The 72,089-nt window shown below is 44.4% G+C and overlaps 2 protein-coding genes across 4 annotated transcripts in view; one reads left to right on the top strand and one right to left on the bottom strand.

Annotated features, from left to right (window-relative positions):
- Positions 1–22,125: 22,125 nt before the first annotated feature.
- Positions 22,126–46,405, top strand: MGC130950 (uncharacterized protein). Of its 2 annotated transcripts, XM_041583229.1 has the most exons (14): positions 22,126–22,485; positions 23,145–23,708; positions 36,118–36,373; positions 36,879–36,975; positions 37,364–37,482; positions 37,659–37,739; positions 40,718–40,812; positions 41,103–41,226; positions 41,662–41,755; positions 42,388–42,503; positions 43,335–43,554; positions 43,755–43,927; positions 44,510–44,625; positions 45,696–46,405. In XM_041583229.1, the coding sequence occupies exons 2-14, from the start codon at positions 23,401–23,403 to the stop codon at positions 45,826–45,828; spliced, it is 1,932 nt and encodes a 643-aa protein (XP_041439163.1). In that variant the 5' UTR covers positions 22,126–22,485; positions 23,145–23,400; the 3' UTR covers positions 45,829–46,405.
- Positions 46,406–64,166: 17,761 nt separating this feature from the next.
- The window catches only part of LOC121400426 (protein kinase C delta type-like), an 18,196-nt gene continuing 10,273 nt past the window's right edge, over positions 64,167–72,089 (bottom strand). For both annotated transcript variants that reach the window (XM_041583524.1, XM_041583523.1), the window contains 7 exons: positions 71,618–71,782; positions 70,391–70,482; positions 69,594–69,656; positions 68,100–68,238; positions 67,263–67,454; positions 66,758–66,886; positions 64,167–64,935 (listed from right to left, as the gene is read on the bottom strand). In XM_041583524.1, the coding sequence (XP_041439458.1) occupies positions 64,525–64,935; positions 66,758–66,886; positions 67,263–67,454; positions 68,100–68,238; positions 69,594–69,656; positions 70,391–70,482; positions 71,618–71,782 (1,191 nt within the window). In that variant the 3' untranslated portion in view covers positions 64,167–64,524. The remainder of the gene's footprint in view (positions 64,936–66,757; positions 66,887–67,262; positions 67,455–68,099; positions 68,239–69,593; positions 69,657–70,390; positions 70,483–71,617; positions 71,783–72,089) is intronic.

Raw genomic sequence — 72,089 nt, 5'->3', positions numbered from 1 at the left:
AGGCACCATCTCTCTCTACTATACCCGCTATGCTACAGTCACACTCCCTTCCCAGAGACTATTATCCTACTCTTACTATAAGCACAATCTCTCCTACTATACCTGCTATCCAACAGTCACACTCTCTTCCCAGAGACTATTATCCTACTTCTACTATAGGCACCATCTCTTCTACTATACCTGCTATCCCACAGTCATACTCCCTTCCTGGAGACTATTATTCCACTTTTACTATAGGCCCCATCTCTCCCTACTATACCTGCTATAACACAGTCACACTCCCTTCCCAGAGACTATTATCCACTGTTACTATGGGCACCATCTCTCCCTACTATACCTGATATCCTACAGTCACATTCCCTTCCCAGAGACTATTATCCCACTGTTACTATAGGCACCATCTCTCCCTTGCAATAATGCAGCGCTGTGCCTACCAGTCAAGGATTAAGTGCAACCTTTGAAACCATAATCGTATTTGTGCCAATGTGCGGGCGCTGCCATACCTTGCATATTAATACATTTAGATGTAGAATCATCCAAAAACTCAATGGTGCCCTCCAGTTGCCAAATTAAAAACTGCGACCAAACTGTCCAACCACATTGCTCCTAGAAGCTTTTAGCTTTTACTTGTATATAGGCATGTGGATTGGGCCTATGTGATTTGTCTGGATTTGGGAGCATAATGTTCCCACTTCCAACCACTACCAGATCCAGTTTGCACAGACATTGGTCTGTAAGAATTCTCTCACTCATGAGTAACACTTACAATATGGAGAACCTGAAGCAACACAAACTCCTTGTATCACACCCTGTCCAGACCAGAACTGATCCCACTGAGCCACGGTTCTCGATCCAACATTTTACTAAAATATTAATACTGGTCAGTGTGAATTTTCTTGCTAAAAAAGACATCCAGCCCTTCCTTGAAACAATCTAATGGATCTGCCAGTGCAGCCGCTAGAGGGGGAGAATGTGCAACTTCACTTGCTGGTCACATTCATTCCGTGGATGATTCGGAGACAATACGGTTGCTCTAAATGATCTGCAGTTACTGAGGCAAACAACATGGCATTGCAATGGGGATAAAAGCAGAGGATAAACTGGCTAAAGGTGGGTTTGCTAGAATAAGCAGCGGCATCGCAGGGGATAAACATCCAAGCCCTTAAGAAGAGAGGGGGCGGAGCCTTGCTATTGACCCTTCATTAAATAAACAGGGTCCCATGTCACCCTCCTGCCATTTACACCATTTGTTGTTGATAGGACCTGGCACTTTCCCTATGTTTTTGGGCCACATTCCCAATATCCCTTGGGGAGATCAAATTGCTCACTTGATACTATAAAAACACAGAAGGGGAGGGAGGAGAAAATAACATGAGCTGCTCAGTATTACCACAAAGGAAGCAGTTTGGCACCTCTAGCTCTGACCATATTGAGACGGCAGGATTCTCAATGCAGAAGGACAGTCTCCAGCTGGTTCTGTGGCCCAAGACTGGATCTCTGATATGATATTCTGCTTAGTTACTTTAACTACAAGTTGCAGCTCACAGAGGATGCTGGGAGCTGTAGTTCAGAGACAAACAGCAGACTGTTAGTGGATGTAGTGTACCTCACTAACAGCAGGAAGATCATTACCATATGCTTCTTGGATTGGTACTCACATATTCTTTATAAAACAAGTGATGTCACAATTGTGATGCAATACTGCTGGATTTCACACTCTGTGACATCCGGGAGCCGTATATAACATTTACTTGGCACAGCGACCCTGAAAGACACAATTGTGACATTAATTCCCTTGTTGGATGTCGGGGTTCCAAGCCACAGTGATAACAGGCCGCTTATAAGGGCTCTTTTTGCTGCGTTCTCCTGCGTTCCGCTTTCTTGTGTTCAGATGCAGGGGAGCGCAGCAAAAAATGCCCATATGCAAGAGCCCTAAACCCCCCAGGCTGATTAGAAGCACAGTGCTGATGTCATTTATTTAAATCAAAAACAAATGGCTAATTAGCCTTATTAGATGTGCCCAGTTTTAACGGGGTGGTGGCCAAGCTGATTCCCAGCACTATGTCGGAGGGGGGAGGTGTGCGTGCCCCTCTTGGGGTTAATGCTACAGTTCAGGAATCACTGGACAGGCAGCAAAGGCTATGGGCAGACATGGCAGATTCTCAGCCTGAGGTCAACCTCCCCCCCACCCCATTCCAAGGCCAGTACTAGACTGGGATTCAAAATAGGCCCTGGCATTCCTAGTACAAAGTGGCCCAAACAGCCCCCACCAGCCCACTTAATAGTCACTTTCTATGGCATCTTACAGCAGAACCCACAGATTGCCAGTCCAAGCCTGTCCAAGACTTTACTGAACCTGCAGGTACGGTGTTGGCTTGGGTGCAGACACATAGAGCCAGTGTCGGACTGGGATGCCAGGGGCCCACCAGGAAGTCTTAGACCTTGGGCCCACCAGAAAACCTAAGACCGTGAGCCCACCAGAAAACCTTAGACAGTGGACCTTTCCAAACTATTATTTCTCCTCTACTCACTCAACCTCTTTACTCTCCTAGTCTTTTATATACATACTTAAAATTTTCTCCCATTGTTAAGCCTTTTTCCCCATAAAGAAATAGGGAATGACCATGAAATAGACCAAATGTTTAGAAACAAGAGGACCCACTGACACCTGGGCCCACCGGGAGTTTTTCTGGTATCCCTGTGGGCCAGCCCAACACTGCATAGAGCAGATTTTTGTGCAAAAAATGCATTTTCTAGAGTTCTTGTGCTGAAATCCGCTCTGTGTTGACTCTGGACCCAGGCCGATGCCATGCCTGCAGGTTCTGAGACTGTACGAATCGGTCTTGCAGTTTCTTGCCCTACAAACAGCCTCGTCTGACCGTAGCCTAAAACTATGGAGATGAGACTACTATTGAGGCGGTTCTGCCAGACCACACAAGATTCTCGCAGAGAGACTGAAGGAATGTGATTAACAGCCGTGTATCAGCAGCACAAGTGAGGGTCCCAAAGTCTGCCGTGTGTTAAGGTGCAAGAGCTCATACTTATTATTTCATATGCAAAGTCCATCACATGCGTCACATTTTTATTTATACAGCTGCACCCCCTGTTTAGACCTGACATTTATGGTGATCCCGCTGATCATATTAACAAGCACTACCCAATCCCACCACCTCCAGTGTCATTCAGGGCAGCAGGTTGGCTTTGGCATTTCCTTGGTGCAGAATCAATGCAGAACTGAATGTGCCTTTGTTTGTTTAGCCCCATCCTCTGCCGGACCATAGGAAAGAAAACAGCCCAGGTGCTGGAAGGACAGAGAATATGTGCTTTTTATCTGGTTAGGTACTGGGGGAGACTGATTCACTTCGCTCTTGTTTGACCATGAGAAGGAGAACAGCCCAGGAGCAGCAAGTACAGACAATAAGATCAGTAAGTAAGTCCCTAGTGGAACTAATCAAATGTTGATGGGTTACTATTAGTAGCAGATTTCGAATCAGTCATCTAATCACTTTCTGCATTATGTATTTTAAACCACTGGCTGGTTGCTAGGGTAGTAGGGATCCTAGCAACCAGCTACAAGTTAATATTCAAACGTAGGAAGGACAGGACCTTTTAGAGTTAAATGTCTGGGGGAGGAGTAACCATGTTAAATAAGCGACTTAATTTAGTTTTTTTGGGGATCTTCACCTTCCCATACCTTCAATGTAGTCATTACTTTAATTTTAATTAAAGCTGGCCATAGATGTTGAGATTTTTAAAAGATCCAATCCTCATCGTGAGACCACGATTTTCTCAGAACGATCGTACGAATTGACCATCAACTAAAAAGACCAGTTTGCCAGGAAAACAAAGGGGAGCTGCCTGCTTGGCCCTGCAAACATAGATAGATTGCACTGGGACCAACAAAGATTTTTTGACCTGGCCGATCAATTTCCTGACAGATGTCGGCTGAAAAATCATACGATGTACGATCGTTCGAATCCCACTAACCGCACGATAATTTCGAAGGATTGGTCGGACTTCCCTAAAATCGGTCGTTCGGCAAGAAGAAGAATCGCTGCGTCTATGGGGAGCTTTAACCTTTAAATGGGGTGTTCACCTTCAAACACCTAGTTGTTTTCAGATAGTTCCAGTTCCAACTTTTTCCATTTACTTTCTATAGTGTAAAGTCTAATTTTCACCTTTAGAGCAGGGGGTCGCCGACCCTGTAAACTGTTCAAAATTGATACATTTAATCGATCATTGTGTTTGGCTCTACTGAGCAGAATCGCTGAGTTTCATTAAAGGCAGCAGAATTGATACAATAGTTGCACTTATATTCCCCATAGATCCTACTGAGAAATGGAGCAACTAATGGATAAATGTTTAGAGTCTGCACCTGAATTACTGAGCAGACTCAAACACCAGAAACAGGGACATTCAACTTTAAACTTAGATTTTGAAAAAAAACTATAAATTATAATAATCATAATAAATAATAGAAAGTAATTGAAAACAAGTCTTTATTTCTCGGGGACACTATGAAAACAACTGAACTGAAAAAAACTGTTTGGAAGGCGAACATCCCCTTTAAAGGCCCCAAACAATCGCAGCTGTGCATTCCTTTTCAATTGGGAGACTTTCTTCTGCTGAAAGGGTTAAAGAGAGAGAGAGATCAGCCCATTACAGCCCCCCCATGTGCTCATCTCCATCATTAGACCCCCCTATCCTTATGGTGCAATAAGAAAGCAGAAGGGAGGGTGGGAGAATTAGTGCAGGAGAGCTGTTTGTTTAACGGCACCTTCTAAGCTCATTTCAATTGACTCTGAGCAAACACAGGCCTGGAATGGACTCCGGATTCCCCTTTATCCTATGGGGGGCCCTCCTGCCAACACAAACACTCCTGGCAGTCCTTCATTTATATCTTCCTCAGCACCAATCTGAGCTCTTACTCAAAATCATATTTATTCTTTATAGAGCCACTGACATTCCTATAAATCCCTATTATACAGAAACATCATGGGAAATCAGGAATTTGATTGGTCAAATCTCTTGCATCAGTAATAAGCTTTTGCTCAGTTGAATTCTCATTGGACAATTGGTTTCCATGTGTAATTAAGTTTTTTTTCCTCACTTTTTATAGAGCAGTAGGGGGTGCCGTGGGACAGCTTTATAGTTGGGTTTAGTGTCCCTTTAATGTCCCGGGTGTCAGCTGGGATCCCAGGAGCAAATGTTGCCCCATTTACTCACCACATCACCAGTCGCATACAGTGATGTGGGGGGGGGGGGGTGCAGCGGATTTATTCACAGGCAGAACCCAGTGAGTTTGTGGGTGGTAGAACAATTGTTTTGCAAGTTCCAATTCACTGGCAGAATAAAATAAATCGTTGTGCTCCAGCCCCCCATTCTGCGCTCTGAGCCCCCCTATAAAGGGAAAGCAGAGTCAGTCTGTGGCCCCACGTGCCTAATGATCCCTAATGAACAGAACTGCTCCATAAAGCACAACCTGTGTAAATACCATGTGTGTGCGGAGCCACCTTCAGCTTTATGTGCCGGCCATATGTGCCCTCCAGTTCTACACCTGCTTCCACTCCCCAGTCCTACACGGGGCCACAACCTGCTGCAGCAGAGAATTCTGGGTAGTGAATCCTCGGGATTGGGTCGGAGCAGGATTGTAACTACAGAGGAAGCAGACCCTGCAGCTGCACCCAGGAGGTATAGGGGGTCCCTTAAAGAGCAATTTCAACATATCTTGGTAAAACAGGGCAATCTCTGGATAATTTGGGGGCCCTAAAATAAATTTGCTGTGGGGCCCAGTAACATCTAGTTATGCTACTGGGTCAGAGCTTTCATTGGTAACAATAACAATTATTACAGTTAGAAAAGAGACTAATTATACAAATTAATCATCGGCAAATAAGATCCAGCCCAGCACAGATTCATACGCTACTTATGCACCCAGTGTCAGAATGTTGCCCAGGTATATACAGTGGCGTAACTAGATGTTGCTGGGCCCCATAGCAAATTAATTTTAGGGCCCCCAACATATCCAGTGTTTGTCCTGTTTTACCAATATATGTTCAAATTGCTCATCAATGAGAGCCTCATGGGGCCCCCTGTACCTCCTGGGCCCCCCTGCAGCCGCAGGGTCTGCTTCCTCTGTAGTTACGCCTCTGGGTATATAATAAAGTAAATGTCCCAAATAAAAACAAAAAAGTACCCAAGGTACCATCGTTGAGTTTGAAATGGGGAAGGTGAGACATTGAGGTTAAGAGATTAGAAATACCCAATTAGAAAGGGCCCCTCTCAGTCCCCATCTTGCACTAATCCCATATATTACCCTGTTTGTCAGGGGCGTCACTGCAGAGGAAGCAGACCCTGTGGCTACAGGGGGGCCAGGAGGTATAGGGGGCCCCCAGGCCCGGATTTGTGGAAAGGCCACCTGGGGGGGGGCATGCTGCCCAACCACACCCATATTGGTTCAAAAACACCGGGGATGCGCTGGAGATACAATAATTTTTTTTTAATTTCCAATGCGACAATATACTATATACTTATCTTTTTTACCTATTAATAACATTGGAATCAACCATTATTTTAATCAACCCCATGTTTGGCGCCCCTATCTTTGCACCCTAGGCACCTGCCTTTTCTGCCTACCCCTAGTTCCGTCCCTGGTTGTTTCTACCAAAGAACACAGGGGCCCCACTCAGGAGCTTTGCAAATCCAAGATGGCTACCAATCCAAATGTAGTTCCACGGTGGAACACAAATAGCTGCCTGCTGCTTTCAAAGTTTCTTTCAACTATAGTTGGCCAAATGGACATAAAGGAGTGATTCGCATGTCTCCGCCCATGATGCCTTATGGGAGAATCAAAACTCTTATTTTGATATCTAGGCAGTGCTGTGTGTATGGCATGAGACAAGTAAATACCTTTTGATTTCAGACGGCTTCACTTTGCATGTTTCAACTATTCAGGGATCATGTACTCTTTCTTTCTGCTGACATCTTCCTCCACTACGTCATGGTTGGGAATTGACCAGCAGGTGGAGCTGTTATAACTGAATTCAATCAAGTACTCATGTATCCCTTAATATCTTGGAATCAAAAGAAAATAATCAATGAATGTCAATGTTATAAAGTGCTTAGAATAGTATTCTCATCCATTTTACATTCACTTATTTTAAAGGTTTACTTATCTGTTAAGAGTCCAGTTTAGATTTTCATGTCCACGTAGAGTGGAATTGTAGCGCAGATGATACTGCCACCTGGTGGCCCGCCACTGGAGCAGCATGACTAAGGCACACGCTATAATGGAACCTGCTAAACAGTAAGAGGAAGGAGAAATTATTCCTGCCATTAGGAAAAATGGGGGGAAATTGTTCTGTGAATTAGTCGCCACAAATACAACATTTTTACAACATTTTCCTTTAACAACAGTTTTGTTCTCCATCCATCTCAAGGCCCCCCATCAATATGTGGCCCCCCCACTATCATGTCATTTTTTTACAAACAGATTGGATGGACAAAGATATTTACGAATGTCGGGGCGACCCCTGCACCCATCAGTGAGACTTTACTCTGCCAGTGGAAATATATGTAGAGGACAGAGGAGACTGGCGGAACAGCTGGAAGCCATGTTCTATTAAATAGGAGGAGTCAGGATGGGCTGTATACTGCATGGCCAGTAGGCTTAGTCAGGCTTCCCTGATACTTCCAGTGATCATTCCTCCCAACATTTTGGAAAGAAAAAGAGGGACAAAAAATTGGCTTGTGTAGCTCGCAAAATGTTTTTGACCAAATCCATTTTTGTGGCCACACCCCCTAATTACCATGTTCGTTTTACAAAATTTAGCAGGTTATGAAAGTTTGAACATATTCCTGTGTTTTTTTTTCAGTTATTACAATTTTGCTAATGAAGAATTTCCCTTTAAACTGTAATTTTGCCCTTTAAGCTTCTCCCAATAGACTTTTATCTAAATTGTTACAATTACTTATTTGCTTATCTCAGAATTGTTACAAATGTATCTTATCTGAATCTCTGGCTGTTCTGGGCTCTCTGCCAAAAGCCAATTAAGTTAGAAACTTTGTTTCTTTTTTTAGCTGTTCAGTGCAGAGAAAATCAAGACTTTCCAGCACACAGGCTTATTCCTTTCCCACAATACCTTTTTTTTAATACTGTATACCTCCCAACATTTTGGAAATTTTTTTTTGACCACGCCTATTTTGTGGCCACACCCCGTAATTACCATGTAGATTTTACAAAATTTGCCAGGTTATGAAAGTTTGAACACATTTTTGTGGTTTTACAGTTTTGCTAATGAAGGTGAATTGCCCCTTAAGCCGTGAGTCTAAATTCTTCCAAGAGACCCACTTATCTTAGATTGTTACAAAAGTAGCTAAGTATCTATTCTGGGCTCTCTGCCAAAAGCCAATTAAGTTAGACACTTTGTATTTTTTTCTGGCTGTTCACTGCAGGAGATCAAAGAGAAAGTCAGGACATTTCACTAACAAATTCGGGACTGCGGGTTGAGCTGTCAAAATTGGGACTGTCCCGTGAAAAACTGGACAGTTGGGAGGTATGAAATTACTGTGAGGAGAGAAATGTGATGAGGAGGAATATATAAGAGAATGAGAGGGAATGGAGTGAGTATAAATGAGAGGGAATGGGGGGAATATACATTGCAGAACTGCAAACCCATAATCCTCAGCAAACACTGTAATGAACCAGGCACAGACTAAACACACAGTCATTAGTTTAATCAGGAATATGAGCACAGGAATGATAAGAAAGGATGATGTCTAGGCACAAGGTGGTCCCATAACAGTCCCCCCCTTTGTAGCTCCTTTATCTCTGTTTTGTGTGGCCCCTTGAACTCTTCTCCCTGGCACCACAAAGACAAACGTGTGAGATACAGAGGTGCGATGCTGACTACAACGACTTTCATAAGGGACCCAGGGAGTAAATTGAACAGAAATGTCTAACAAGTCACAAAATGGAAGTAAAGTGCAAGAAGTACTGTATGTTCCAAACCTCAAGGTCACGGGGGAGGGGGGGGTTTCCATTACTGCCACACAGAACTGGGGCCGTTGGTTTGATTCTCTAAAGGGAGTTCTCCACTTTCCTCATACATACACGCAATGCCACAAGGGGCCACTGAGGTCTGTGGTCCCTTGTGGCATTGCGTGTATGTATGTGACACGTAAGAAATTTAGATTGTAAATTCTGATCTGTCAGAGGCTGATGTGAAAGCAAAGTTGTCGCTATATAATGTATCAATAATCTACTCATTATTATCATTCCTATTTTATAGAGAATCACAGATTTCAATCACATTAATCCCTGCCCCCCATGCCCTGGTGCCATTATAACTGTTGGGTACATTCCGTTAAATTGCACGTTTTGACATCATAGGGATAGCAGCCTTTTAAAGACAACCTGGCCACATGAAGTTCTTATGGGTACTTTCATCATGGGGGTACGAGGCTGAGGCGCATACGGCCTGTTCATGGGGTAATGGGATTTGAACAAACGACCAATAGGAATGGGGCTGAGTCCCTCGTACCACAGCAGTTTGGAGAGCATCAAGCTTTGCCTCTAGGACCTTCTTCTCTTTGAGTAGCTCATTCATCTTCTCCAACTTCCGTGTCTGCTCGCAGGTCACTTCTATAAGTTTCCTCTTGGTCTCTGTAATCTAAGCTAATGGCCAGCTGGGTTGCCTGGGGCACTGTGCATAGGACAGCCTGAAACAGGATTCTCATCGCCCTCACCAATACTTCTCCAATTTTCTGCCATTCTGCTGCTGCTCTGGCTCAGGGCCGGAACTAGGGACAGGCAGAGTAGGTGCCCGCCTAGGGTGCAATCATGGGGGGGCACACTTAAGAGAAATTTTCTTTTTCTTTTAAACCGCAGTTTGCAGGGCCTTTAATAGTTTTTAATTTTATAAACCACCTGTTCCAATCCTCTCTTGCCCGTGATTCGTACTGCAGCCAGAAGCACTCCCCACCTCCCTCTTAGCAGCTGCTGGCACAGGTACATATTTGGGGGCAATATATTGGATTTTTGCCACCTGTTGGCACAAATACAAATTTGGGGGCAACATTGTGGATGTTTTGGATCCTGCTGGCACAGGTACAGATTAGGGTCTTGAGGGGAATCTGACAAACTGACTGTCGTTGGCACAGGTACAAATGGTGATATGATAGGTGCTGGCACAGGTGCAGGGGGCAATATGAATAGTAAGATGGGAAATGGTAATGCAGGACTGAGTGGGGGCACTGATTGAAGCCCTTGCTTAGGGTGCCAAAATACCTTGGCCTGGCCCTGCTATGGCTGCTCTCTTCCCTAGGGTCAGCCATCCTACCATAAGTTACCAATTTCAAATAAGCAATAACAATAATAGGACACAGGAGTCTAATTAGTAAATCCTACTGTTTGGGAAAACTGAGTTGTCAAAAACACCCACACGTGGAACTTGGGCTTAACTTTTCTTTATTTTATTATTTTATTACGAGAATAGTTAGGGGTTCGTCCCTCCTGTTAGATATCTCTCCTGTTTGATCCTGCAGGTCTAAAAACTCACACAGTTAGAGGAAGCTGGAGTCATATCCATCCTAGGGGAGAACGTGATGGAATCATGTGTTTATTACTTTTAACAGATATTGCTGTATTGCATTAAAAGGGTTGTTCACCTTTGAGTTAGCTGTTAGTATGATGTGGAGTATGAATGTAGGAATATGAATAGAAGAGGTCTGTATAGAAAGATGAGTAATAAAAAGTAGCAATAACAATGCATTTGTTATTGCTACTTTTGCTTTTTTTTTTTGCTTTTTAGATGCGGTCAGTGATGGTGACGTGCTGCCCTCTTGTGTTGGCTTGAGATGTCCGCTCCCTTGCATTCCTATAGAGCCATTCCTTCCATAGAGGAGAGTTATGTTGCACGGCCCTATTACTTTATAAAAACATCTAGATCCTTATATCTGGTCAGGAGCACAGATAAAGGCCAATGGGCCAAGTGGAAAAGTTCTGGGAAACACCTATGTTTAAAGTTCCAGTTTGCCCCTCTGCCAGGCCTGTCTGATCTTGACTTGTACCCACAACTTGAACCTGGCATCCCACTGGAAACATATTAATGATAAACAGGAGCTGGTGGAAGATGTGGCTCATTAGAAGCTCTGCTAGACCTGCTCCAACCTTTGTAATGAGGCCTCACAAGGGTGGCTTCCGACTTCCATTAACAGACAACAGTGATGACTGAAATGAAATAACTTTTGAATGAAAGAAGTGCCAAAAAAAGCCAGACTCCAAATCTGAGGATATTTCTACAATATATTTGGTGTGTGGCTTTCCCTTTAGTGGATTACAATCAGTATCTGAGAGACTGTGAATGAGTTAGAAAATCATGGGGGCTGCCCAGCAGTGCAGTACTAGGGGTACAAACTGTCCTGCTGCTGCTCCGCACGTATCTCTGTTCCTGAGTCTTTATGCTAAGGATGATGCATGTGGTTCCTGCCACATAGAGCAAGGTCTAGTCATAACCAAAAGAGTGTCTGCACAACCATTCACATTTATACTCTGCTGTGTCGTCGCCGAGAATATATATATTATATGTTGCACATCATTCCCTATACAGTTAGCCTGGGACTAGGGTTGCCACCTTTTCTGGAAAAAATACCGGCCTTTCTATATATTTATCTTTTTTCCCTATTAATAACATTGGGTTCAACCATCATTTTTAACGGTAAAATACCGGCCAGGTGGCAACCCTACCTGTGACCACAGAATAAAAGAGAACAAGCAAGGGTTCCATGTGCTGCCCCCCCTGAGAATGAACCGCCATGTTTTTCCCATAAGGCTGTGCATAGCTGTAAAATATTGAGATTATTATCAGATTAAAGGATACAGCATCTGCAGAACGCCACTTAGAATTCCTGAATCTGGAGTAACGTACGGCTGGGAGCAGAGACTTTCATACTTGTAGCAGAAATTTTCGGGAAGTTTCCCCTTCTTTGTGCTCTGCTGACAGTTCTGCTCTTTGGTTTGGTTCTGGAATAATAAATTGTTTAGTTACTAAATCAGAACTGACTTGTGTTGTTCTGCCAAAACTCAGCTCTGAAGGGGGAGGAGGGCTGATATGAATGGGTTAATCTAAAGCTCCATGCAGTATGGTATTACTATATAACTAAAGTGCTATCAATATTATGGGGGTCTCCCTGGAGTCCCTGCAACAAGCAAATCCACTGCACATTACCCTTCCTCTGGGGCTGGAGCATTATCTTGAGTTGCCTCTGAAGTTGTCTTGCATTTAACAAAACTACTGTTATAAAGCCATTAATATTATACCCACAAGCAACCACCCCCAAGTTAAGTGAATCCCATCTTCCACCCTGTACTTACCAGATGGAGAGCTTATTTGTACTTCCAGTTTCTGGGCTGTTCCCTTTCCCATGGTCAGGCAGGAACTGCCACCCTGTAGCAAGAAGGAGAGTAAATCTGAGCTACTAATCAGAGTTTTGTACCCAGGTAAGTACGGGGAGGAGATAGAGTCTGGTTTCCCATGGGGGAGTTCCTATCTGACCATGGGGAAGAGACCCGCTAATAATATATATATATAACCAGGGACCCACCAGGGATCCTCACTCAGGCCACGGTGAGAGTTTTGGTGAAATTCAGGTAAGAGGATGAACAAATGAAAGCCGAGAGAACACAGGTAACACTAGATTAGCCTCGACACCAAGTGACCAGGAAACACAAGGGACGCCACAGTATATTGTGCCACAACAGCAGTTCCCTTCTGCCCCAATACTACCAGTCATGTTCCTTCTGCCCCAATACTACCAGTCATGTTCCTTCTGCCCCAACACCACCATCTAAATTCCCTTCGTATTGACTCTGTTAGGCGGAAGATGGACTGCCGGCACTGCCAGTCAATGAAGAGGCCCAAGATGACATTCAATTGTTATGGTCATCTGGAACAACCCCCAGAAGGATTAGGCTCCGTGGAGGACAGGTTATAGCACTGGTTGTCTGCTCGCGGACACCCAAGTTCGAATCCCAAGAGTATGATTTCCTGGACATTTCCTGGGTAGCTTAGACGGGCATCCCCTGTAAGAAAATAGAACCCTTTTTAGCAAAGGGTTCTGCCAACAGCCATTTATTTCAGCAAGAGCGCTGCTTTCCATCATAGGTGAGTTTGCACCAACCCCCTCTTTGCAATCAACCTAGGGCAACAGCTTGCCCTTCCAGCACTCTGACTGTCCACCATCTGAGCTTTCAACTCAGGCAGGCATTGTGATTTGTCTCCACCCCTTGATGGGCAGCTTGCACGTCCATCCAGCTTTGGAGTTTCCGGCACAGGCGCCAATCGATCTCACAACCTTCATGATCATGGTCATTGGCCATCACTTGGCCATTCGGGAGCCCCCCCCCTTTTGTAAGGTACCCGGGGTTTGTATTGACTCTGTTAAGCGGAAGATGGACTGCCAGTCAATGAAGAGGCCCAAGAGAACATTCGGTTGTTATGGTCATCTGGAACCTTTACCCGCAGGAACAAGCTCTGTGCTGGTTGTTTGCTTCTGGAGTCTTGAGTTCAAATCCTGGGTTGATGCTTCCCCAGACATTTCTGGGTTGTTGTTTTCTTCAGGCTGCATTCAAGAGTGACTGCTACTTTAGAGTCGGCAAAAACTATCCGGCGCGCACATCTGTTCTATGGCGCATGCATCTAATTGCCTGGATTCTTCCCTGAAAGGTCCATGGGTTTACCCCTTAACCACTTGACCATTCGGGAGCCCCATACTTAACATACCTGGGGTTCATATTGACTCTTTTAGGCAGAAGATGGACTGCCAGTACTGCCAATCAATAAAGAGGTCCAAAAGGTTGTTACGGTCATCTCAACTGCAACCTGGTTGTTCGTCCGTGGAGTCCCTAATTCAAATCCTGGCTGAATGCTTTCCCGGAAGTTTCAGGGTTGTCATTTTCTTCAGGCTGCATTTAAGAGTGATACTTTAGAGTCTGCAAAAACCAGCCTCCCCACATAACTGCAAATTGCCTGGTTTCTTCCCCCAAGTGGCCTATAAGTGGGCTACATTAATGAGTAACCAATATTTACGGCTTGGTAAATCGGCAAAAGCTGCCTTCGCTAATCAGCTTCTCAAATGATTTTTTTCAGCCTAACCCTGTCATCATTAAACAATTTACCAGGTCAACTGCGAGCTGATGCAAGGCACGCCCCAAAAAGGGCAGGAGGGTTTTTTACCAGCAACCCCTTAACCACTTGACCATTCGGGAGCCCCCCTTTTGTGAGGTACCCCAGGTTCGTATTGACTCTGTTAAGCGGAAGACAGACTGCCAGTACTGCCAGTCAATGAAGAGGCCCAAGAGGACATTCGGCTGCTATGGTCATCTGGACTGGTTGCTATGGTTTCTGTGGTGTGGCAGCTAGAGTGCCTGGTTGTCTGCTTGTGAAGACCCAAGTTCAAATCTCAAAAAGATGATTTCCCACACCTTTCAGTGTTGTTTATGCCTGTATAGAGACATTTTCGGCTACATTCAAGAGTGACTGCAACTTTGGAGTCTGTGATACTGTTACAATTAGAAGTGCCTACAATATGTGAAGCCAAGCTATTGGCAAGAAGTCCCCAACAAAGTCCCAGTGGAAAAAATATGTGATGAAGAGTTAAAATTTGCCAAAGAACATATTGGCGGGCCTAAAGTGAAATGGTGCAACATTTTGTGGATTGATGAAAGCAAGATTGTTCTTTTTGAGTGTAGGGGCCTCACAAAGTTTGTCAAACGCCCCCAAACACTGAATTCAAGCCAGTCTGGGTAGTATAGGGGCCCCTACTCTACCAGTCTGGGGTAGAACATGTCCTGCCCCCTCAGTGACAGCCGGGACCCTACAGTGCCAGTCTGGGCAGTATATATCATTGTGCTGATCTAGGCCAATACAATAAGAGGAGTACATACACACATGTGTCTGGTGGCCCCTACTTTACCTGCTCCTCTGGCTGAGGGCTGCTCTGCCGCCATCTTTGTATAAGCGGTTGCTAAGACACAGCGAGAAAGCTTCCTATGCGCACCATAACAACTGAACCCTATTCCTTCTGGGAATTGTAGTTTCCGGCACATTCTGAACAGAAGGCGCCTATGTGAAGCCAAGCTGTCGACAAGAAGCCCCCGCAAAGTACCAGTGTTGGAAAAAAGACATGCTGAAAAGCTTACAATTTGCCAAAGAACACATTGACTGGCCTAAAAAGAAATGGCACAACATTTTGCGGACTGATGAAAGCAAGATTGTTCTTTTTGGGTGTAGGGGCCACAGACAGTTTGTCAGACGCCCCCCAAACACTGAATTCAAGCCCCAGTACAGAGTGAAGCCGTGGCACAAGCATCATGATATGGGGATGTTTCTTATACTATGGTGTTGGGCCTATTTATCCCATACCAGGGATTTGGTTCCACATCAACAAGATTGACGTTATTGCCCAATTCCCCAATCCAATAGAAAACTTGTGTTCGGGGGGGTGAGATGGGGTTGAGGCAAAAGCAAGAAATGCAGAAGAATTGTGGAACAGGTTGTTGGAAGTTGGTGGAGTCCATACAACACAGATGTACAGCACAGAAACACTGATTATACAACTCAATATTAGTTCCCTCATTCAAAGCAACAACTTGAAACATCTTTCACTTGATGCAGTCAATGAGTTGGGAAAAGAAGAATGCAGGGACTGCTGTTTTTTGAAACAGCCTAATATAAAACATGTTTCCGATGTAGTTATATAACCCAATCTAGGCTACGCTAGACCTTGCCTGGCTGAGAAACAGGCAGAGCACTGGTTACATTCTGACCCTCTCTCCACAGGATGGGTCGTTGCTACATGAAAGGGTGAAGGAATGGTGTTGTGTAACTATACTTCACATGTGCTGTGCGACTAAATTAAATAATTTAACACAGAAGGTTCTGTAACAAAATAAATATCAACCACACTTTATTCTCTTAAAGGAGAAATAAACCCTCCAATAAAAAAAGCCCCTACCTACTTCCATAGGTATTCCCCCCTCTGTGTCCCCCCCCCCCGTACTTTGCCCATGTATTGGTGCAGTGTAAGCGCAGTGGAGCTCCTGAGCGTCATCTTCCGCATCTCCGGCACTTTTGGAGCATGCACAGTTGCTATGAACCGGCTGACCGCTCCAACTGTGCATGCGCCAAAACGGTGCTCACTAGAGAGACCAGAGATCCGGAAGGTGGCACCCATGAGCTCCGCTGCGCCGAAATATGGGCAAACTCTCAGGGGCAATTAACTATGTGGGGGGGTGGAAGCAGGGTAGGTAGGGGCTTTTTTTATTGGGGAGTCCCTAGTGTCGCCACCTGGCCGGTATTTTACCGAACTGGTCGGTAAAAATGATGGTGGATGCCAATGTTATTAATAGGGAAAAAAGACAAATATATAGGAAGGCCAGTATTTTTTTACAGAAAAGGTGACAACACCACTTAGGTCCCCATGTTTCCATATCTCCCAGAGTGAGTTTTCTTGCAGGCCATCCTCCAGTTGTCAGAGATTGTTTAAGATATAATTTTGCCTTTTCTTTCTAAGGATCAGTTTGTATTGGTTCTGTATGATAGATGGTAGATAGATGGTTCTATCATCTATCTATCTATCTATCTATCTATCTATCTACACCCTCACCTCTACTATCCCATAATCCTCTGCTTTCCACCTGCTCTTCAATTACGTGGGTGCTTTCTCCTTCCCATAATCCTCTGCCTTCCTTCCATTCATGCCTTGTGTCCCTCTTTTTTGCATCCCCCTTGCCCTGCCATCCATCACACACACCTCCCATTTCCCACAGAATATTTAAGACTCACACAGCTCAGAACTTTTTGTATTGGGACAGACGCCAGTTCAGTTTGGATTTTAGTGCTGGGCCTGGGTGTGTGACAGTATTTCCTAACGCAAGCCCAGATGGTGGGACTCAGCACCAGCCCCACGGTGCCAACGTGTCCTCATAGATGGGCGGCCGGAGAGTAATGGAATCCATAAATCTGTGGCAAATTTGCAAGCTTCCTGCAGGTTGAGATTTGCTTTGCTGCTGGAATCGGTTCTGCTCCAGAGCTCCCCATTTATCAGCGGGTCCCAGTTCCTGTGCCAGGCTGACAAGCACCAATGACTAAATCCTGCACAGGGCATAAGGTTAATGTGTCGCTGACGGGCGCTGACAGCCACACGCAACATGTAAATTGTCTGGGGTAGGAATATTAAACCCAACAGCTTGGATTCTGGCCCTGCTCCGACCCAAAGGGACATTGTCAGCACATAATTGAGCCACCCATTAGAGGCTCAGATTTTATATATATTCATGTACTGTACAAGTATAAAGGTTCCATGGGTTCTGCCTCAGCCCAGCATTGTACTCTGTCCCACTCTCCTAGCTGAATCAATTGCATGCTTCTCAAACCAGCAGTGCTGTAACTTAGCCATTCAGATTGTGGTCCCTGCACTGGGCAAGTGTCACCTAGGGATTACTAACTCAGCAATATCTCTCCTGGGGGGAGCACCCCTGTACCCCAAGAGATCACCCCAAACTCTCAACTTTTTCTCCAAACCTGATGCCTCCCTTTGCCACATTGTCTCTAATCCCAGCGGGGATGTGTACCCTCCACTGCACAGAGACGAGACAGTTTGCAGCCCAGTACCAGCTTGTAAATCACATTGGCAAGGGCACTAAGACATCTATCTTGTGCCAGGAACTAGGCATAGTAAATAACAGAGGTTTGCTGCACATATATCCGCTGTGCTACAGTTCGCTGCTCCAGAATTACAACTTTAAAGGGGTGGTTCACCTTTAAGTTAACATTTACTTTGTTATAGCATAGCCAGTTCTAAGCAGCTATTCAATTGGTCTTCATTTATTTCTTATACATTTTTAATTATTTGCCTTCTTCTTCTAACGTCCAGTTCTCAAATGGTGGTCGCTGACCCCATCTAAAAAACAAATGCTCTATAAGGCTACAAATTCATAGCTATTGCTAGTTTTTATTACTCATCTTTCTATTCAGGCCTCTCCTATTTATATTCCAGTCTCTTATTCAAAATAGTGCATGGCTGCCAGGGGAATCTGGACCCTAGCAAACAGACTGCTGAAATTGCAATTGCCGAATAAAAAGCTAAATATCTCCACAAATAACAGAAAATGAAAGCCAATTGCAAATTGTCTCAGAATATCACTCACTACATCATACTAACGGTTAATTTAAAGGTGAACATCCCCTTTATCTCTTGCCATAGATGACAAAAATGATCAGAAAAGCCATATGAGCAACATCACTTTAATTTGTTTGGGGGAGCTTAGTTCCCCTTTAAGAAAAGATAAAGGGAATATGAACAGTACACAAGTTATATGGTGCCTGAATGCTGTCTGGGGTGGGAGAGACAGGGAGTTGGGAGCACAAGGCATTATGGTTACACGTTGCTACGTGCATCTTATGCCTCAGCAATGGAACATCTTGAGTACGTGGGATGCCCCTGGTGCAAACAGTAGCAGAACCACATGCTCCTGGCGCCGATCATCAAACTGATTATCCTCCATCACTAAAAGTCAAATCTGTCATCACCCCTGATTAACCTCTTAGTTACCAGATGCATGTTTTCAGACAAACATTAAATATTGCCTGGTGACTGGTTGGTATGGGTTACAAAAACTGGCGCATGCAAGCTTCTTCCCTCTTGTTACATAACCCAAAGACTGGAGAAGAAATGGACGACTGCCATATAACAAGTTTTGAGGTCAGTAATTCAGGACTTTCTTGCCTAAATCAGAACAGTTGGAAGGCGTTTGTTTAATGACAGCCAATAAGCTCTTTAGAACCAGCCCTTCTCTTTGCCTAACGATGTCGCCAAACGAGCGGATCTCCCTCCGATATGCCCACCTTGAGGTGGGCAATATCGGGCTGATCCGATCATGGGCCCTAGGGCCCAACGATCGGATCCTAGCGTTCACCAAACGGGCGGTCGGATCGCGGGACCGCATCAACGAACAGATGCGGCCGCGATCCGACGGGATTTTTAATCCCATCCGATCGAGATCTGGCCGACTTTCGGCCAGATCTCGATCGGGGAAGCCCGTCGGGGGCCCCCATACACGGGCCAATAAGCTGCCGACACGGTCTGTCGGCAGCTTTTATCGGCCCGTGTATGGCCACCTTAAGTTTTGGGCTAACAGATAAGGAGGAGACCAATTTCATAACTTTTCCTCCTCCAACAATAGCTCTGCGGAACCAATGATAATGGATCTGACGCAAGGAAAATTCAGCATTTAGTTTCTACAGATGGGAAGACAAAGATATCCTCTTGTGCCTCGGGATGTGACTATAAAGAAGGTGTCTCTTTGTTCCTTTAACCTGAGAACTCAATAGTACAGAGCATTTGAGCCAATAATGTGTATCTGATCCTTAGAACAATGTGTCACCTCACCCCTGTATTGTGTGCTCTCTTGTACAGATGTGACTAAGCAAACAGACATGAATACAACCTGCAGGAACAGGTCACACTGCACCTCAAGGCAAGAAACACAATGATATATGTGGGTAAATAGCATTAAAGAGGTAAGAAGACATTTTCATGGATAAAAGCAAACATTGGCAATGTCATTTTCTTCACTAGACATATTTTACATTGCACATCTTTATTTTGAATTCATTTTCATTTTTTTAAGATCTGCTTAAAGATGGCACAAAAGGTTTTTATTACACACATGGTGCACTGGTGGAAGAGTAGAGAAAAAGAAGTCCAGAGAATAGGTGATAGAGAAAGCTAGGTGAGAGGTGAAAAGAGAGAGAGACAAAGTGGGCCACAGGATATGTGGAAGAACAAGAAGGTTAGAGGATAGACCAGAAGTAGACCGGATGATAGGTGGAAGTACAAAGATGAAAAAGGCCAGAGGATAGGTGGAAGACGAAAAAGAATGATGGCTAGAGAATTGGTGGAAGAAGAAAGAGAAAAAGGCCAGAGAATAGGTGATAGAGAAGCTAGGTGAGGGGTGAAAAAAGAGACAAATTGTCTCAGAACATCCATCTCTACATCAACAGTTAACTGAAAGTTCAACAACCCCTTTAATTCTAGGGCATATTTTCTACAGACTTCCTTCCCTTAGGCGCTGGGCATACACAAGTGGGCGTGGCCAGTGGAAGGTCTGTATCTAGACAGCATATCAATTCTATAGAGAGTCAAAATAACAAATAAAAAACCAACAAATACAAAAGGTATTGTAGAAGTGATACATATTTTGGCTAATAATAAAAATACATAACATTGCAAACTTTCTGAGCTCCAAGGACTCCTGGACTATTTACAACCCACCCTAATTCATTTTATTATCTCTACAATTGATCTCTATCTGTTACTTCCTAATTTATTGCCCATGAATCCCTTTCACTGATCTAACAGTATATATATGCTGTGCCCTTCCAGCTTTCATTTGTATTTTGCCTGACAAATGGGCCTTGGTGCTCAGAAAGCTTGCAATCTATTTTTATTGTTAACCGATGCAGGTATCACTTCTACAATACTTGTATTTGTTGGTTTTTTATTTGTTTTTTCTACTGGCTAACACAGTACCACAGTTTTTGTTTTGTGCTTAAAGGAGAAACAAACCCCTACCCCCATAGACCCCCTCCCCCCCAGCATAGCTCCTACCCTGGGCAAATGCCCCTTAAAGTGGACCCGTCACCCAGACACAAAAATCTGTATAATAAAAGTCCTTTTCAAATTAAACATAAATTCCAATTTACTTTTTTTATTAAAGCATTCATAGCTGTTGTAAGCTCATTTAAAAATCTCAGCTGTCAATCAAATATTGTCTGCCACTCCTCTATGCCAGTGGCATAGAGGTGGGGCAGACAATTACTTTCACTTTCCATTCAGCACTTCCTAGATGTCACTGCTCTCCACACATTCCCCCGTTCTCTTTACCATTTAATTGTGCAGTCAGTGCATGGAGATGGACATCAGGTCCCCCATTCTGGTGCACAAACAAGATTCTGAGATGATGCAAGGCTTGTCTTAACAACAGTGTCCACAAAATGGCTGCTGCCTGCTTGCTATAATTTTGAAATCCCAGACTGAAGGAAGCAAGATTCAAATAATTTATATAGTGTAATTAAAGTTCATTTTGCTTGACTAATGTGATAAAATAGGATTTTGAATAATTTTTTTGGGTGACGGATCCCCTTTAAGCTGGCCATAGACTTAAAGATCTGATCGTACGAATCGAGGATTTGTACGATTTTCAGACCGTGTGTGGAGAGTCCCGACATTTTTCGTCCAGCGGAGATCAGTCGTTTGGTCGATCGGACAGTTTAAAAGATTTCTGTCGGCTGCCGTTAATATCTCTGTGTGTATTGCCGATTGTACGATTTTCAGTGGGAGACTGACACAATCTTTGGTCGGACATAACTTTCGTACGATTGCTGTCAGGGGCAGAACATCGGCTGATCTGTCCTTTTGTACTTTATTTGATCAAAATGGTTAGTGGCAGGTCGGAAGATGGGGAAGTCCGATCGTACGAAATCTTCGCGTCTGTGGCCAGCTTTACTCTTTACTTACCCCTCTGTGCAGATTATGACCAGCAGAGTTCACGGGCGCCATCTTCTTCTCTTCAGTTATCTTCAGAACGAGACAGGCGAATCAATGGAGCAATTTTCTGCTTTGCGACAACTGCGCATGCGCCGAAACTCACGAGAATTGCCGAAGCGCCGGTCTCATTCCAAAAATTACAGAAGCGGCTGAAGATGGCGCCCGTGATCTCTGCTGGACAGAATCTGCACCGAGGGGTAAGTAAAGAGTTAGGGGCATGTAGGGTAGGGCTTTTTTTTATTAAGGGTTTGTTTCTCCAGAAATACAAAACGACTAATAACATCAACTGCTTAGAGGACATCCATTTCCCACATAAAACGTTATTGAGGGCTGCAATTCTTCTTTAAGCGGAAAGTACCCGGCATTCTCCGCCTTCGATGTTTTCTGTGCCAGCCTTCCCGCCTTCTTGGCACATTGTACACCCTTCTGCAAGTCTGCGCCTGTAGGCAAACCAGGAAGTGTCATAAGCCAAGCCTCGCTCTGATTCTTGTGTCAGCTGGTTCTCCTGGCGTCTCCATGGCAGCCCCCTTCGCCCCTCCCATTCGGCCAAGATGGCGTCTGTAACTATTACGGTGTGAGGCAGAGGCGGAGCTGCGGTGACAGGGAGCGAGCAGGGAGGCTCCGCGGGCAGAGCCGACTTCGCAGTGTGTCAGGGGGCCCAGCTCATCACTGGGCCGTGCGGACTCACGGGACTTTCCTACTCACAGCGCGGGTGAGCCGGCCGGCCTGGATGGACATCATCACTGCCCTGAGGTAACTGGATTTCTTCAGGTCTCTTCACAACTGCCCCTGGGACAACTGGATTCCAGCACATCGCCTCACAACTGCCCCTGGGGTGTGTGGCCTCCTGCAGCTCCTGTTATAATTACCCCAAAGGTAAGTGTCCTCCATCAGCTCCAGTTACAATTATCCTAGGGGTAAGTGACTTCCTGCAGCATCAATCTGAATTACCACAGGGTAAGTGTTCTTCTGCAGCTCCAGTTATAATTACCCCAGGGGTAACTGCCAGCCTGGAACATCTGCTAAAATTGCCCATGTGGCAGTTGATCACATACACTTACCTGTTGGGCACTTAGAGCAACTCTCATCCCAGCTGTGGGGTATTTGGCTGCCTGGGAGACCCATCCAACTGCCCCTGTTTGGAGGTAAAGCCTCCCTGCCTTGTCCTGAGGGTGAATGTATTGCTTCCGTTCTGCCCCCTCTTTAATATATGACCCCAGGGTAACATGATGCCAGGGGCTGCCTCATGATTGCCCCATTTAATTTCCATTGGGCTGGGGGCATCTTGTTCTCTGGAGTCTCTTTACTGTTACCTGGGGTATTAGGATAACTAGATGTCAAAAGCCCCTATCGTTAATGAGTTTTGGCAAGTCCCTGTTTTAGTGTCCCTTCCTCCTCGCCCATCACTGACTGATTCCCGGTCAAGTGCAGGGTGTGGGCTTCACTGACATGGTTTATCCCTATCTAGAATGTGATATCCTATCTCTTACTTACATATTCTATTGGTTCAGTAGTTGTTTCTGTCTCTGTTGCAGGTAGTCGGAACTTAAGAAGCCGGAACTGTGTGGATCTGCCTCGCTGGTAACAGGCTGCTGGGCAGAATGGAATAAGTGGGCAGAGCTGGAGAGACCCCAGAGAGGACCCTACTCTTCCAGCAGGGGATACTGAAGATTAAATTGCACCACTTGCCCTCTGGCCCAGTGCAACTAGAAGCAGCTATCAATGCATTGTACATTAGGTATAACATGATACTCACTCTGCATTAGGAGTGACAGCATTTTAACGCCCACCATGACCACCCCAGCCCTTCTCCCACTCACAGGGCGCCGGATCCCGGCTCTGAATCTTGGAACTTCATCATTTCCCCACCATCGGGCCACCCTGAGACTCTCTGAGAAATTCATTCTGCTTCTTATCCTCAGTGCCTTTATCACCCTCTGTTTCGGGGCTTTCTTTTTTCTCCCCGACTCCTCCAAGCACAAACGCTTTGACCTGGGCCTGGAGGATGTGCTTATCCCCCATATAGAGTCTGATAAAGGAGGCAAGAACTCTGGCAGCCTTCTCATCCACGGACAAGGCCATGACGGGCACCGACACAGGTAGGAGGGGTTGGGAGACCCTTGCACGTGCCAGACAGGAAGTCATTATTTGGGCTTTTAATAAGGTTTGGAATCTGTCTCTTAAATTTCAGACTTTGTGTGACAGGTGTCTGCTCTAGGGTTAGGTGATGTTGCTGACCAGCACAGATGATGGGAGTCATAGGTAGCCCTTACATGTCTGCTCAACTCCTCTTTTTTGCTGCTTTGCTCCCTTTCTCTCATTTGCTATGTGCCCCTGTACAACCCTGTACGAGTCACTGCATGGCTGGGCAGCTTCTTGTACCTTTGGCTGTACTTCTCTCCCAACATGTTGAGGTGGCTCTAACTCTGATAATTTAAGAAACAGGTCACATGACTTACTGTCCTTGCAAGGTGGGAAGGGAAACATTACTTTTTCTGTGATGGCCATCTGCAGTGTTGTGCTGCTCCTAACACGCTTGGGTCATGCATAAAATTCCAAACAGTACCCACCCACTTGTATGTTCACCCAGGTCTGCATTGGTTTCCCCTCAATCCAAATACTTAGTAGGTTGAATGGCTCCTAATGAATGTGTGTGTTTGTGCCTTGCTAGGCAAGAGTAAGGTCCAACAGGGCAAGGACCAATGAGAGTGATTAAACATTTTCTCTAACGATCCACATAGCATGGCTTAACTGCTGATAATAATCTCTCTGGCACATGTCAAAGAGACCATTGTCTGTATGCCAGAATAATGATTTCAGACATTTTTTGGATTCCCCTCATCAGTCCAGCGTTTGTTCAGGGTCCCCTTTGCACATAATGAAGTGTCAAATACAAACAGTTGATCTGAGGGGTATCCAGGCCTGGAAACTTACCCCAGATCTTACACTAACTGGCTTATAGATTGGGCCCCCTTAGCTCATAACAAGGTTACAGATTTATAGAAACATTGGGGTAACAGTCACCCTGCTATAGTTCCAGAGGTACCCAGCGCACAAATTAGCACTCACCCCAAATCTCCCCCCTAACTGGCCATCAGGATGGGCTTCCTTAGCTAATAACAAGGTTACAGATATATAGAAATATTGGGTTAACAGTCACCCTGCTATAGTTCCAGGGGTACGCAGGGCATAGATAAGGGCAGTGATTTCATAAAGTTTTTGTGCATCTGGGACCTAGTTAAGAGTTCAGGGGAACCTTAACTGACTGGAGCAGACATGGAATTGTACATTTCACTCTGGATGACTGAGAGACAGGCGCTTGAGTGACATCTCACTGAGCCAAGATGTGACGGAAGTGAAGGGTGCATTGGGTGCAAGGCCTGGTGCTGTTTTCCTTTGCACGCTGTACCTGATGCATGAAACACATCATTGCCTGATTTCTTTCTTTCTTTCCTAGAAGGATTAATAGTAGAACAAGGATTTAAAGGGATTACGACTCATATTTACAAATCCGGGACGGGCCTTAATGTGCTTCATGGGAAGAGAAACTCTTATTTACTCATGACACAGAATGGGTTGAAAAAAGGACAAGTCCGACTAAATGGGACACAGAGGTTTGCACCGACGGGCTGGGTTGCTCCTTGCATAAACCGTTAGACACTTAATATTGGCACAGAGTTGCAATTATTTTTCACCTGGGGAGGGGACTGTAAAGCAAGTAAATTTTTTTTGTGTGTAGCAGTGCCCTTTAAGTGTAGGCACCCCTGACAATATGTCAGTGATACCCATTTGTGTCTGTCATGTCACCCTCTGCATGGTGCTGAGAGCGGGTATAACCAGGAAGCTCTGGCTAATGTTCCCTGACGCACAGATGGCACTCGTAGTTCCTTAGGGATTGGCCTTTAATTATCACCTAAGACAGGAAAATATGTTGAACTGCACTGCTGATGCTTCTGGGAGGGAGGAGGTTAAAGCAGTTTAAAGCTTGAGGGGGGGCAGCAAGTACCTGCCTGCCTATTAACTCTTTCCCAATCACATGCCGGAAGCATGGAGGGTGCTGAAACCGTTTCTGTGCTGCTTTCCTGTGCATAGGCTTGTCGTGTATGTGAAGCTTTGGCTGGCACAGACCCTGTCTGTAACAACAACCCTTATACGTTGCCATATTTGTGCTGCAGGAGATCTTATTCTGTGCCACGTGCTGTTTCCTGGCCTGTTCCCTCTATGAAGCCCTCACTGGGGCAGTTTCATCTAGAAATTAGCTAAGTGCCCTCAGACAGGGCTGTGCCTCCTTCTTGTACGTGGCATAGTGAGTGCATGCCTCTTGGGCGCACCTTTACCTTTACCTTAGAGCTATGTTGCCACAGAAACAATGTCAGGCAATGGAGCTGACCTTTGTGTCCTGCAGGAAAATGGCATACGGGCAACCATACTGGTCTACACCCCAGCAACTCTGGCACTGCAACTGTCACGCTGAACTGAGATCTCTGTGGTAGGCAGTTTGACCCGATTTACACATGTGCCACCTACAGACGACCCTATCCAAACCCGCACCACCTAGAGTCTTTATGCCAGTGTATGCCACTTTAACTGTACTTTCTGCTTGGCCCATTCCTGACAGTAATAAGGAATGACCCCTGCTTACATAGCACATAGGCCCCATTCCCGGGCATTCCAGCTTCTGAATTGAACACCTTGGCTTCTTCCACCTCTCCCTCATCCTTACACTTTCATCACTGTTCGTTCTCTTCCATGAAAGTGTTAACCCTCAGCTTGTTATTAAAGGGAACAGCTCCAACCTGTTATTATACTGTAGCTCTGTGATCTCATGCAAGATCTTGTCAGTTCCTCTAATGCGCCAAATAATTGCTGGAATGGAAGTTGCATTTCCCCATTATTGCTCTGTGGGAAAAGGGGAATTGTATGAGCCCGAGGGAAAGCCAGTTTTAACCCTTTTTTGGCTGGTGTGCTGTCAGGCTGAGTAAGATTGGCTATATATATATATATATATATATATATATATATATATATATATATATATATATATTTGCATTTTTATAGGCCACAACGGTAGGTACATGTTGGGGCACAGGAGAAGTACAGAGTAAAGGTGGCATTAAAGGGCACTGGACATCATGTTGTCTGTATGTCTTATAATTATAAGTGGAAATAACAGAAAACTGGAAAACGATTAGAGTTAAAAAAAAATCGATTTTCAAAAGTCCACCAAACAACTGAAAATTGATTGTAGGAGGTCCCCCATAGGCTAAAACACCAATTCGGCAGGTTTCAGATGGCAAATAGTCCAATTCAAATTCTTAAAGGGCACTGAACATCATGTTGTCTGTATGTCTTATAATTATAAGTGGAAATAAAGAGTTTTTTCACCAAATAACAAAACCGATTTTCAAAAGTCCACCAAACAACTCAAAATTGATTTTAGGGGGTCCCCCATAGGCTAAAACACCAATTTGGCAGGTTTCAGATAGCAAATAGTCAAATTCGAATTCTTAAAGGGACACTACATGATAAATTTCGATATTTTTTTAAACTTGAATCGAATTTGGACTATTCCCTAGTCGAATTACACTAAAATAAACTCGAAAATTCAATATATAAAAATTTTAATTTTCTATTCGACCCTTGATGAATCTGCCCCTTACTGATACTTTTGTACCAAATGATTGTCTGTCTGTGTGTTGGGTGGAGAATCCCACCAATATCTTGGTTGTAGTGATAAGTGGAACCAAATGTCCCAGAGGCACAAACAAATTCGGCAACACCCACCCCCCGCTGACCACTCTCCACATGGTCGCATGCCTGCCGTTGTGCAAGTGAGAGAGGCTGCATAGCTGTATATATCTCACCCAGCCTGCTCACCTTGCCGACTGATGTGTTTCTACAAAAGACTTCGCTAACGAACCGCCATCATTCTCATTAAGACATTTAATTGAAGTCTCCTAATTGGCAGAGAATACAATAATTAGACCTGGGCTAATTTAGCTCCTGGTCATTGTTTTTGCTCCCGGAACACAATTCCACTTTGCCAAACACTTCCCCGCTTAGTCTTTTATTGTGCACAATTAATTGCCTAATTAGGGTCCCGTTCAAATCGCGCTTCTTTATTCTGTTGTTAGTATTTGCTTCCATTGCCGCTCTTTCCTATAGGCTGGAGATGCGGCCTCAATAATAATCGATAATTGGCGTTCTTGGTGACTTGTAATGTAATCGCTGCACGTCTGACCTCATGCTTCGTAAATGAGGCTGAAATTTCATGTTTCCTGTAGAACCGGACAGTCAGGATGTATTGATTGATGTGGATCTGGGAATGGGATTGTTTCATTTTGGTATTTTTTTCTATAGGTTTGTTATAGCCCCCCTATCAGTCTGGGAAGTGGTGCCATGGGGCAGTGGGAAACCTGTTGGCAGCCGCCGGCGCTGGATGTGATTATGAAGTGCAATAATTCCGACACGGGATTAGGATAAGGCGAGGAGCAGATGTAGAACAGCTGATGGGCTTCCAGGCTTTATCAGGTTATTCTGGGATTTGGAAGGATTTAGACGTAGCGTTGATAAGGGCAGGTTGGCACAGCTCCAGGCCTGGCGCAATCACTTGAGTTTATGGAACAGTAAGAGACTTTGTGTGAATCCATTTGTTGTGCCAGTGTCCCTATTCAGAAGGGCGTCTATATAAACTATAAATATAACTATGTCTTGGTGGGTTTTGATTCAATCTACTTGAAGCAGGAAAATGAGTAACACTGGGAACCCCAGTAACTGCACTAAGGTTTCCGTAGGAACTAGGGATCACCTCCTACTTGATTTACTCAAGATTGTTCTAAATCAGACCACCCGGGCTTATTAATTACCTGAATCCTTGGCAGTGAGGGGCCTCCGATCCTTGCACCAGGAACATGTGAGCTGCTAGTCTGTGTTCATAAACAACAGGGCTTGGCAATGTGCTAGGATGTTCTGATAGACCAGGGCTATGTGGGGTTCTGTGCTAGGAAGTCCTGCAGGATTCTATGCTAGGAAGTTCTGATAGACCAGGGCTATGCAGGGTTCTATGCTAGGAAGTTCTGAAAGACCAGGGTTTTGTGGGGTTCTATGCTAGGAAGATCTGCTACAGCAGGGCTAAGCGGGGTTCTGTGCTAGGAAGTTCTGCAGGATTCTATGCTAGGAAGTTCTGATAGACTAGGGCTATGCAGGGTTCTATGCTAGGAAGTTGTGGTAAACCAGGGTTTTGTGGGGTTCTAGGCTAGGAGGTTCTGCATGATTCTATGCTAGGAAGTTGTGATAGACCAGAGCTATTCAGGTTTCTATGCTAGGAACTTCTGGTAGACCAGGGCTTTTTGGGGTTCTATGCTAGGACGTTCTGATCGACCAGGGCTATGCAGGGTTCTATGCTAGGAAGTTCTGATAGACCATAGCTTTTTGGGGTTCTATGTTAGGAAGATTTGCTACAGCAGGGCTATGCGGGGTTCTATGCTAGGAAGTTCTGGTAGACCAGGGCGTAGTGGGGTTCTATATTAGGAAGTTCTTATGGACAAGGTCCTTGTGGGGTTCTATGCTAGGAGGTTCTGATAGACCAGGGCTTTGTGGGGTTCTTTGCAAGGATGTTCTGATAGACCTAGTTTGGCCATAGCTCTGCATAGAACTCTACAAAGCCCTGGTATATCAGAACTTCCTAGCATAGAACCCTGCATAGCCCTGGTCTAGCAGAACTTCTTGCATAGAAGTTCAAATAGATCAGTAGGGTGGGGTTTTATGCTAGGAAGTTTTTCTAGACCAAGTTTGACCATAGCTCTGTTTTAGAAGTTCAAATAGATCAGGGCTTTGTGTGGTTCTATGCTCACCCTGGTGCTTTTGATAAGCCTGAGCTAGGAAGTTCTTCTAGAGCATGGCTGATCTTGATTGAACTCTAGGAAGTTCTGCAGCATCTGAGAGCCTTAAGGTCTGCTCAGAGGAGTAGAGTATATACCAAGAAGCCTCGCAGGTGGTACATAGATAATGGCAGAACCTGGCAGCCTGTTGTTGTGATGTTTGTGTAATTCCAAAAGGGAGAAGCTGGGGCATGTGCTGCTCAGGGCTTCATTCCTACACCCTGGCAGTGCTCCAGCTGATAGGAAGGGCAACCATGTGTACTGTATGTGTAGCACATTATGGCACAGCATGTATGCGTGTGTATGGATTCACTGGTATGTTCCCTCTGGCATTTGTACTCCTGATAGAGCTGGGGCCCTTCTTAAAGACACAGCACATACCACTGAGGCTGCCAGGTTGTTACTGCATCTAATCCCAGCACAAAGCCTGTGCCCATGCCAAGCCTCTAGCTCACAGGCCAAGCCCTTGTTTGGGAAGGTCACACGAGGTGGTTCACTTGGTTCCATCCATGCATTGAGCTCCTCGTCTCACCTGAATGAGCCTGGACAAATATTGATCATTTTTATGCCATAAATGGGACGACTGTTGCCAAACTGCAACTCACATAATCCACATGTTAGCCGTGCACTATGCCCACAACAACAGCAGAGCAACTACTGGCATTTAGAGGGGGCTTTGATTACACGAGGTGACGAAAAGCCCTGCATGCAGTTGGTCATTTTTTGCTGTTTTTTTATGTATCACCAATAAATGTATCTGAGTTCTCAAGCTTGGCATTTCAGCCTTTATCTGTAGGGTGATGAAGTTACAGTCCAGCCTCAGCAGGAAGGCAGCCACCTAGAACCTTGAACTTGTTGGCAGAATCTCCTTAATATATAGAACCTCCCTGGGTGCTTTTGTGTATTCTAGTATCAGTGGGAACATTTTCCTACATGAAGCAGGGGGCATGAGCACCCAGCGGGCATGCTTCCATTGCCATTTCTAGAGCACCCGTGTGCATGGGGAGCAAGGTTCTGAAGAACAATGCAAGATGTGACTCCCACCCTCCTGCTTTCCTTTTCTCCCCTTTCTTCTGCAATAAGTAGGTCAGACTGCTGCTCCTCAGGCTGTTTCTGTTCAGAGTATACCCATAGTATTTGCCCTACACTCTGATGTCCTGACCCGCATATTAGTTCCGCTCCAGCTCTTTCATTAAGATGCTTTGCCGCTTTCATCCCAGATATGAAAAGCAGCAAAGATAGAAGGCTCTCTCCTTGCCCAGTGTGTGCACGTTCCAGCACAATTGTGCCAATTCAGTGTCTGTTGCCTGCTGAGACTCTGCAGTCTCCGGTTAAAGAAGAACTAAAGCCTAACTAAAGAAGTAGGCTAGAAATGTTGTACATTATGTTTTGGGCTTCTGTACCAGCCCAAGGTAACCACAGCCCTTTAGCAGTAAAGATCTGTGTCTCCAAAGATGCCCCAGTAGCTCCCTGTCTTCTTTTCTGCTGATTCACTGCACATGCTCTGTGCTGCTGTCACTTACTGAGCTTAGGGGCCCACTCACAATATACAGTACATATATAATAGAAATGTTACAATATAAGGCTGATTAGTAATTAATACAGATAATTACTACATTGCAGCACAGAAACCAGTGCAATTAGCATCAGAATTTAATTAAATTAATTTAATAATCAGCCCTGTAACTTAGCTTATATTACAGGCCAACCTCATTTTCTGCTGGATAATTAGTGACGAGCCCTAAGCTTAGCTTCTCAACAGCTGCTCAGAGCCCACTGAGCATGTGAGTGTCACAGACACTTTCCAAGATGGTGACCCCCTGTGACAAGTTTGAATTCCTGGATCATTGCTGCAGTTGTGATGCTGAAACTTAAGGCTGGTGCAGTAAGTTCAGTAAATTAAAATATTGCATTTTTAGCCCTTTAGTTCTCCTTTAACATTACTTTTATTATCTCCTGTTGTTTGTGTCTGCGTGTGGTGTTGCTACGGCCGACACTGTATTTCATGTTAATAGTCCATATGGCCGGGTGCTTGCTGCCCTTTGCTGTGTCCGTGGCAGTGTTGGAATGTTCCCTTTTGTAGTGATTGTGTAAGGGGGCTGTTCTCCTCCCATGGCAGCACCGTTCTAGATAGGAAGTATTTCTGCCATAGACCGTGGTTCCCTTGTACATTGTGACTATGAAGGAAGGAGGTCATATAATGTATATAATATTGCAGAATCTGCTCACTTTTTTGGGTGGTGCTCTATCTGGGATCCTTGCTGCAATCCTTGGTATCCTTAGTCCATATATTCATAGAAATTCAGATGGCACCCACTAAAGCATTCGTGCTAAATGGTCTCAATAAAACTACAACCATTTAGCACGAATGCTTTTGTGTGTGCCATCTGAATTTCTATGAATATATGAAGGAAGGAGCCGTTTGCTGCTCTTTGGGTCGAGACGACCCTCTGGCCCGGTGCCACTCACTATGTCTTTAAGTAATGGATTCTGCGGGAAAAGAGAGAATGTATTTTAACTGGTGACTGGCACCTGATTCGTGTAACTGACCCATTCTATTGTTGCCTATACGCTCCCTTTGGGAGAAATTGATCATTGTGTTCTATATCATACAACTCGCAATAGATAAATATTACACTGGGACGCAGGAAGCCCCACCTACCAACATATTTGCTGCCATACTGCTACTTATAATCACAGCAATATCCACAGGCGCCTGCTGCCCTCCTGCTGAGTATAATACTAGTGCCCACAGTTGCCTGCTTCCCTCCTGCTGTGTATAATAATACTAGTGCCCACAGTCACCTGCTGCCCTCCTGCTGAGTATAATAGTGTCCATAGTTACCTGCTGCCCCCCTGCTGGGTATAGAAATACCAGTGCCCACTGTTGCCCTCCCGCTGAGTATAATAGTGCCCATAGTTACCTGCTGCCCTCCTGCTGGGTATAATAATAGCCACTCCTGGAAAAGGCTTCTTTATAGGGCTGTCTGCTAATCACTATAATAAGCCCAGTTTGTAAGTGTTTCTGTGCTAATCATTAAAAGGTCTGGAAGTGTTCCCTGCATGGTGGTTAGACAGGAACACAGGTTGTCTCTCCATGACAATTATTGTGCTTATATAGTGTTGTGATGGAAACTTGATCCAAATAATCCAAAAACTTTTCCTGATCTGTGGTTTTCTCAAATGGTAAATAACATCTGAGACTTCACATGATCTAGACATTCAGGTCAAAATGTTTTGATTGGCGCTACTGGGCAAGACAGTTAGAGTAAATCACCTGGGATATTATTGTACTACTGAGCCAGACAATGACAAACTCACATTGGGAGTCTGGGTTGGCATTACTGTACTAGGGCAGTCACATGGGTAGTCTGGATTGGCATTACTGTACTAGGGCAGTCACATGGGGAGTCTGGGTTGGCATTACTGTACTAGGGCAGTCACATGGGTAGTCTGGATTGGCATTACTGTACTAGGGCAGTCACATGGGGAGTCTGGGTTGGCATTACTGTACTAGGGCAGTCACATGGGGAGTCTAGGTTGGCATTACTGTGCTAGGGCAGTCACATGGGTAGTCTGGATTGGCATTACTGTACTAGGGCAGTCACATTGGGAGTCTGGGTTGGCATTACTGTGCTAGGGCAATCACATGGGTAGTCTGGGTTGGCATTACTGTGCTAGGGCAGTCACATGGGGAGTATGGGTTGGTACTACTGTGCTTGGGCAATTACATGGAGTGCAGTACTGGTTGGCACTCATGTCGACCCCAGCTAGGCTAGAACTGCTGCATGTATTATAATGCCCCTGCCTGTACAAATCATTTTCGGGATCCCCTAAACTTTGGGAATAAGAGATTTTTCTTAAATATATTTTAAAGTTACTTATTAGTCGGTGCCCCCACCTATGGTGTCATTCCTCCATAATCACATTCTTATATGCATGTAGCTGAGGGTCTCAATTGTGCCCAGGAGATTGTGGCCCTTTCCAGTTACAGAGATGTGTGGCTCTGTGTGCATGGTACCACAGTGCCAGTCCGATGGGCTCTCCTGCTGTTTGTCAGTGCCAGCGCTTGATTAACAAACCTTTCTGTACCCAAACAGCAATCATCTCAAGAGCCTCTCCATCCCCATTGACACCGCACAGCCTGTTTGTTTCCACTAAACACCTCTTACACCAGCAGCTGGTGCTCTGTGGGGGCCCAGGGCCCTCCGAGGTACTTCAGTGGATTGTTATTCCTCTCACAGTCGCACACAGACACAAATGCCAGCAGGTTGGCATGATGCAGGTTTTGCAAATCAAAGTCCACAGGGGAATAATGTGCTTGCACTGTGCATAACTGCACTAGTCTAAAAAGGCTTGCAGTTGATGTTGCACTGGTTGCAAGGCTATTGCAGTTAATTTTGCACAGGTTTATAGGTTACTGCTGTTGATGTTACATTATAAAGTTGGCCCCTTACCCTTAGAGCTTACAATCTCTTGCATGCCATGTAACATTGGTTGTTATGTTAGTATAGTTGTAAGTTGTGTGTAGGTTCACAAACGGATTCTTGCTCATGATCTTGGTGGATGGGTGGGTTTGTTGGGGTTGAACTTGATTGCCACTTTTTGGGCCGATGGGTAAGGCATGTTCCCTGGGTGATGTGGGTAAAATCAAATAAGGGATGATGAGTTTTGCAGCAGGCGCGACCATTTGTACTCACTGTGTCAGAAGAAATCCCGTTAGTGGTATGTGTGCTAATGAAATACGGATTAGGGGAAAATCAGAGTGGTCATTCCGTTCATTTAGCCTGAAAATAGTTACCCTTTCTATCATCTCACACAACCCAAGTAACCCACACCTACAAAGAACACACAACAAATAAGTCCATAAATGTGGTTCTGTGTAGTAAAGTGCAATGACACAGGGAATAAGTATTGAACACACTTACTGAAATGTTTTTAATACTTAGTAGAAAAACCTTTGTTGCCAATGACACCTTCAAGGCACCTCCTGGATGATGATGATGATGATCATTTATTTATATAGCACTGACAAGTTACGCATATGGAGTTTTTGTGGTGATGTGCAGTGCCATTTCTCCTCCAAACATGGTTTGTGCAATGACATTCAAAGAGTGATTCTTGGCTCTTGGACAATCTCCGATTATTCTTTTAACTCCTCTGTCAGAAACTTTGTGTGGAGCACCTGGTCGTGGCCGTTTAAGGGTGAAATGATGTTCTTTCCACATCCGAAATTATGGCCATAAAAGTGCTCGCTGGAACATTCAGAAGCTAAAGGTGGCTATAGATATTAAGATTTTTCTATCCCTAACAATGGATTTTAGTGCAGTCCAACAAATCCGTCAAATTATCGTGAGGTTAGAGGGCTCCGAAATACTGTGCATCTAACGATTTTTCGTCCGACATCGGTCAGAAAATTGATCGACCATGTTAGATGATTTTCATCGGTCACAGTGAAACGTATCCATTGTCTAACTGTCTGCTGGGCCCAGCAGGCAGCTAGCCACCGTTTTCCAGGCTTCAACTAGATGATATTGCTTCAAATAGCCGTTTTTGTTGACAAATCGTACATTTAAACGATTGTTTTAAGATAAGCTTGGCCCTATGATAACAAGAAGATCTTAAGGTCTATGGCTACCTTTAGAAATACGTCTGGAACCAATGCCATCAATTGGTTGTGCAACAATAAGTTTGTGAAGGCCTTGAGAGAGCTCTTTGCTTTTCCCCATCATGAGATGCTTCTTGTGTGATACGTTGGTAATGAGAAATCTTTTTTATAGGCCATCAATTACACCAGCTGATATTCATTTGCACAGGATTTTGCTTTCAGACACATTTCAGCAGGTTTCTTGGCTTTCCAGGCTGTTTTGTTCCTCCTTTTCTTCATGTGTTCAATTCCCTGTGTCCATTGCACTTTATTACACAGAATTTCATTTATGGATTTATTTGTTGTAAGTTCTTTGTATGTGTTTGGGTTACTTGGCTTCTTACCGACATCTGATGTCCATTTCATTTCAGTAGCCCCATTAGAAATAGATTTACTGAGAAAAACATTGATGTGTTCAATACTTATTTTCCCCTCTTTATATACATACGTGCCTATAGGGTGTAATTTGTACCTAGTGATCAGTCAGGATAATAATATTCCCCAGTAAGTACAGTGCCTCTATGTGTTCTGGGTATCCCTGTGCCCTGCATTGCTGGACCGGACTCTCCCAAGTCACTGGCTCCTTTAATGCTTGGGCTGCCCATTGTTGAGCATCACAGGGAACGCGCATCAATTATTTATTTCAGCATTGGGACTATGAAACCTTAAGTGAATTGCTAGGGTCTTGTTTACATTAGCCTGAATATAATAAGGAATATATAGTAACAGTAATAATAACATTTGTAAGCTCACATAGCAATAGTTCTTTAGCTGCCAGGGACCCCCATTTGAAAGCTGGAAAATCGTAGATGATTCAAAACTATAATCATACATAAAAATTACCAGTTGCTAGGAATAGGACTTTCTATACTTAACGGTGAACCACCTATTCACCAGCACTGTGCCATCCTTTATTTCGTCGCTTTTGTAAAGCCAACGGCCATTTGTCTGCCCCATGACCATGCCCTTTCTCTTTGCCAGGGAGGAGGAGGAGGAGCTGAGAAACAAGATTCGAGCCGACCATGAGCGGGCGCTAGAGGAGGCCAAAGAGAAGCTGAAGAAGTCACGGGATGAGATCCGTGCTGAGATCCAGACAGAGAAAAGCAAGCTGGTTGAGGAGCTAAAGAAAAAGGATAACCCACCCCTTCCACTTGTCCCAGTCCCCAACCTCCCAGAGATAAAGAATGGGGATCCTGGGGACCCCGACATCAGAGAGAAACGGGACAAAATTAAAGAGGTAACAAGACCTTTTCTCAGGCCACGTAGGTTGGGGGGAAAAACAGAAGCAATACAAATATAGTTCTGTTTTGGGGCATTATATATAATGTAAATATCATTTAATTTTGTTTGGCCTTGAGGCAGGTCATAAATAAGTATTATATAATGTTCCATTGAACAGTAGAGTGGACAGGGCTTTATTAAGCCAACAGATAATTGATTGCTGCTCACATAAAATAACTGGTGACTCCATCAAACTCAATAATTTTTTGATGTTAAATGTCCTTAAATAGTGCAAAATGGTGCACAAGACTCTGTCAGTGTAACACAAACAAGTGTGTGTTTGTGTAAGTGTAATAAAAAGCCCTAGTGGTGGAACACAAAGACTGTGCCAAGAGTTGTACAGAACCTGTAATCCATCTGTTCTCCATGGCTTCCACTCCCCGCCCCCCACTATACTAGTGACCTAACTCCCCAAGTGCCTCCTATCCAGTCACGTACAACGTATTCTTCTTTCTCTATAGATGATGAAGCATGCCTGGGACAATTACAAGCAGTATGGCTGGGGCCACAATGAGCTCAAACCCATTGCCAGGAAGGGCCACTCCACAAATATATTTGGTAAGAACCAGTAACCATTCTTCTCTCTGAGTGCCATGCAAATTGTGCCCATAATGTCTTCACAGTTAGCAGAGTGACTGTTACCCCAATGTTTCTATATATCTGTAACCTTGTTATGAGCTAAGTAGGCCCAGCTTGCAGGCCAGTTAGGGGGAGATTTGGGGTGAGTGCTTATTTGTGCCCTGGGTACCCCTGGAACTATAGCAGGGTGACTGTTACCCCAATGTTTCTATCTATCTGTAACCTTGTTATGAGCTTAGGGGGCCCAGCCTGAAGGCCAGTTAGGGGGATGCTTATGTAACGTGATCAGGGGACTGACTTGTATCCTGGGTGTCCGGCTCTACATTTATTGTTGAGTTCATCCCAACCCCACATTGTGTCTCCCCAGGAAATTCCCAGATGGGAGCCACAATCGTGGATGCCCTGGACACTCTGTACATTATGGGGCTCCTGGATGAGTTCAGAGATGGACAGGAATGGGTGCAAAGTAATCTGGATTTCAGTGTGGTAAGATAAATTGCTCTCAAAATAATGATTCTGTGTCTGTCTCTGCCCATCTGATTCTCTGAAGTTGTTTTAGGCCAGGTCAAGGTTCTCCTTTCCCACATTAGAAAATCATGCCTGTCCCCTTTAAAACCATGTTTGCGCTGAACCCACCCTTATAATTCTTTTCTGTTTCCCAGAATGCAGAGGTGTCTGTGTTTGAGGTGAACATCCGGTTCATTGGCGGCTTGCTGGCAGCATTCTACCTGTCTGGGCAAGAGGTAAGTACATACACAGAGCTGCTGCCACGAGGCAAGGCAGAATAGACCTCAATAAAAGTCTCTAGCAATAGTCCATCTCCTCTGCATCCCAGTCACATAGTCAGGGAGATGTGGAACATGAGGGGATAATATTTGAAGCTATGGGAGGGCTGTGTCCTGCCATGCTTTAGCCAGGAAGACAACTGTGCTGGGATCAATCTGTTTCTTTCCATGCTTTGGCCAGGGACACGACTGACTCAAGGGGTTAATAGTGCACTGGCACCTATAACTACAAACTCTGCTGATCTCCTACCTGCAGCCATGTGTTCCCTTGAAGTCCCTGATTTTCCCAGCATTTCCTGCTGCAAACGCTCTTTGCCTCTGGTCTCAGTGATTGATGGTGTCTCGTCCCCTGCACCAGTCTATGAGCTGCAGAGAATGCAGGATTGGCCGCAGCAATTGCACCATTAAGCATTCCCCTCAGTATTTGCTACTCGCTCTGTGTGTTAGATATGGTAATTAGGAGTGATCTCAAGGGCCGGTCCCACAATCCTCCTGGGCAAAGTCACGTAGGGTGGGTGGCGCTTCAGCATGACTATGTACAGTAACATCAGGGGTGTCCAGGAGTAGCAGGGAGTATTATAAGGACTGGGTGCCACAAAGTATAATTGCCTTGTTCAATGTCCTCAGAAATGCCAACGCTGCCCAGGTAGGTATCTGTCTGCCCTGCACTAGTATGGCCCTGGTACCTCACCCCATGAGGTATGGAAAGTAAGAAGCCTCGGGGAGAAGATAGTAACACCCCAGGGGCAGTGTTATGGTGTGTAGTTAGAACCAGCAGTTCTGTGTTCTACAGGTGGCACTTCTATACCTACTAAATCAGCCCCATTAGCAGCAGCAGACACCGCGTATCAGATGCATTTCCCACATCCCCGTCGCCATTGCTCGCATGTTTCCTACAGTCCGGGAGATTCTCTTGCTCTGATTAGCTTCATAAACTGACGCAGCTCTGTAGCACGAATCATCCGTAATAGTTTGTCTTCTCTGCCCAGAGTCCATTTGTGTCACTAGATTGTTTGGCAGGGGCCCCTCCTCTAGGAATGCACTTGTATGAGCAGCAGAGATAGTGACTGGGCCTCACGAGGGTCTCTTCAAATGAAGTCAGGGAAGCAACAAGCAGGGCACATGTGTCCAATCAAGCATTGGAATTGCATATCATTATCTTAGGACCAAGACTGATGGTGGTTTCTAATATAAATCTGCATAACCGAGCATTCTGTCCCAGTGGCTGCACAGATCATATCTGATCCCCATTGGACGCAGAAGTCCTGCCCTGCTTTATGGCAGCTGAGATTCTAGCTATCTGAATAACAGAATTCCCAGGAGGCACATTTGTCAAGTCACATCATTGTATGTATGCAGCTGATTTATATTGACCTGACCCTGCAGTCACATGACCTCCATGCAGAAAGGGGAAAGGTCATTGGAACAGCCAGTTACTAATGAGGTGATATAAATGAATGGTGCTAGAATGTCCCCTGCAGAGATGGGCCCTTAAGGTGGCCATACACGGGCAGATAAAGCTGCCGATATCGGTTGTTTGGACCGATTTGACAGCTTATCTGCCCGTGTATGGCGGCTTCCGACGGGTCATCCCGATCCATATCTGGCCACGATATCGATCGGGAAGGTTGGATTTTTACCCGACCGACCCGTCGGAGCCGCTTGGCGCATCGTAATTCGATCGTTCGGCCATACGAATTACCCCTGATATAGCCACGCAGTTTAGTGGCATATCGGGGAAAGATCCGCTCGTTTGGCGATGTCGCCAAACGAGCAGATCTTTGAGTCTATGGCCACCTTTAGAGACATTACTATCTGTGGAATTATTTACTCCCAGTCTGATACAGAAGAATATGTGCACTTACCACCCACATGCTATTTACTGCATAAATATCTGCCACTCCTAGGGGGGTTGTTCACCTTTGAGCTAACTTTTAGTATGATGTCGAGAGTGATATTCTGAGACAATTTGCAATTGGTTGTCATGTTTTATTATTTAAGGTTTTTGAGTTATTGATCTTTTTATTCAGCAGCTCCTCAATTTGCATTTTAAGCAATCTGGTAACTAGGGTCCAAAATTACCCTAGCAACCATTCATTGATTTGACTAGGAGAGGACCTTACTAGAAAGATGAGACATAAAAAGTAGCAATAACAATACAATTGTAGCCTTGCAGAGCATTTGCTTTTTAAATGAGGTCAGCGACACCCATTTGAAAGCTGCAAAGAGTCAGAAGAAAAAGGCAAATCATTTTAAAACTATAGAAAATATATAATGAAGACCAATTGACAATGTGCTTAGAATTGGCCATTATATAACATACTAAAAGTTAACTTAAAGGTGAACCACCCCTTTAAGGGTTGATTTGAAAATTCAAATTTTTATGGTCAAACCTGTCAAATTCAACTAGGGAATTATCCAAACTCTATTCGAGTTTTATTTAAAAATTAGATTTTCAAGATTTATCAATAGTTTGGCCCTTTAAGAATTCAAATTCGACTATTGGACACTTTAAACCTTCCCGAATTCCTGTATGTCAATGGGAGAGTTCCAGTAACTAATTTGAAGATGTTTGCAGCCTTCCTGACATTTGAGTTTTTTTCAGAGAAAAAACTTGAATCGAGTTTGGTCGAATTCGAATTTAATTCCATTCGAGTTTTCGGGATAGTAAAATTTGTCCGCGTTATACGTATTTTTTTAATAAATAATTGAATATTCGAATTTAGAGTTAAATCAAATTCATGTGAGTTAAAAAAAAAAACTCACATGAATTTGAAAGTTTGACCCTTGATAAATGTGCCTCTTAGTCTACCTGCCCCCCAGTACCACTGTCCTAGAGCACGGCTTCTGCTCTGACTGGACGGCAATACATGATACAATACAGTTACCCAAAAGCAGTGCAGTGATGATTTATGGGGGCTTTCCTTCTCTTTCAGGTATTTAAGAACAAGGCAGTTCTGCTGGCAGAGAAGCTTCTCCCTGCGTTCAACACCCCAACTGGAATCCCGTGGGCTATGGTGAACCTCAAAACGTAAAGTTCTTTAGTAAATCCTGTCTCCTGACCTTGACTGTCAGCCCCCTTCCTCCTGCTATAGAGACCCTTAATATCAGCAGCGCAGTTTTGTTTAGCACTGTAGTCTGCAGCCAGATCTGAAATCATTCTATATTTACAAGGCTGTGTGTTTCCCCACACTCTGTCTCAATGGAAATCTATCCTTCTCTGTATATTTGTATTTATACCTACTAGGTGGGAGTTGCCAGTACCGTATGAGGGTAGAGAGCGAACACTCAGTAGTGGATCTTTTTTTTGTATTACTACAGTGGTGTTGGCAGGAACTGGGGCTGGGCATCGGCTGGGAGTAGTATCCTGGCAGAGTTTGGCACCCTACACCTGGAGTTTGTGCATCTTACCTACTTGACAGGGAACCCCGTTTATTATGACAAGGTAAGTGAGCCTATATAGGAACATTTGGGGTTAATCAGTCCACATGCACAGGGATAGTGAGCCTGTATAGGAACACATAGGGTTCATCAGCCCATATGCCTGTATAAGAGCACACTGAAGAGGGAGCCTGTATAAGCACACATTGGGTTAATCAGTCCATATGGACAGGTAGAGTGAGCCTATATAGGAACTTGTGGGGTTAATCCTTATGGCTGTATAAGCACACAGTTAATTAGTCCATATGGACAGGGAGAATGAGCCTGTATAGGAAGATGTGGGGTTAATCAGTCAATATGCCTGTAAAAGAGCACACATAGGGTTAATCAGTCCATATGTCTGTATAAGTGCACACATAGGGTTAATTAGTCCATATAACTGTATAAGAGCACACATAGGGTTAATCAGTCCTGTATAAGAGCACACATGTTCTTTTAGGTTATGCACATTCGAAAGCTCCTGCAGAAAATGGATCGACCCAATGGACTTTTCCCCAACTACTTGAATCCTAGGACGGGGCGCTGGGGGCAGCGTAAGTGCTCATATCTCTTGTACGTCTCTTCGGTGTAGAGAGGTGCTACCGGTGGTTCTGGGAGTCATGCCGCCAAAAGGGTAGGGTGAACTTAATTCTGACATCCCAACTGGTGCAAACATCTGATTTTACCATTGTGCCATAAGCCCATGTGTTTAAGCCTGTGTTCAGCACACTGCACTTCTGATCCGGCTGCAGCATGAATTGTGTGCCAGGGAAGCACCTCTAGTGGCCAACACTACGTTACTCTTCTCTATGTCTCACAGTGAGAATTCCATGGGTGGTTAGCTTCTAGGCTCTGATGGGGGTTCAGGTGGGTGGTGGGTTTAACTGAAACTAGGGCCCATCCCCAGGCCTGGACTGGCAATCTGTGAGTTCTGGCAAATGCCAGAGGGGCTGCTGTAAGTTGCCATAGACAGTCACTATATATTGGGCTGGTTGGGCCACCATGTACCTGAAATGCCAGGGTTTATTTTGAATCTCAGTCCAGACTTGCCATCCCCATTGGTGACACACCAACAACTTCCCCTTCTGTGACATCTCCATGCCAATCTTGCCAGTTTGTGCCTTTATATGGGGGGTGGTATAACTTGGTGCTGGTGTGAGCCTATAACCCCCTCTTTGCACTACAGACCATACGTCGGTGGGAGGCTTGGGAGACAGTTTCTATGAATACCTGCTGAAGGCATGGCTGGTATCAGATCGCAACGACCTAGAGGCTCGGCATATGTACGACAGCGCCATTGATGTGAGTATGCCAGTTTGTGCCCATCTGTAGCTACTTCTCTAATGTTAAAGCGGACCTGTCACCCAGACCTAAAAAGCTGTATAATAAAAGTCCTTTTCAAATGAACATTTAAACATGAAATCCTAATTCTTGTTTTTTTATTAAAGCATTCATAGCTGTTATAAACGTATTTAAAAATCTCAGCTGTCAATCAAATATTGCCTGTCCCTTCTCTATGCTTTAGGCAATTACTTTCACTTTCGATTCAGCACTTCCTAGATGTCACTGCTCTCCCCACATTCCCCCCCATTCTCTTAACCATTTAATTGTGTAGCCAGTGCAATGGGGATGGACATCAGGTCCCCCATTCTGATGCACAAACAAGATTCTGAGATGATTCAAGACTTGCCTTAATAACAGTGTCCACAAAATGGCTCCTGCCTGCTTGCTTTAATTATGAATTTCCAGATGGAAAAAAACAAAATTCATTTTTTACAGTGTAATTAAAGTTCATTCATGCACGACTAACATGATCAAATAGGATTTGGAAGCATTTTTTTGGGTGACGTGTACCCTTTAAAAAATCAAGTGGGTTCTCTGCCTGCCTGAAGTTACCATTAAACAATATGGCACCTCCCCATATCTGAGGCAGATTTCTTTAGTGTAACCTGGAAGGGTTAATCCATCATTCATTTTTCAGTGTGTCCTGACTGGGCACTTCCCCAGCAGATTTGTCTGACCCTTCTCAGACCAACTTCATGGTTGAGAGTAGCCTTACAGTAGGCAGCCAGGATCAGCTTCTTGTTTGTCCTTCTTTCTATCTGCTTTATTGAACCTTTTGTCCTGGCACAGGCCATAGAGAGACACCTGATCCGCAAGTCCAGTGGGGGTCTGACCTTTATCGGCGAGTGGAAGAACGGCCACCTGGAAAGGAAGATGGGTCACCTGACTTGCTTTGCGGGCGGCATGCTGGCACTGGGTGCTGACGGCTCCCCTGGGGACAAGGCTGGCCACTACCTTCAGCTGGGGGCTGAGATTGCCCATACATGCCACGAGTCTTATGACAGGACGGGTATGTGAGAGAGACGCAATGGGCGAATTAATGGCTTTCCATCAGTGTAACTACCCCATTATAATTATTCCAATTGGCTGCTGCTTAAATTATACACTAGTGTTCTATTTGTATAAATTAGATTAATTGTCTTCTATTTCTCTCTCTGTTTTATTTCTCCCCCCCCCCACCTTGCCTTGTTGTCTATTCTCTTTCCGTAGTGCTAAAGCTGGGCCCAGAGGCCTTTAAGTTCGATGGTGGTGCAGAGGCAGTAGCCATGAGACAGAATGAGAAGTATTACATCCTGAGGCCAGAGGTCATTGAGACTTATTGGTACATGTGGCGCTTTACCCACGACCCAAAATACCGGCAGTGGGGCTGGGAGGCTGCTCAGGTAAGTGGCGCTCAGTTCTGTAAATGCTCCTCCAGCCAATCCCTCACCTTGTGTTCCTACCAGGAGCCCTGTTTATTGTGAGATTAGGGTTATATGAATAGTTCAATTGCTTCTCCTTAGGGTTATGTTGTCTTATATGCATCTTAAATTCTGGTTGCTAGGGTTGCCCTGATAAGCAACCATCTAAAATTCCAAGCTGAAGAGCTACAGTAGCAAAAAAAAAAAAACCAACAATAATTAAAACTGTGAAAATAAAGACCAGCTGCAAGTCATAGTAAACACTTATTGTAAGGTTTTCTTTCCCTTTAAACCCAGTTTAAATCCAATAACCATTCACTGTAGGTCTGAATTCACTAAATGAAGTTGAGTGTGTAACTGCAGTAACCCTGCGTGTGCCACAGTGCTTCTTGCACACGTCTGCCTGCAGATTCTGTGCCACTGTGGCCACTAGAGGGAACCCCTGGTCCACAGAGTATTACCAGTCCAATGAGTAATGAGCCGCTATAGAAAGAGATTCAGTGCAGAGCAGGCAGGATAAATACACTACATGGGAATATAAATTGGGTTTGTCACCATCTACAGGCCATTGAAAAGTACTGCAGGGTGAGTGGGGGATTCTCTGGGATCAAGGATGTGTATGCCTCGTCTCCAACCTACGATGATGTACAGCAGAGCTTCTTCCTGGCCGAGACCCTTAAGTGAGTTTATACCAGTTATTCCCTCCACTATCTGACTTTTTGTCAGTATTAAGGGCTGTTAGTTAACTGGGATACACAGAGTATCCGTATAAAAGAGTGGGCTTGGGCTATAGACAGTATCAGTATAAAGGGGGGCTGGGCTATAGAGAGTATCGGGTGGCTGGCCTGTAGATAGTATCAGAATGGGGGAACTGGGTTATGAAGAGTATCAGTGTAAAGGGGAGCTTGGCTATCGAGAGTATCAGGATGAGGGGGCTGGGCTATGGAGAGTATCAGTGTAAAGGGGGGCTGGGCTATAGAGAGTATCAGGACGGGGAGCTGGGCTACACAGAGTATCAGGATTGGGGGGCTGGGCTATAGAGGATATTAGGATTGGGGGGCTGGACTATACAGAGTATCAGGATGGGGGCTGGGCTATGGAGAGTGTCGGGATGGGGGGCTGGGCTATGGAGCGTATCAGTATATAGGGGGGCTGGGCTATAGAGAGTATCCGGGCAGGGAGCTGGGCTATAGAGAGTATCAGGATAGAGGGCTGGGCTATAGAGAGTATCAGTATTAAGGGGGGCTGGGCTATAGAGAGAATAAAGTATCAGGATGGGGGCTGGGCTATAGAGAGTATCAGGATGGGGAGACTGGCCTTTGGAGAGTATCGGTATAAAGGGGGCTTGGCTATAGAGAGTATTGGTATAAAGAGGGGCTTGGCTATGGAGAGTATTGGTATAAAGGGGGGCTGGGCTATGGAGAATATTGGTATAAAGGGGGCTGGGCTATAGAGAGTACTGGACAGGGAGCTGAGCTAGGAAATTTCTGGATGGAGGGGGTCTGGGCTATGGAGAGTATCAGGACGGGGGCGGGCTGGGCTATTGCAAGTATCAGTATAACAGGGGGGGCTGGGAATATGAGGATGGAGGGGACTGGCCGATGGAGGGGGTGTTGGGACTGTGGGGGACTGGCCTTTAGACATCGCCTATAATAATAAAGCCCTTTTTGTGGGACAGAAATTAAGGTTTAGGAGTCTTATTCTGTATATATAACCTGGTCTCTCACTGTTTACCCCCCCCCCCCCACAGGTACCTGTACCTCCTTTTCTCCAGTGACGACCTCCTGCCATTAGATAATTGGGTGTTCAACACGGAGGCCCACCCTTTACCAGTCATCCATTTGGTGAACAGCACTCTACCTGGTAACCATGTGGCACGATAGGGACTGCCCCTGGCGGGGGCAATGTATTTGGGACCATTACAGGCCTAAAGGGGCTTCTTAAACAAGACTTTGCAATGAGAGTGAGACGGCCCTACCCCTGGGGCCCAATTCCATTTTCTTTCATGTAACTGCACCCCTGTCTGCTGGCACAATGACAAGCAGTGGGGGAGATTTACTGACCAAACTGCCCTGCTTGTGGGAGGAGCCTGGCAAGTCCACACAGACCAAAAAGCCTGGAGATTGGCTGGACTCATTCGAGGAACTGGCGCCAACATGAGGAGCGTCGTCCGTTTTTGTTAAAGCGACATTCGGGAATCAGATTGAACTTAGTTCTTGGGGGTGGGGAGCATCACTTTGTACCCCAACACAGTAACTGTCAGAAAACTGGTTAAAAACACATTCATTATGTTTCCCTTGGATTACTAAACCCACTAGGGCCCCTAGAAAACTAGCAATTTGGAAATCCGCCCCCTCCCCATGGACACTGCACCCTGCTTTCATTTTCTTAAGTTTGTGGTTCCTAGGGGCATGAGCTAAATACTGAGCAGGGGATTAAAGAGACAATGTACAGCCCTAATCCAGCGTGACCCTCGTTATTCCAGGGGGCTACCTGGGCTTGGCAGGTACACAGGATGTAATGCACACAAACGCAGCACTCTGATTGGCTCCTGCAACTGTTCTAAACACGGGGTGGATCCAGGTTCTGAGGTTCAGCACGTATGATTGCACCCCAATACTTAGAGGACCAGGCTGCCGTCAGGTTAAAGGGGAAGTTCACCTTTTGTTTTGACTTCCACACCGCTACCAGGTTGCAGTTTGCCTTCCAAGCCTGGGAGCTGGAAAATAAAAATAGTAAATGAAGACTAATTACTTGTGGTGGTGGCGGCTAGTCCTGCCCATGCCATACTAAAGGTGAGCATTAAGCCGAACTTCCCCTTTAAATGTAGGTACAGACTGTCACTGACACATGGCTGCCATAAAGTACCTTCCAGCCCTAGCAGCACTGGGGTGTGATTGGGCACCATAAAGTTACTTAAAGGGATACTGTCATGGGAAAACATGTTTTTTCCAAAATGCATCAGTTAATAGTGCTGCTCCAGCAGAATTCTTCACTTCAAAAGAACAAACAGATTTTTTTAGATTCAATTTTGGAATCTGACATGGGGCTAGACATATTGTCAGTTTCCCAGCTGCCTCAGTCATGTGACTTGTGCCTGCACTTTAGGATGGAACTACTTTCTGGCAGGCTGTTTTTTCTCCTACTTAATGTAACTGAATCTCAGTGGGACTTGGCTTTTACTATTGAGTGCTGTTCTGTAGATCTTCTAGGGAGCTGTTATCTTTTGTCCGGGACCTGCTATCTCGTTACCTTCCCATTGTTCTGTTTTTAGGCTGCTGGGGGGGAAAGGGAGGCGGTGAAATCACTCCAACTTGCAGTACAGCAGTAAAGAGTGACTGAAGTTTATCAGAGCACAAGTCACATGACTGGGGGCCACTGGGAAATTGACAATATGTTTAGCCCCAGGTCAGATTTCAAAATTGAATTTAAAAAAATCTCTCTGCTCTTTTGAAAAATGGATTCAGTGCAGAATTCTGCTGGAGCAGCACTATTAACTGATAAATTTTGGGGAAGAAAACATGTTTTCCTATGACAGTATCCCTTTAAATATAGTAGGTTGCTGTTATTGGTAGGGTTGCCACCTGACAGTTTCAGCTGCCATTTTTAAGTGCAATGACTTTGTTCTTATTGTCCAACCGGTTTTGTAGGAAAAAGGGCAGCCTCGTGCTGATTGGGTGGGAGTATTTGTAGCACATTCATGTTTATATATAATGATCATGAATAAAACCCCATTTGCCAGTATGTGTGTATTTATTCTGTGCATGTCTGGGACATATGGCAGCCCCCATGGCACCCGCAGGTACCAGTGCCAAAGCCAGGCGGCAACTGAGCCACCTCTCACTGATAGCAGGCCCACCCCTCTGTCTCTCTTTACTGGGATCCCGGGCATTTGGGCTGGATCAGTCAGAGCTGAGTAAGTGCAACTGTACTGTCCCTGCCATGGTGGCCCCCAAGTGTGATACATGTATGAAATAAATACCCCCTCTATTAGATGTAAACATGGTGCCAAACACTGGCCACTGTCCCTGCATCTAATCTGGTCTAGAAGGCAACTGATCGCTTAGAGGCAGTGCCATATATCAACTGCACCAAATGGCCTTGAATGGCATGTCACTGTATGAGGGTCTAGTTCCTGCAGCAAAACCAACTCTGACCAACCTGCCTTGATTTTTGTTCGTTAGTTGCCTAGCTGTTCTGCCTCCAAACCAGGCACTAATGGGACTTGGGAATCCCAGCAGATTTAGAGTGGGTTGTATCCTCCCAGTCCAGATAACCGATTCTGAAAGCTCCTGGTATCCAAGGCAATGTACAGTTGTGTTCATAATGATAGCAGTGTGTGAAAAGCTGAAAATCCTTATAAAAAAAGTTTTATTTCCATCCAGGCAAATGCATTGGGAACACTGCACATTCTATTCCAAATCAAACCAGGAAGACAAACGGATGAAATGTGTGTTATTCCTTTAGAGAAAGTGAAGGGAATATTAGGCTGCAGTCCCTGTATTCTTCTTTCCCAACTCATTGACTGTATCAAGTGAAAGATGTTTTATTTCAAGCTTTGAATGAGGGAACTAATATTGAGTTGTATAATCGGTGTTTTTGTGCTGCACATCTGTGTTGTATGGACTTCACCAACTTCCAACAACCTGTTCCACAATTCTTCTGCATTTCTTGCTTTTGCCTCACACCCCATGTCACCCCCCCCCCCATAACGTCAATCTTGTTGGTGTGGAACCAAGATGTTGCTCAGTTACTGGTGTGTTTGGGCTCGTTGTCTTGTTGAAACCCCCATTTCAAGGGCATAAGACAACATGAGCTCTTCAAGTATTTGGATTTAAACTGATCCCTGGTCCCTGGTATGGGATAAATAGACCCAACACCATAGTATGAGAAACATCCCCATATCATGATGCTTGTGCCACCGGCTTCACTCTGTACTGGGGCTTGAATTCAGTGTTTGGGGGTGTCTGACAAACTGTCTCTGGCCCCTACACCCAAAAAGAACAATCTTGCTTTCATCAGTCCACAAAATTTTGTGTCATTAGGGATGGGCAAATTTTTTTCGCCTTGTTTCACTGTGGAAATGACGTCCATAGTCAAAATAAATTTGCCGCGCGACAAATTTTTTGACGCCCATAGACTTTAATGGGCGTCAGCAACAATTCGCCGGCAGCTAAAATTCGCCCATCCCTATGCGCCATTTCTCTTTAGACCAGTCATTGTGTTCTTTGGCAAATTGTAAGCTCTTCAGCCCGTCTTTTTTTTCAACAATGGGGCTTTGCAGGGTTTTCTTGCCTATAGCTTGGCTTCACATAGGCACCTTCAAATTGTAACAGTATCACTGGTAACTTTACTCCTTCTAAAATCCTTATGGAGCTGATCATTGGCTGAGACTTTGCCATTTTGGCTATTCTTCTATCCATTCCAATGGTCCTTTTCCCTTTTCTTCCACAGCTTTCAGGTTTTGGTGCCATTTGAGATCATTTTAGCTGAGCAGCCTCTCATTTTCTGCACTTTTTTCTATGTTTTATCCTCTCCAATCAACTTCCTTCCTTAAATAATTGCCAGAATTGACTCCTGTTTTTTCCCAGGGTCTGTTGGTTTCTATGACTCTACTACACCTACTAGTAAATTATTTGCCATGTCTTAGTTAGCTCTACTTCCCATTTTTCTTCCTTCACCCCACCTGTTTTGTTGTAACCTTTAAAGCATTAAATAAAAACTTGAAATAAAAAATGATGTGCCATGTAGAAATAGAATTTCAACCAAAACCAGGTTAGTGGTGTTGCACTGCTATTATTCTGCAAGTAGTTTGGTCCGCACGCTCCATGGATTAAGCTTTAGCTTCAGTTTGGTGCAAGTCATACAATGTGCACTTCACACTGTTCTCTTGAACCAGTATACTCACAGACAGCACCAAACAGGATTCTTTGGTTTAAGTCTCATGGCAGTTGCTAAATATCTGGGTCAGAGCCCATGTTCCAATAAAGGTGTTTTAAACCAAAGAATCCTGTGGCTGGTGCTGTCTAAGAGTATACTGCTATTTTTCTGAACACAACTGTACCTGCTCAGGGTTGTGAGAGCATTATGGGTAAGGGTACAAGTGGGACATTGGGGATAGCTGAGGTGTCGGCCCATAATTCTATTGGGTGTAAAGAGAAACCCATCCCCTGCTGGAGCAGCCAAGGGCACCAAACCTACTGGTTTCCCTCATTTCTGTAGAATTCTTATTTTTTACAGAACTGGCTGGTCCGGTTCCACACTCTTCCTTAGTAACGGCCAAATCCATACACTTGCTCTAAGTAAGACTGGAATCCCAGTTCTGCGGCCAGAGCACAAACCAACCAATCAGAAGGCAGCCTGAGAAATGGAATGTAAGAGGGAATCCTCTGGGGCAAATGACGTCAATTGTAGCTCTCAGTATCCGCCGTGTTTATCATGGAGTCTTCAGTGAGTTACTAAGAGCAACCAATGTACACAGAACCAACAGGCTCCACCCAAGAGCTGACAGTCTATAAACACAGTGCTGCCTCAGTTTACTGTCTGCTGGGAACACAGAGTTCCATATAATCACAATGCCCTGTCATACACTTAAACAATCTGTCCCTAGAAACAAGCCAGGGGGCTACCAGTGGGGTGCAGCTTCTCTATAATAGTCACTGCTTTCTCTACTACTATATTTTCTCTTGGACCTCCTTAGCCTGGCACTATCAACTCTGGGACGTTCTACTGCGGTATTATAAGGGATAATGTACCCCCTTCTATAAATGATAAGGATATTAGAAATCACTGAGGGGTTCTGTGACCATTTAAAGACACAAGGCTGCAGGCTGAGTTATACAGGGATCTCTGAGTATCACTCGTGTATTATAAGGGATAATGTACCCCCTACTGTAAATGATAAGGATATTAGAAGTCACTGAGGGGTTCTGTGACCATATAAAGGCACAAGGCTGCAGGCTGAGTTATACAGGGATCTCTGAGTATCACTCATGTATTATAAGGGATAATGTACCCCCTACTGTAAATGATAAGGATATTAGAAGTCACTGAGGGATTGTTCTGTGACCATATAAAGGCACAAGGCCGCAAGCTGAGTTATACAGGGAACTCTGAGTATCACTCATGTATTATAAGAGATAATGTACCCCCTACTGTAAATGATAAGGATATTAGAAGTCACTGAGGGATTGTTCTGTGACCATATAAAGGCACAAGGCTGCAGGCTGAGTTATACAGGGAACTCTGGGTATCACTCATGTATTATAAGGGATAATGTACCCCCTACTGTAAATAGGGTTGCCACCTTTGCCCCCGAAACAATAGGGGCATGTCAGATAGCATTGGGGGTGGAGCAGTGATCTTGAGGTGGGTATAATGACATCAGAGGCAGGCACAATGATGTCGTGGAGTTATGATGGTGGGTCAGGCTGGGATTTTGTCCAATTTTCACAATTTTTTAAATGAGACAGACAGCCCTTTGACTTACTGATATTTCCAGTTGAAACCCACATGGCTGGAAACCCTACCTCTGCCCGATGAGTAAGAGCAATCCTTTAACTACAGGTATGGGATCTATTATACAGAAATCAGTTATCCAGAAAGCTCTGTAATACAGTAATGCTCCTTTAGAAAAAAACATTTCTTATTTTTGATTGATTTGCTTATTTCTGTTTCTTTAATAACAAGAAATTAACTGCACTTCATAATAACTAAGCCATGTAAGGTAAGTATCTTGGTATTTCCTTGGTTTTCATTTGGTCTGATTATTGTTTGGTTTTCACAGAAAGTTGAGACCAGAACAGGCCTTAGAATAACCAAACTGTTCGGGTCAAAACCGGACAGGTGGCAAACTGGCAACCCTAACTGTAAGGATATTAGAAGTCACTGAGGAATAGTGTCCCACAAGGACCATATATATAAATATACGGGCAGTCGGGCTGTAAAGAGACAGAGAACTCAGAATGCGATGTTACACGGACAGGACCGCCATCAGAAATCGCAGGGCCCCATACGAAAAAATTTCCTGGGCTGCGCCCACCACAAGCCCCACCTACAGGTCCGCCCACCCCACAAGTCCAGCCCCCGCCACACGCTAAAAAAAAAAAACATTGGTGGCTATGGTTCCCACATGTTAATAAAAAAATATTGGTGGTCAGAGCCCCCCATTGAAAAAAACATTTGTGGTCAGGGCCCCCCATTAAAAAATATTGGCTAGAACCCCACATGGGGGAAAAAATTGGTTGCCAGACCCCCCCCCCCCAACATTATAAGAAAATTGGTGGCCAGGGCCCCCCTTAAAAGTCCATGTAAAAAAACTTGCACCCCCAGAAGTTTAAAAAAAATTGGTGCCCAGGGCCCCACCACACAACAGGGACCACAAAGGGTTACCATGTTACACTTACTTCATTAGTGTGGCCCACCTGCTGTCAATGAGCTGCCAACTATAGAAGGGAGGAGGGGAGCACAGATGGCTGCAACTTCTTCCAGTGACAACATTTTCTTCCTTTATTGGTCACAGAATTTAAAGTCCTGGTAAAGCTGCATGGTGATTGGATGAGCTGGAGGAGAAGTTCAAACCTCAGCTATCCTATCCCTGAGCAGCTCAACCGGGACTCAGTGACCAATAAGGGGAAGTAATGGACAGAATATACCTCCCCTTGTGCTCCCACCCTGCCTTCCCAAAGTCAGCAGCTATCAGAAAGCAGGGGGGCCCGGCTAATCAAGAAAGTGTGAAGTGGCAGGACCCCCCTTTACCCTCGGGCCCCCATCAACTCTCCCCCCTGTCCCCCCCTGATGGCTGCCCTGTGAGGGATCAATTTAAATTTTCAATATCTTTGTGGCTAATTGAAATACTTGTATCCAAAAGTTCTTGACAATACGGCATAGCCATCATGTATGTAAATAAGTGCCTATCGCACTACATTCTCTGAAGCGCAAAGGGGAGGTTGAAGGGACCATGGCGTGTTTCCTTTGAGGAGTAATATACTGTATAATCTATATAAATCTTTGTAGGCTGATTCTTTAACACTGACATTTGGAGACACTTTGTGGGTTATTTATTAAAGTCCGAATGCCAAAAAATCGAAAAATTTAAGGGTTTTTTTGGCTATAAAATCCGAATTTTTATTGGAAATATTTTATGATTTATTATACCTCGAGGATGAAAGTCAGAATCGGAAAACCAGCATCTCAGACCTGTCAAGGTTGCATATAAGTCAATGGGGGACGTCCCAAAGACATCCTGATCTGCACTGGATTTTGGGCAGAAAATCTGAAAAAAATTTGTGATTCGAATTTTCATAATGTTTTCGAGTTTCACAATGTTTCGAGTTTTTTCCCACACTGGAATTTTTCAGGAAAATGTATTGATAAATTAGGGTAAATAACCCGTGCGGATTTGGTCGGAGTATATTTCAGAAAATAATGAGATAAATTTGGATTTTGATAAATAACCTCCTAAATGTATATATTTCCATATTTTAGGCCATAACTCTTGGGAATCATGTAATTGTAAGTCAGATATCCATTGGGTCATATATGAACACATATGAGGTTATTTACTAAACTCCGAATTGCTAAACCCAAAAGATTTGTAATTTTTTTTTAGTATAAAATAAAAAAAAACACAAATTTTTCAGGATTTATTATATCCCGAGGATAGAAAAAGTCTGAATCTGAAAATCTGGCATCTCAGACCTGCCGAGGTTGCATATAAGTCAATGGGAGAAGTCCCAAAGATTTTTTGATCTGTGCTTGGTTTCTGCAATAATCTGAAGATTTCCTGGTTTTCAGGCATAAATCAGAAAAAGAAAAAGTTTTCGGGTGGAAAATACAAATTCATTTTTTTTCATGCTTACAAAATTTTCAGAAAAGTGTATTAATTAAATAAGGAGAAAAAATAAGTGCGGATTTGATCAGAGTTCTTTTAAAAAAAAAATATTGAGTTAAATTCAGACTTTGATAAATGGGCCTCCCCGAGTCTGGAGATTGCTCTATAATTAGGTTATTGATCCATGAGATATAGTTTGTTACAGTTAATGGGTGATGGCAAGCTTGCTCAATCAGTGAGCCCTCTAGCGTGGTCAAATGTGGGGCACATGAAAAAAAAATTAAATTTGATTATATCGGATATATTTGTTTTTTTTATCTGAGCCTCATCCTTCAAAATTTGAAGTGACTTAAGGCCCCAAGTTATGTAATATCTGATATCCTTGTATAGTCCAAATAGTGACCGCACATGCAAAGTGAGCGCAGAGGAGCTCACCGGTGCCATCTTCTTCTCTTCAGTAATCTTCGTGAAGTGAGTGGCGGAATGGCGCATGCGCAGTTGGATCTTCCGGGTTTGCGACAACTGCGTATGAGCCGAAAGAGATGGAAGAAGACACTAAGGGGCAAATTTACCTAGGGTCGAATATCGAGGGTTAATTAACCCTCGATATTCGACTGCCGAATTGAAATCCTTCGACTTCCAATATTGAAGTCGAAGGATTTAGTGCAATTCGTTCAATCGAAGGAATAATCGTTCAATCGAACAATTAAATCCTTCGAATCGAAGGATTTTTAGTCGAACGATTTTGAGTTTGAATCGTTCGATTCAAAGTTGAAGGTCGAAGTAGCCAATTCGATGGTCGAAGTAGCCAAAAAAACCATTTGAAGTTTTTTTCCTCTATTTTCATCTATTCCTTCACTCGAGCTTAGTGAATGGGCCCCTAAGATTCCCAAAGAGAAGAAGATGGTGGCCGTGAGCTCCAATGTGCTCAACCCGATGTGCGCAAGCCTGACTGCTCTATAATAATGATATAATTGCTGAACTTTTAGGCCTCTTTAATATTGTGTGCTATATATAATATCCTTACTAACTCTATGTAGCTTATTCTGCCAGATAAAGTTGAGGACTTTCTGCTGCAAAATGTCAATATTTGGTTTTTCTACCATATAGGTAAGGTGCAAAATAAATATAGTAATTAAGGGAGAACTATGATACGCACAGCTGCTATATGGCCGAACCAGCATATTGTGAGTTTATCCCAGTCAACTAGTATGCGGGACAATTGTTGAAATTTCGGTTTATACTTATTCTTATATAGCGTTGCGTATGAATTAGTAAGTTTAAGTCCCAAGTAACCTACTGTCTCTTTCCTCCAGTGAAAGGCAAAATTGACTTCTAGTAGCTTCACTTGTGGTTCAGGTAAACTTATAGGAAGTGCCTCTGTTTTATTTGAATTTACATTCAAACCTGAGATTTTATGGAATTGATCCAATATCTGAAATACGCAAATAATAACAGAGATAACAGGCAACCCTGATGAGTACTCCTACGAATCTAGATTCCTGAACAATGCATACCAGACAATATGGTTTACATATAATACTGTAAGCTGCAGGGTCCACAACAGACACTTTCCTTTTTTTAAGGCAGTTTATTCACACCCCGGGGTGACCATTTCAGGATACAAAACAAATTATAAAAATAAATCCTGCCTACTGAGCTCTACTTTCACACATGAAGAGTGCCCTTACTAAACTGGGCCCTTGTGGACTACCAGTAAGCAAACACATAAGTAGGGGTCACCCCTGTACTCACAAATGTCTTGGGGGATTGCTCAGCCTCCTGGCTTTTCTCCAATGTCTTACTCAGACCAACTCTCTGTTACTTTGTCTTGTCTCTCTTTCTGCACCTCGCAATGACAAGTGGCACCCCCGGCCCCTCTCGGAGTTCCTCACATAGGCAGATATCCTTGCTGCTCCGTGCCCTTTTCTGAGAGAGATTTCTAACAGGCTCACTAGAACTAGGACAGCCTTTCTGTGGAAGGTGAGCGCTAATCCATGAGCTGGACTACTAGATTGGAGTACCTGGCTTGCCTTTTCTTTCCAGAATACTCCAGCTTCCAGGACCTGGCCACCAAAGCCTTTAAACAGAGAACATATTCCCTGTCTATTAACACCCATCCTGGTGCCTACCTCTCCCACTATGGAGATCTTAAAGGGAAAACACACCTTTTCCCACATTGTTTTGGTCACTCTACCACAATACATATAATCATCCAAAAAGGCCCCATCAATGTTATACCTAGGTAACCGAGAGAGTAGATTCTGTCAGGACACTGTATCAAAGGCTTTGTGGATGTCAAGTATCAAGGTTAATAAAGGGGAATTGGAGGAACTCACGTCCGAAATTATGTTAATTAGTCTGCAGTTGTTTGACTGCCCTGAATAAAGCTGCATTGGTCTGGCTGTATTAAAGAAGGGAGAAATTTTGACCATCTAGTAGCCAGAATCTTAGCGAATAATTTAAAATCCACATTTAAGACTGATTTTAGCTGATAGTTCTGAATATTTGTGTGGTCTTTATTTGGGTTTGGAATGAGGGAAAGATTAGCAGAAAGCATCTCAGATGGCAGTAAATGGCCTGCTAGCATATCATTAAGTGAGGGGATAATATATCTCCGAATTCTGTGTAGTATGATGGAGGGAAGCCATTTGGCCAAGGGGCAGTATTATTCTTGAGTTGTTTAATTGCCGTTTCAACTTCGACAAGATATATGGGAGTATTAAGTGCAGCTTTATCTGAAGCTGAAATCCGGGGCATAGATATTGGATCCAGTATTTGTTCTCTAGCCTGTACTGAAGTCAAAGGCTGAGAAGAGTACAATGAAGAATAAAAATCTTTAAATCCTGCTATAATGTCTACTGGGTTAGAAAGAGCACAGAAAAAAAATCAATCCTGGAATAGGGATTGTGAGGGGAGAATTAAAAATTCTAAGGGGCAGATTTACTAAAGGGCGAAGAGGCCATCGCTATCGAAAATCTGCCAGAAATCTCCAATTTATCACATCACCAATTTACTAACAGGTGTAGACAACAATTTGCTAGCGAAACTGACCATCGCTAGTGCAGTTTCTCGCCCTATGGTCATTCGTATTTTTGCTCAGGCGAATGATCGTTATTCCGCAAGTTTTATAGAATGTTTCCTCTTTCGCCAGAGTTTCCTTCACCACCTTAGACCAGGAGACCTGATAAGATGAAGCTTCATCCTCCTCAATCTCATGTCAGTGACATCATATCCCGTACGCTGTAAAGTCATAAAAGTTGTAAAACATGCTGGGTTTTTTTCATTTTTTTAAAACGGGATTTCCTTCCAAAGTCCTAACTATTAAAGATTTCTATGTTAACATTTTTATCCCAACCATTTGAGGGGCATGCCACATTTGTTTTAGGGTGGGCTCGTGTATAGGGCATTAGAGGATCTCTTTTGTCTTTATCTATATGTACCTGCCCTATTGAAATTGACCTAAGTGTAAGAGTACTAACTAAGTTTTGATTTGTAAGCGCTGACTAGGAGAATGTATTAGCCCTAAAAGTTTAAGGTTAGTAGTCATGAAGAAAAACTGCTAATTGAAAAATCGGATCCAACTGTTTGGATCTGTATTGAAGAATGCTTATTAAAGTGTGCCAACATTCAGATAATCCAAGAAAACACTGGCACTCAAGGCAAGCAAAAGCAGGGTTATACCCTTGCGTATTTTATTCTGCAAACGTGCAACGTTTCGGGGTCAGACCCCTTTGTCAAGCATTGACAAAGGGTTTGACAAAGGGTGAGCTGGTGATATGCTGGCTAGTTAGGTGAATACAGGCCTGGTGGCAACCCTGACTATGTGCCCCTGTTATATAATAGCCATTCCCTCCCCCACAGACCAGTAACATTCCATACCTCCCAACTGTCCCGTTTTTTTGCAGGACAGTCCTGATTTTGACAGCTCAACCCCCAGTCCTGAATTGTTACCGAAATGTCCCGGACTTTCTCTTTGATCTCCTGCACTGAACAGCCAGAAAAAGATACAAAGTTTCTAAAACGTATTTAAATAAGAGGCTTTTCACTCTGACACTACTTAAAAGGTTTGACATTAGGGATGCACTGAATCCACTATTTTGGATTCGGCAAAAGATTCAGCCAAATACCGAACCAAATCCGAATCCTAATTTGCATATGCAAACTATTGTTTCCCCCAAACCAGGTGCAAGCTCTTTTAGCCAATAACCTCTGGTGGAGGAAATTATTTTTTGATGATAGGTGTCCTTTAAATCTCTTTCTACAATACACATTAGATGGTGTAACAAGCTGGTTGTTTATTAGGAGACTGAAGCACGTAAAGGAGAAATGTTGGCTGGTGTGTGAGGGCAGTGGGACCCCCATAGAGGGTGTGAGGGCTTCTGTGTCTGTAGTTACTTTATCATTATTCCTTATGTATTTCATAAATATTCAAATAAAGAATGGGAGCCTTTACTGTACAGGTGGTTATTGAATGCAGATATCTCTCCAGCAGCTGAATTATGCAATGACTGAGCACTGCAGAGGTTACATCCTGCCCTAATACATGGCTTCTTTTTCCAAGTGAATAAATGCACGACTGGGTTTTATATTTTCTGGTAAATTTTCTTTTTGTTGCAAACGGCACCAGTACTCTAGTCAACATTTTTTGGAATCATATAGATGAAACATGCTGCATGCGAGTGAGCCTATTTTGTAGTAATGTAACAGCTTAGCAAAATGTTACAAGAGATCCTCCACCCAAATACTGATTTTTACATGATGAAAGAAAATGTAATTATAAGAACTTTCCAATATACATTCATTGCACCTTTTCTATTGGTGTTCGTGTAAATGTAATTGTGTTCAGCTGTCCTGTTCGCTACTACGGACTCTTAAAACAATGCAACTGGAATCAGACCTGGAAACTCAGACCTTGCAACATTGCTTAAGGAGTCTGAACCAGCAGTGCAGAAATTGTAAACAGCAAGGCAGATACGGTTGGTAAAACCTTTACAATTAACTTTAAAAACCATTGAACATTTAAAATGAATGTATATTGCTTAGAAGGATATTTTTCTTTACTATGCAAAAACAGTTTTTGTATGGAGTCCATAATTATCCTAAATATATTCCAGCCAGGCCCGGATTTCCTGGGTGAGCGCCCCTAGACCGCACGGTCCTAGTGCCCGCCTGCACTTCCCTCCTCCCCTTGTGCACACACCAGAGTACTGGGGAGCTCTGTGTCCCCAGTGTTCCCCTGAAAGCAGCTGGGTGAGCCGCCCCTAATATTTGGCCACCTTGGCCCGGGCATTTGTGGCCTCGCAACAAATCTGGCCTGGATTTCACCTCCATCCTGCAGGTTAACCATGATTCTTGCAGCAAGTCATGCATTTTCTTGACCCCATGATGCTGTGCTGAACAAGGTACAAATGCCACTGTTATAAGAACGACAACTTTTCTGCAATGTTTTGAAAAGCGCTACAATCCAACCATCAAACCGCTCTGGTACACTCAGGTGTACTGTACTTCTTGCCAGGATGCTATTTGTAAAAAACTTTAAAAAAAGCAAATAGGATGCCGTCTCCCCCTTCTACCCCCCACTTTCAAGTGAGGAAGGGACAGAGGTGTTGCTTTACAGACAAAGGGAGTGCCCCAAGTGGAACCCACCTGTCACCAGGCCTGCTTTATTTGTCAGGCTTGTTTGTAAATCTGTAAAGTTCCAGTTGGAGCATTTATCACCCCTTATGCATAGCAGCAATTGTTATTTATTATTATTATCCAGACTGTTTGTAGAAAACTTTAAAAAGTCTGTGTATGGGCACCATTTTACTCACTATGTCAGTTTTCTAAACATGGACGTTCCTTACCACTGACTTCTACATACCTCATTGCAGTGTATAACGGCAATAATTGTGCCTTAACTGTGGTATAGACACAACAGAACTTTAATATATAAAATGTATGCACATAGGGATCTCTCTCTCCCGTCATTTACCTGATGCACCTCATAAATATGTTGTTTCACACTTTTTTGCCATACAAATTAGTCCAAATGAGTCCAATATCCAAACACTTATAGATTTTATATGTCTTTATTATTTTTTTTATAAATAAAGAATTTAATTAAAAACACTTCATGAAAAAAAAAGATTATTCTGGTAGTTTAGGGAATTTGAAATTGTATTTTTAGTTCACATAATTCCTATTTATTATAAAGCTTATCCAGAGGAAGGCGAAAAAACCCTCTGAGGCCGTGTCCTATGTGCCTCAAAAGGGGAAAAAATTCCTTCCTGACTCCAATAGGCAATCGGACTAGTCCCTGGATCACTAATGTAATGGTGCCTATATTCTAATGTTTAGGGCTTAGCTGGATACTATTGAAAATGCTGCAGTAAAGAGAATTTAAGTTTGGTGTGTTATAGACTGTAGTGTAAGGGATACATTTTGGGGCTGGTGGAAAGGGCTATATGTAAAGGTCCATTAAATGGACCAGTGGTGAAGGCCAGAGAGCGCTGCCAATGTTAAGGGCTGCAGTCAGAGGCCGATACAGTGGGCTATTGTTAAAGTAAAGGTCAATAGAAGGGACAGTGGTTAGGGCCACAGACAATGCCTGATGTTAAGAGCCAATGGCATGGGCTAGAGGTAAAGGCTGATAATGTGGGCCAGTGTTGAGGCCGGTGGTGAGGCCCAGAGATAGCAGCCAATGTTAAGGGCTAGAGGTAAAGGCCGATGGAATGGGCTGGTGTTGGGGCCGGTGGTGAGGGCCAGAGACAGCAGCCGATGTTAAGGGCTAGAGTAAAAGGCCAATAGAGTGGCCAGTGTTTGGGCCGGTGGAGTGGGCTAGAGACAATAGCCGATGTTATGGGCTAGAGGTGAAGGCCGATGGAATGGGCCAGTGTTTGGGCCGGTGGAATGGGCTAGAGACAGTAGCCGATGTTATGGGCCAGAGGTGAAGGCCGATGGAATCGGCCAGTGTTTGGGCCGGTGGAGTGGGCTAGAGACAGTAGCCGATGTTATGGGCTAGAGGTAAAGGCCGATGGAATGGGCCAGTGTTGGGGCCGGTGGTGAGGGCCAGAGACAGTAGCCGATGTTATGGGCTAGAGGTAAAGGCCGATGGAATGGGCCAGTGTTGGGGCCGGTGGTGAGGGCCAGAGACAGCAGCCGATGTTATGGGCTAGAGGTAAAGGCCGATGGAACGGGCCAGTGTTGGGGCTGGTGGTGAGGGCCAGAGACAGCAGCCGATGTTAAGGGCTAGAGATGAAGGCCGATGGAATGGGCCAGTGGAGTGGGCTAGAGACAGTAGCCGATGTTAATGGCTAGAGGTGAAGGCTGATGGAATGGGCAAGTGTTGGGGCCGGTGGAGTGGGCTAGAGACAGTAGCCGATGTTATGGGCTAGAGATAAAGGCCGATGGAATGGGCCAGTGTTGGGGCCGGTGGTGAGTGCCAGAGACAGCAGCCGATGTTAATGGCTAGAGTAAAAGGCCAATAGAGTGGCCAGTGTTTGGGCCAGTGGAGTGGGCTAGAGACAATAGCCGATGTTATGGGCTAGAGGTAAAGGCCGATGGAATGGGCCAGTGTTGTGGCCAGTGGTGAGGGCCAGAGACAGTAGCCGATGTTATGGGCTAGAGGTAAAGGCCGATGGAATGGGCCAGTGTTGGGGCCGGTGGTGAGGGCCAGAGACAGCAGCCGATGTTAAGGGCTAGAGTAAAAGGCCGATGGAATGGGCCAGTGTTTGGGCCGGTGGAGTGGGCTAGAGTCAGTAGCCGATGTTATGGGCTAGAGGTGAAGGCCGATGGAATAGGCCAGTGTTTGGGACGGTGGAGGGGGCTAGAGACAGTAGCCGATGTTATGGGCTAGAGGTAAAGGCCGATGGAATGGGCCAGTGTTGGGGCCGGTGGAGTGGGCTAGAGACAGTAGCCGATGTTATGGGCTAGAGGTAAAGGCCGATGGAATGGGCCAGTGTTGGGGCCGGTGGTGAGGGCCAGAGACAGTAGCCGATGTTATGGGCTAGAGGTAAAGGCCGATGGAATGGGCCAGTGTCGGGGCCGGTGGTGAGGGCCAGAGACAGCAGCCGATGTTAAGGGCTAGAGTAAAAGGCCAATAGAGTGGCCAGTGTTTGGGCCGGTGGAGTGGGCTAGAGACAATAGCCGATGGTATGGGCTAGAGGTGAAGGCCGATGGAATGGGCCAGTGTTGGGGCCGGTGGAGTGGGCTAGAGACAGTAGCCGATGTTATGGGCTAGAGGTAAAGGCCGATGGAATGGGCCAGTGTTGGGGCCGGTGGTGAGGGCCAGAGACAGTAGCCGATGTTATGGGCTAGAGGTAAAGGCCGATGGAATGGGCCAGTGTTGGGGCCGGTGGTGAGGGCCAGAGACAGTAGCCGATGTTATGGGCTAGAGGTAAAGGCCGATGGAATGGGCCAGTGTTGGGGCCGGTGGTGAGGGCCAGAGACAGCAGCCGATGTTAAGGGCTAGAGTAAAAGGCCAATAGAGTGGCCAGTGTTTGGGCCGGTGGAGTGGGCTAGAGACAATAGCCGATGGTATGGGCTAGAGGTGAAGGCCGATGGAATGGGCCAGTGTTTGGGCCGGTGGAGTGGGCTAGAGACAGTAGCCGATGTTATGGGCTAGAGGTAAAGGCCGATGGAATGGGCCAGTGTTGGGGCCGGTGGTGAGGGCCAGAGACAGTAGCCTATGTTATGGGCTAGAGGAAAAGGCCGATGGAATGGGCCAGTGTTGGGGCCGGTAGTGAGGGCCAGAGACAGTAGCCGATGTTATGGGCTAGAGGTAAAGGCCGATGGAATGGGCCAGTGTTGGGGCCGGTGGTGAGGGCCAGAGACAGCAGCCGATGTTAAGGGCTAGAGTAAAAGGCCAATAGAGTGGCCAGTGTTTGGGCCGGTGGAGTGGGCTAGAGACAATAGCCGATGGTATGGGCTAGAGGTGAAGGCCGATGGAATGGGCCAGTGTTTGGGCCGGTGGAGTGGGCTAGAGACAGTAGCCGATGTTATGGGCTAGAGGTAAAGGCCGATAGAATGGGCCAGTGTTGGGGCCGGTGGTGAGGGCCAGAGACAGTAGCCGATGTTATGGGCTAGAGGTAAAGGCCGATGGAATGGGCCAGTGTTGGGGCCGGTAGTGAGGGCCAGAGACAGTAGCCGATGTTATGGGCTAGAGGTAAAGGCCGATGGAATGGGCCAGTGTTGGGGCCGGTGGAGTGGGCTAGAGACAGTAGCCGATGTTATGGGCTAGAGATAAAGGCCGATGGAATGGGCCAGTGTTGGGGCCGGTGGTGAGGGCCAGAGACAGCAGCCGATGTTAATGGCTAGAGTAAAAGGCCGATGGAATGGGCCAGTGTTTGGGCCGGTGGAGTGGGCTAGAGTCAGTAGCCGATGTTATGGGCTAGAGGTGAAGGCCGATGGAATAGGCCAGTGTTTGGGCCGGTGGAGTGGGCTAGAGACAGTAGCCGATGTTATGGGCTAGAGGTAAAGGCCGATGGAATGGGCCAGTGTTGGGGCCGGTGGTGAGGGCCAGAGACAGTAGCCGATGTTATGGGCTAGAGGTAAAGGCCGATGGAATGGGCCAGTGTTGGGGCCGGTGGTGAGGGCCAGAGACAGCAGCCGATGTTAAGGGCTAGAGTAAAAGGCCAATAGAGTGGCCAGTGTTTGGGCCGGTGGAGTGGGCTAGAGACAGTAGCCGATGTTATGGGCCAGAGGTGAAGGCCGATGGAATGGGCCAGTGTTTGGGCCGGTGGAGTGGGCTAGAGACAGTAGCCGATGTTATGGGCTAGAGGTAAAGGCCGATGGAATGGGCCAGTGCTGGGGCCGGTGGTGAGGGCCAGAGACAGTAGCCGATGTTATGGGCTAGAGGTAAAGGCCGATGGAATGGGCCAGTGTTGGGGCCGGTGGTGAGGGCCAGAGACAGTAGCCGATGTTATGGGCTAGAGGTAAAGGCCGATGGAATGGGCCAGTGTTGGGGCCGGTGGTGAGGGCCAGAGACAGTAGCCGATGTTATGGGCTAGAGGTAAAGGCCGATGGAATGGGCCAGTGTTGGGGCTGGTGGTGAGGGCCAGAGACAGCAGCCGATGTTAAGGGCTAGAGGTGAAGGCCGATGGAATGGGCCAGTGTTTGGGCCGGTGGAGTGGGCTAGAGACAGTAGCCGATGTTAATGGCTAGAGGTGAAGGCCGATGGAACGGGCAAGTGTTGGGGCCGGTGGAGTGGGCTAGAGACAGTAGCCGATGTTATGGGCTAGAGATAAAGGCCGATGGAATGGGCCAGTGTTGGGGCCGGTGGTGAGGGCCAGAGACAGCAGTCGAAGTTAAGGGCTAGAGGTGAAGGCCGATGGAATGGGCCAGTGTTTGGGCCATTGGAGTGGGCTAGAGACAGTAGCCGATGTTATGGGCTAGAGGTAAAGGCCGATGGAATGGGCCAGTGTTGGGGCCGGTGGTGAGGGCCAGAGAGAGCAGCCGATGTTAAGGGCTAGAGGTGAAGGCCAATGGAATGGGCCACTGTTGTGGCTGATGGTGAGGGCCAGAGACAGTACCCGGTGGTAAGGGCTAGAAGTAAAGGCGGTTGAATGGGTCACTGCAGAAACAGTGAGTGATGGAAAAGGCCGATGTAATGGGCCTGAGACAGTAGCCATTGGAAAAGGCTAGAGGCAGATGGAAAGAACAAGTGTTATTAACAACGAAGGGTCAAAAATAAGCGTTAGGGAAAAGTGACAAAGGCCAGAGACTCAAGATGTTAAGGGCCAATGATAGAGCCAAAGGACGATGGTTACTGCAGGTGTGATGGAAAAGGCCAAGGGGTGTTGACGACATCAAGAGGCAGGTTATGATAAACTGGGACTAAGACTGAAACTGGCGGAGGTCTAATAACAGGACCAAGGAAAGGATGGAGATTATAAGGAACTGATGGAAAAGGCTGTTGGTAGAAGCCGACATGAGGCCAATATGCAGTGTAAGGCTGGGCGGAGAAGCCAAAAGGACCAAATGGAAACGGATGGTATGGAGAGTTGATGGCCATTGGTTGGGCCTGACAATGGCAGAGATTCCTGGATGTCCAACAATGGCTTGGGTGCTCCAACTCGGATGACGGCGTGAGGCATTCTGAAGACATCTTGTATTTTATAGACTCCAACAATGACAGCGGCTCTTCAATTGTCTTGCCGAAATCCACCGATGGCACCTGCAGTAAAGCAATATATTTCGCTTATTTTTCAGTCACAATAAAATAACTTCATAATACTGAACATCTGCTGACGTTGCAGTGAAATTAATATTACAGTAACAAATGTAACGTAAACTGGACACCACTAGTAATTACTCTAATACAAAATATTAAAGGACAAGGAAAGGCAAAAAAATAAAATCCCATTTTTACTTTCTTTAATGAAAAAGAAACCTATCTCCAATATACTTTAAATAAATGTGTACCGTTTTTATAAGAAACCTGACTGTATGCAGTGAAATTCTCCCTTCATTTACTGCTGTGGATAGGAATTGTCAGACAGTCCCTAAATGCTCTGCAGGGAAACAATCATACTTATGAACAGCAGGGGGAGCCCCCGCCTTACTTACCTGCCATGTAGAATTCAAGCAGCTTTGCTTATGAAGACCCCTAAGCAGCCCAGACCACACTGAGCATGTGCAGGGTCAGGGTCAGGCAAAGTTACAAGATGGTGGCCCCCCTGTGGCCAACTTTGAAAGCATAAATCATTTGTTTGCTTATTCTTTGTGGTGCAGTAAGTTCATGTTTATGTTTAGTTTACAAAATACAGCATTTCTAGCCTTCTATTTTAGACTTTCCTTGTCCTTTAAATGTCTATCACAATCAATAAAATCAATAAATACTGCTTTTCTTATTATTGGAGCAGGATAACTGAGTTTTTCAAAGGGTCAGTTCTAGCCTAGCCTAGCCCTGTCCATATTATCTGCTTGTACAGATCTATAGTATGGAAAGAAGATTTTTTACCCATTTACTAGTTTTAGTTAAAGGTGCACCGCCTTGAGTAATTGTATTATTCCGTAATTGAAATGTTTGGTGTTTCTGGATTTTTTTTTCTCTATTACAGCTGGGAGATACTAGAAGGACATTTGAGCAGCTAGATAAGAAGTTACTTGAAACCTAAGAGAATGTTGAGAATGCTAGCGGTGATTGTCATTGAGAGGATGCTTTTGAGTGCCCCAGTGAATAAACCAGAGTTGGGAGGGTAATGGCCGAATAACAGGCTTATCTCTCCAGTGTAATGAACATAAAAGAGTTAGAGACACAAAGTTGTTAAAGTACTTTTAGTCTTCCGGCTACTTATTTTCAGAAGTTTCCAGAAGGAAATTTGAAAAATGTTCTAGGGTTACACAGAATTAGGAAAAAATTACACTCTACAGTTCTCACATCAGAACTAAACTACTATCCATTTTAGCTATAAAATCCCCCTGCTCCAGGCTCAGACTGACAATCTATGGGCTGCTGTATGATGCCATAGAAAGTCACTATTTAGTGGGCTGGTGGGTGCTGTTTGTACCTTTGTGTACTTGGAATGCTAGAGCCTTTTTTGACTCCCAGTCAAGACCTGCCCTGCACCTACTGTCCCTACTGAATCAACCCCACTGCCTTAAAGTCTATTGAGTGGCTGCACCAAATCCGCTGTTCATCTCTGCACTTTGTTGGCAAGTACAGGGAGAGGGTTTAATGCAGTTGCAGACACGACACTGTGCAGGGGGCCAGCAGTTAAAAACAATGGAGCAGTCTAGTTATTCTTTTCCTTGAATTTACAGAATGCTGGGCTGCTAAACTTTATATACATGGTATTGCTTTATCATGACAAAGTGAATTAGGCAAAAATGTATAGCTGATTCATTATATAAAACAATTCAGTGAACAGTTTTGTGTGCAGTGTGGATAACAGATCCAATACTTAGCATAATAGTAGGGCAGTGGCACTGGTGGATGAGCAAATTGTAATGAGCAAATCTGTGTCTTTTCAGTCATACGGCAGACATGTACTTACTGTTTTTGGTTTGGAAGGGGGTGGTACATTCAGCTTTTCTAGGTTCACCCAATCGATGGAACAGAAAAATGGGTGCTTCCGAATGTTCCCATTGCGGCCAAGTCGCTTCTTAGGATCTTTCGTCAGTAGCTAAAGTATAAGAAAAAGAGATCAGTGATTTATATCTATTGTTGGAGTTAAACACCTGCCATTCATATCACAAAGAGCCAGCTAGATCTGTACAAAGTTATCACACCCAGAAATAGATATATGACAGCAACAGGACCGAATTTCTCTTCAGGGCCCCCAGAGGCCAGCATCCTCCACCACCCCAGCCCCCCCCAGGATCGTGTGCAACTGCATTCTTTGATCTTAAACAGATCACATTTAAACAAATTGCAGGTGCGGCTGGGTGACACGCCATCCCTTAATTTGAGCCACCCTATGTCTGGGTGTTTGTGGCCTTGCTAGAAATACAGGCCTGTATAGCAGAGCTAGTGACATCCCTTGTAGTTCCTATATTCACCTTTCGCAGGAGATCTTGCAGTTGTTTGGTCAGCCATTCTGGAATGTAGGGCTCCTTATAGAGAATGTCGTTGGTGAAGTTTGACAAATCATTTTCCAAGCCGAATGGATGAGATCCGGTGGCCATCTTATATATGGTGATTCCAAGGCTCCACCAGTCTATTCCTGCATCATACTCCTCATCTCTGATTACCTAGAAAAGAAAAAACACATAGAGCATTATAATTACCCAGTGTTTTTTACTTACTTTGCATTGTTGTACCTATTCACATCATTTGTTTTGGACAAATGAAAGGGAATTCATTTTTCTTAGTGTACAAGGCCAGTGTTACAGCAGCCCTATAAATAATTATAGTAGCCTTAATTACTACTATGTCTTGTATCTTGTTTTATATTATATACATCTATACCTATCTGTTTATAAACAGAGGTAACTGACAGAAGCATTTCTAGCAGGGGCTTCTATGGAGGCACAAATCTTTACTGTTAAGGGACTGTGATAGAGGTTTGGGCCTTGTATAGAAGCCCAAAGCATTAGGTGCATAATTATGAGCCTAATCCATTGTTCAGTTTTCTTCTTTAAGGGTAGGCTACAAAATCTGAATATCATCATGCAGCTATGGCAATGGTAAAACCATATCTAAAAGAGAAAGATAATGAGAGGTAACATTTGTGATTCAATGAATGATACAGTATATGCATCCTAACTCTTTATCCCTGGCTAGCAATTTTTAAGAAGTTGGATAATAAGCACAATCAAATCATTCTCCCTCAATTTGCTTCATTGATCAGAAACCTAACACCTCAGTGCAATATGCATTTGCTTCGAGTCTCTTACCTCAGGGGCCAGGTAGGGCAATGTCCCTACTACTCCTCTGGCTTTTTTCTCTCCAAAGATGCCCTCAACCGCCATTCCAAAGTCGAGAATCTTAATATGTCCTTTGTTGGTCATTAGGACATTATTTGCTTTGAAATCTCTACAAGGTACAGATTAGGGTTGAGAAAATGAAAATGAAAAGCAGGTCAGTGATATTGCAAAGTTATAAAAGGATAACAAATATGGAGCTGCACATATAAAAAAAAATTCATAATGGAAAAATAATAAAACAATGACCAAGTATAAAATGTACAATATTCAGGAAAACTGTTGAATCACACAGCTCCAGGCAGGATTTTTAAACTGCAATGTGTTTATTAGCAGTGTAGGCACACTACATGTTTATTTATCAAATAAAGACTTGATAAAGGGCTTTGCCCGAAACATGTAGTGTGCCTACACTGCTAATAAACACATTGCAGTTTAATAATACTGCCTGGAGCTGTTTGATTCAACTGTTTTCCTTAATATTGTACCTTAAGGTGTAACACAGACACCTGAATCCGCAGTCACAAGGAACATTGGGGCTTGAAACCAAATACTTTTTTTCTATAAAATGTCTTAAAATGTCATTATTTACAAAATACTAAAGGCATTGTTTTGATATTATAGGGCAACATGCAAAAAAGCTAAAACAAAACAACTCGCAACACCAGAAGCCAGCTCCCTCTCCTGCACAGCTGCAAACTTTTGGCTGTCACTACTGCACATGTGCTGGGCTGAGGGCTTTCAGGCAATGGGAGAGATCCAGGAGCTCATGGCAGTACTTCAGTGTTCAGAAGGAGGTCGTTTGGATGGAAAGTTGGGATGAAAGTGCCCCACAGACATGTAAGTTCTTGTAGTTAGTGTATGCAAAAAGTGTTGTTTAAGGTGGGCCACTGCTTCTGAAAGCAGCTCCTGTGACTGCTGGGAGTGTTGTTTCAGGAGACAGAGCCATGAGTGCAGAGAATGTAAAAACTCAGACACATATTGCTTTTAAAAGCAATTACATGTACAAGTGTAAAATGATTGTATATATTTCTTTTTTTTTAATATTCGAAATTTTTATTAGTTTTTAATGTAACAAATAATAAATGCAAGAAATTACAACAATTGTCCAGCTGCATGCCTGTCCTAGTCTGGTTATTGTATGCGTACCTTAGGTATGATCCTACCCGACTGGTCACCTCCTGTGACCTCTTAGGATATTCTGTTTCAGTGTCATTATTTTGCAGCTGGCAGTAAGATGATGATTGAATATATTTCTAATGCATTGGAAAGCTGCTTAAACATCCATTTTGCTTCACAGTGCAAATAAAAAAAACGGTTTTGGGTGAAGGGCCCCTTGAATTCAACAAATATATTGATTTTTTTTTTTTAACTCTTCTCTGCTATGAACAGTGTGATTTGTGATACAAGCTTAAATTGAAATGAAGAATAAACACAGAAATATAGTGAGAGTTTTTTGCAACATACCGATGGATAATCCCATTTGAGTGGAGATACTGAAGGGCGCAAACCATCTCCGCTGCGTAGAATCTTTGGGGGAAAAAAAAACAGCAACCATTATTTAAAAGTTATAATGAATAAATAATATTTACTCTAGTCTATTGTTCTTCCTTAATCAGAACCGTGCTTACTATATTTAATTAGGTCTCATTTATTATCCTATGGCAAGTACCACAGTGCAACAAAAAAGGCACAAAGTGTGCGCACACACACACACACACATATGTGCAGTAGGTGGGTGGATGTGGGTATCCAATCATTTTATGTAGGCTAGAGGTCACCAGCAGCCGCAAGGCACAGCCTAGCCCTGTACCTAAATTCTTAAATTAAGCTTTTAACACACAGTTACATGCCATCTATTACTTTAATAACAAAGATACAAATGCATCCAGTCTCATGCAAATATGAGAATATTAGACAACTACATTCACTTTATGCCATTATTATACTCTCCTGTATTTTTGTTTATAGTTATGACTACAGAAAAAATAGGCATTAGTGTAGTAAGAATCCAGGATTCATGGCAAAGGGAAGTGGGGCTACTGGACAGCACTTTTTAAAAGAGGAATATATTGTTGATTACATCATCAGATACACATAAAACAAGTAATATTTCTCAAGTGCTGTAATAAAATGAAAGTGGAAAAAACAAAATGGTGACCGTTTCCTTGCTTTCATATGGACTATAAACATCTAGGTCCTCTAGGTAACACCCCTCACTGCCTTTTTAATGTCTTATTCCTATCACACAATGAGCCACTTACTTTACTGAGTTCATCTTCAGAAGTCCTGAATCCAGAATCTTTTGATCCAAGGTCCCTCCGCTGATGTACTCCATGACCATAACAGCATGACGCTGGTTGGAGAAAGAAAAGAAAAAGCTTCTAAAGCCCAAACATATATGACCCCAACACACATGAATGATTATGGCTTTTTGCATAAAACTATTGTTTGTTTTTTTTATTGTAAGAGGAAAGCTGATCGATTGTCTTTCAAGTTCTTTCTTGTCATATTATCCTGATGAAGATGATCAAATTATGAGGCTGCATTGACATTACTATACACACACTGATGTTATGGCTGAAGAAACTCCAACTTGGAAATTCTTAGTAAATATATCTACTGCAGACATTGTTGGTGCAAGGTTCCCATAATGGAGCAGTGTCGGACTGGGACACCAGGGGCCCACCCAAAAACCTAAGACCAGGGCCCACCCAAAAACCTTAGACCAGGGGCCCCTCTCAGTACTATTATTCTTCCTCTCCTCAATCAACTTCTATTCTCCTAGTCTGTTTTCTTTACATACTATAATCAATTATTCCATCTATTTAGCCTCTTTGTTCTCATAGAAAAAGGTAATGGCCATGAAATTGGCCAAAAGTTTAGCAGCATGAGGTCCCACTGACACCTTGGCCCACCGGGAGTTTTCCTGGTATCCCTGTGGGCCAGTCCGACACTGTAATGGAGAAGGATCTGTAAGTATTGCTAACCCCATTATTGAGCTCATGATATGATAAAAAATAGGGCAACTAGCAGGAGACCCCTACATTACAGCACAAGACAGAAGTCAATAATGGATTTTGTGTTTGAGGAGGCTAACAAAAGATAGAGAAATCATGTATAGTCAGTTAAATAGGCACTGACCGATATAGAGATAGGCTGGGAGATATATTCAGCTTACATAGATACAGATATGTTATCATAGAGATAAACATATAGACACTTACACAGAAAGGCAAATTAATACAAAGACATATAGACAGATAGTCGATAGATACAGATTTGAAGTGAATCAATTCGATTAGAGACAAATAGATAAAGTGACAAAATTGGTTGGGATTTTAATAGGCATAGTTCACAGTTTAATAAACGAACCCCTTTAATTCCCATAAAAGTGAGAGCTATGAAATTTCTCTCTGGTGAACTGTGGCAAGTTCTACTTCACCCTTTGATAGATACAATGCCATTAATGTTTTGACACTATCTTGTACCTGAGTATGGAAGGATCCATATCCTTGACAAAGGAATGGGCATCCAGCAGCCATCTTCAGCACGTGAGCCTCAGTGAGGGTTTCACTAAGTTGGTCCTGGCAGCACTTCTTTATGACCTTTATGGCCACCTGCTGGCTCTTGTTGGGCAGAGATGCCAACATCACCTGAAAAAAAAACAGAAAAAGATATATGATTAGAAGTTTATTTCTGGGGGTGGATTAACCTCAGCCTAGGCCACTACACTTGTTACAGTATGGTGAGACATGGCTTGCATCTACACTTTATCCTACCTGTAGAAGATAAACATTAATGAGAGATCTAGCCACTGACAAGAGCGTTGGAATGAAAGTTTATGAACAGGTCACAGCAGCAAGGAACAAATAATTATTTTATAAAGTTGCCACCTGCTGCCTCCCAACATTTCTGGGGCTTTCCTATAATTCCAGGCTTGTTAGGGACAATTGGCCCTAA

Source organism: Xenopus laevis, chromosome 2S, assembly GCF_017654675.1.
Source record: "Xenopus laevis strain J_2021 chromosome 2S, Xenopus_laevis_v10.1, whole genome shotgun sequence".
Lineage (NCBI taxonomy): Eukaryota > Metazoa > Chordata > Amphibia > Anura > Pipidae > Xenopus > Xenopus laevis.
This window is presented reverse-complemented; position numbering and strand designations above follow the sequence as displayed.

Excerpts from the sequence above, each read along its gene's own strand:
- MGC130950 (XM_041583229.1), top strand. The coding sequence starts at position 23,401 with ATGACCACCCCAGCCCTTCTCCCACTCACAGGGCGCCGGATCCCGGCT. Across the intron at positions 43,928-44,509 it reads GGGGCTGGGAGGCTGCTCAG|GCCATTGAAAAGTACTGCAG; the intron begins GTAAGTGGCGCT and ends CACCATCTACAG. Across the intron at positions 44,626-45,695 it reads TTCCTGGCCGAGACCCTTAA|GTACCTGTACCTCCTTTTCT; the intron begins GTGAGTTTATAC and ends CCCCCCCCACAG.